General features: G+C 32.5%; 2 protein-coding genes across 3 annotated transcripts; both read right to left on the minus strand.

The window, feature by feature from the left end:
• Window positions 1–20,641: 20,641 nt before the first annotated feature.
• On the minus strand, window positions 20,642–45,350 carry LOC127733260 (carbohydrate sulfotransferase 11-like). Of its 2 annotated transcripts, XR_007997070.1 has the most exons (5): window positions 45,224–45,350; window positions 32,659–32,770; window positions 29,759–29,808; window positions 24,407–29,121; window positions 20,642–22,569 (listed from the first exon to the last, which is right to left on the minus strand). XR_007997070.1 is itself a non-coding variant. In XM_052242618.1 (4 exons), the coding sequence occupies exons 2-4, from the start codon at window positions 32,768–32,770 to the stop codon at window positions 28,231–28,233; spliced, it is 1,053 nt and encodes a 350-aa protein (XP_052098578.1). In that variant the 5' UTR covers window positions 45,224–45,350; the 3' UTR covers window positions 20,642–28,230. The 2 variants fall into 2 exon arrangements, 1 of the variants encoding a protein (XP_052098578.1); XM_052242618.1 differs by having other exon boundaries at window positions 20,642–29,121.
• Window positions 45,351–49,817: 4,467 nt separating this feature from the next.
• Window positions 49,818–50,760, minus strand: LOC127733734 (uncharacterized). Its single transcript, XM_052243084.1, has one exon. The coding sequence runs from the start codon at window positions 50,586–50,588 to the stop codon at window positions 49,965–49,967; it is 624 nt and encodes a 207-aa protein (XP_052099044.1). The 5' UTR covers window positions 50,589–50,760; the 3' UTR covers window positions 49,818–49,964.
• Between the last annotated feature and the right edge of the window lie 10,188 nt (window positions 50,761–60,948).

Here is a 60,948-nt window from a genome sequence, read left to right on the forward strand (position 1 = left end):
CAGAAATACTGTGAAACTGTTTACTTGCGTATTGGTCTTAACCATATGTGGATTCTAAAAAACACCTAAAGAACTTCTGGATAAATTTGAAACTCGATCTTTCTCTGAAATTAAGTCTATCAAGACCTTTGATTGTTCAACCCTTTATACCACCATTCCCAATGTGAATGAAACTGTTTACTTGCGTATTGGTATTAACCATATGTGGATTCTAAAAAGATCTAAAGAACTTCTGGATAAATTCAAATCTCGATCTTTCTCTGAAATTAATTCTTTCAAGACCTTTGATTGTTCAACCCTTTATACAACCTTTCCCCATGTGAAATTGAAAAAATCATCTAAAAGAAATAATCCACAATCGCGGCTTTTTAATGTAAAAATGGTAGCATACGCTATGGATTTATTGCTTTGGGATACCATGCGGCATATTTTATTAATAGTGAACAAAAAGGTAAATCATATTACACCGAGGAACAAGTGATCAGTATGCAGGAGTTTCTTATTGACAACATATTTTTTTAATTTGGAGGTAGACTTTTTCAACAAATTGTAGCATTGCCGACCTATTCTTATTTTCATATAAGTCAGAATCCAGTCAGACACTCAAAAACAAGAAGATTAAAGAAGCCAGATCATTTATTTCACATTGAGATATATTGATGATGTTCTTTCCATTAAAAATCCAAGCTTTTCTGATTGGCGGCTTCCACCGCCTCATTTTTAGACTTATACCTGGAATTTGACATAAGCAGTCAGTTCAATACCAGAATCTATGAAAAACGAGACGATAATAATTGTGAAAATTATAAATCCCCCCACCTTAGCAGCAATATACCAACTTCACCTGCATATGGGTATTCAAGAGATTGCAGCTGCTACTCAGACTATATAAAACGTCACCAGTGTCTGAGCAGAAAGTTGATGAACCAGGGTTATGTCAACGTCTCGTCCTTTTTCTAAAAAAAATTCATCGGAAGATACCAAGACCTTGTTGATAAATGTTCCTTATCAACTTCACAAATAATACATGTTGTATCTTGAAGTATAGATTGTAGGTACTGACGTTGTTTATCCTCTAGATTACGTGTTATAGTGTTCTGTTTTTACGTGTTATAGTGTTCTGTTTTTTGTCTTTGTATAGTTTTAAACTTTACAGTTTAGTCCATTTTGGTAATATCCTTTTGGCGTGGCACGGTTATTATACTTCACGCCATTGTGTTATTGTTCTATGGCAATTTTTTGTATTCTTGTCTTTCATTTTTGCTTATGTGCTTTGTCTATAGAGTGTCTATATGCTATTGTGTTTTTCTTTGTTGACATAGTTGTTTGTTAAATAATGATTAAGATTATAACACAATGTTGACTGCTGTACCTCAATTTTTGACATTTTTACCTATTATGTCTGTTTGTTTTGCTCATACACTGTTGTCAATATAATGGAATTATATGCGACTGTCATACAAGTGAGAGGTTTAACTAGCTATAAAACCCGGTTTAATCCACCATTTTCGACATAAGGAAATGTCTGTGCCAAGTCAGGAATATGACAGTTGTTTTCCATTCGTTTGATATGTTTGAGCTTTTGATTTTGCCATTTAATAAGGGACTTTCCGTTTTGAATTTCCTTGGAGTTCGGCATTGTTGTTATTTTACTTTTTTTGTAGGTCAATTCGTTGGGACAGATGTGTTAATACAGCAACGTTTGGAATACGGTCTATATCTATAACTGTTTTCTGATTTGTAGTAAATATCATCTTACATTTAAGTATTTAGCTATTTGTTCATTTTGTTGTATTCTTGTATGTATGTATTTTATTCTGTTATTGGTAGACCGTTATGGGCGTAATTTTGCAATAAAGAATACTATCATTTTGAAACTTTTCAGAGAATGTTCAATTCTTCATTTCTTTTCATATCGTGGATATCTTTTCAAAGTATTTCCATATAAAGAACGCCGATAAGGACGTCGTGTTTTTCTCGCTCCAGATAGTTCATAAAAATAACCAGCATGTGTCTAAAAGTTGCAACGACTATCAATGGGGACCACCAACATGTTTGCCGTCTTAAAACACTTTTATTGTACTATTACCTGCCAATAATATCATATTATTTGTTTAACCCTTACCTCCTATTTAGAAAGGGGTTCGCTACGGGGTCTTGAAAATCCGATTTTTCTGCTGCCGAAGTGCAATACCGCTTCAAATGGTGATGAAGGTATACTTGCCAGTTTTTTCTATACAGTACCGATAATTTGTGATTATTACCATATAAAATGTAGTATTAAAAAGTTTGTCGAGATTTTACGGTTTTCCGCCGGAAAAAAAACTAACCATGAAATGCTATTTAAAATGATACAGAGGTCTAAAATCATTGTTGTGCAAAAAATCCAAAGAATAAGAAAATCTAATGTATTTTTTGTATTTAAAGTTTCGACTGAAGGCATATATTCGTAATCACAGGAAAGCTTAGTCTCCCATTATGATTCACAAATAAAAGAGTGCTGGTACCCATTGATGGCCTCGTATCATGAATATGATGGTGAATATCATTTTATATTGTCAGTTTTATGATTATATGTTATTTTACCTGATTAAAGGCATCCCGTGTAAAATGAACTCAAAGACCCAATTTTCCGTCCTTCAATATGCTTTAATATACAATTAATTGAATTCTTCAATTTAATTGAAATATCTGGAGTACATAGCCCGTAATTTAATGTTTTCAACAAAAGGACAACTGAGTGTAAAAATCCCTTGCAATTTTTATTTGTGATTGCATTGTGTTTAGCATATTAATTGTAGAGGATTATCACCTGCATGCAACAGTGCAAATATGCAGTTTTTATTGTTGAAAGAAACGGGCTTGATAATGAATCATAGCAGTTTTGAGTAGTAGAATGTGGGGTGAATATAAAAATAAGAAGAATACTTGTTTAAAAGATACACATAAAATAATACTGTTTTCTCTTTTTCATATTGAAACGGTTATACCATTTATATCTTCGTATTGCTACCCATCAAAGATTAAGGGACGCTGAAGTATCTATCTATTATTATAAACCTACATGTACTTGTCGCCTTAAGGCCCAGGTTAACAAACTGGACTAAAAACAATGCAGTAAGGTATGCTGTAAGGTATGCTATAATTAAAACCAGCTAGACCAAAATGTTGTAAATTTTCAAGAGACGATCAGCGGTCTTATTAGTTAATAATTCATGAAACCCGACACATCTTTTCGGTTGGGAAAGCCACATTAATGTATGGGAAAACCACATTAATGTAGCAAAGTTGAACATTATCAGAGTCCAACATCATTCTACCCTAGACAAGTGGTGTAACAACAAAACAATGTAATTAACTGTAAAAATCACCTGAAATAGGTTTTCTCATTAGATGTATTCTTTTTGAAAGACAAGGAGTATCGATCTAAAAATACTCGGAATTTCTGAAAAATGTTGATCAAAATCTAACTTCAGTTCATAAATTATGTGGATGTGATATTCCATTAAAATAAGCTGTCTACAAACGCACAATTGCCAGACCAAACCACTGTTTTATGAAAGATTTCATTTTGTGTTTGTGTTTGTGTGTTTGTTGTTATTTTTTTTTGTTGGTTTATCTTGTTGATCAACGTTAATTATTGAAACACAATCTTGACCTAAAGATTTGTAAGTGTTACACGAATTAATTTCTATGAAATCACGAAAAAAAACCACTTCAGAAACGGGCACACAAAACAAATTGTGAAATATAAACACCGCAAAATAGGCCGAAAATAACATCACCATCAGATCAAGGAAAAGAATATTGGCGATTGAAAAATCATTCCTTTCAACTTCCACTCAACAGCATCAATTTTTGTATAGAAATGTAAAATATATACAAGAAACACTTGAGTGCATGACTAAGTTCTATATTTTTTTGGATTACAGATATTTGTCATGTGACTGCTTTCAAATTAAGGGACAAGAATGTCTTGTATTTATAAACTGTGACAAAATTCAATATCGCCTTTCGGAGTTCTCTTAAGTCACGATAGGTATAGTGTCCGGCTGAGATCGTGTTTTTCGAGTGAATCGGTCTACTTTTTTGAGTGTAGATCAGGTTTTTTCGAGTGATATTACATGTGATCAGATCGATTTACTGCTATTTCGCAAGTATGATAGTTGTATTCATGGCTGTTCATCTTATTCTGCATACTATACACATTTAAAGCACAAACTACGCACAATTTCCTTGAATTTCACATAAAAGTAAGCGTTTAACATTGTTCGCATTTAACGAGAGCAACAATTAAAACGTGTTTTTTTATCAAACGGTCCGGATTTTACAAATAAATGTGAATAAGAAAGAAGGCGTACGGTTGCCTATAATTGCTTACATCGACTTCAATTGAACTTTGGTGGATAGTTGTCTCATTGGCAATCATACCACATCTCCTTATTTTTATATTCTTTGCATTTAAAACTGATTTTTTTCTAGTTTATAACTAATTTAGTGAAGAACGATATTATAAATTTTCAATAAGTCACAAAAACATGTTATAATGTTGATCAATTTTAACCGTTTTTGATTTAATGCTAATTTTATGTACTGAAAACATTTTTATAACCTTTCAGTTTTACGATATACAAGAAATCACTGGGTCCTTTTTAAAACGGTCTTTAGAACCGAGAACTGGGGACTAATAATCATTTCAATTTCATTTCTTTAAAGTCAATAATATTTTATGATTGATATATATTAGTGGCGAACTCCTGAGATTTAAATCAGGGATAAGAAAACAAAGGAATAGCAGTAAAAACCCAAAAATTCAATATAAAAACAAATTTAATATTCTACTGTAAGAGGACACTCTAAAACCCGCAATGTTATAATCACGGTAGGTATAGTGTCCGGCTGGAATCGTGTTTTTTCGAGTGTGATCACGTTTTCTCGAATGAATATGATCAAAAATGTAAACAAACAAGACTTCTTTTCTGATGAGACGTAAAAAAAGATGCCGGAACCTTATATCTTATCATAGAAGATAGATTAGTTTTTGTGATAAAAATTTATTATCAACCCTACATTATTTTGTTTTAAAAACGTATAATTTAGCCTTACAATGCTTTATACCAAAACATAGATTAAAGCCATTTTTATACACATACCAATGCAAATGTCAAAGGAAATACGTGTTTTTTCGAGTGCGTCCGTGTTTTATCGAGTGAGAAAACAAAATTCCCATGGCTTAAAATGTTATATGTCAGTGCATTTACGTTTGAAAGGCAATAAAAAGGTTCAAATAAAGTACTTTTCAAAGCACGAAACAATGCAACAAACCAATTTGATAATGCTGTATTAACACTTATATTTCATAAAAAGGCATCGTTCATTTGTATTCAGATAATATTATCTTCATGTAAGTGTATCGATATGGATTTCATACAGTAAATATTTCGTGATGTAAACAATCTTTATGTGAACTGAGACATGTTGGATTGAGACGTACGTATACGTACACAAAGTGTGTAAAGCGGGTAAATGCGTGGGTTTTTTTTAACAGAAAATACATCCTAAATGTTTCATTTACTGTTTGTCTTGATGATAATATATTCTATCATTCTAGAAATGGAAATCAAGAACAATGTTCAAATGCTCCTACTCACGGTGAAGAGGAGTCTGATCAAGCATGTGCTATACTTGGTCACATAGAAATAAAGCACTACCATAGCTTCATTTCCACCAGAAATTAAAAGAATTATGTGTGTGAGGCCTAGTTTACGCATGTTATATGGACATTTCATTCTTTTTTATTATTTCAAAAGGATCATATTAAGGCTTACGTGTTATTCATTTCGTTGTTTTTTTTATATTATTTCAAAAGGATCGTATTAAAGCTTATATTTTTTCATTTCATTTCATTTTTTATTAAATACGTAAGTCCCCGAGGTTATCATCATATCAGTAGTCAGTACTTCGGTACTGAATGATTTATAACAAACCTTTCTATAAAATTGTTTACCTCAAGAGGGACTGGGGAATAGAAATATGGTCACTTAACTTAGGTCCTCTTCCGACCGGCAGTTAAACCCTTTGCCAAAGTGGGGCGTCCGTTTGGCTGAGCGGGATGTTAAAATACGCAGCCACGTCCGGTCAGAATGGGGCGTGTAGAGAGTGCCACGTTCACTGCATGTCAATAACCCTTGCAACAGCTCTTTGAGGGGTCCACAGGTGGCCTGTTGCAAGGCAAAATTTCTGTCTATATCCGATATACCCTAATTTTCAGTGGAAGTCTAAATTTCCCGACCTTCATCCTGAACGTCCTCTGTTACAGGACCTTAATATTGGATTTATTATTAATTGGTTCTCGTCTTGAACATACATGAAATATTTGCCACTGGCCGTTAAGCAACCAACAACCAATGATTTGAAATTGTTCGTTTATAAATTCATAAATTATCAACAAACTTAGGTTTCAACTCTATCAGGCAAAGTTGACCTTGGATGGATTTGGCTATTTTTTAGGTCCTTGGTCATATAGCTCCTTAAATGTTTCGGTTCTTATACATCCTTGGCTTTCAAATATTCGACTTTGAGCGTTCTGGGCGAAAGTAAATCCAGAAAATCGCTTCGGACGCATGACATTTATAAAGTATTGTTTTCATTTTTTGATAAGATATTCCACATTCAATTCAAATGTTATTGTAATAATTTTTTTTGGGGGGTGGGGGGGGGGGGGGGGGGGGGCGCTTTTAGTAGAATATTAAGGTTTATATTGAATTTTTCTAATTTCGTACTGCTTTTCCTTAGTTTTCTTGCTCCTTTGCTTTTTCGTCACTATAATATATATATATATATAATGTAATTTTAACACACTATTTAGTATGTAAATATTAGAATGTTTAAAATATTTACAAAACGATAAAAATAAACGCAATGTTTCGCTAGACAAACTAGCTTTATCAAGCGTGAATCTATCCAGGTGAAATCGGATGTAGATGATAAGAAACTTTTGCAGCTCAATGTACATGTTGCACATGAATTTAGCTGCCTTGTAAATGATACATAATGTGGATGAAGTTCAAGATTATATACAAAATTGGTGGTTGATGTTTGCAACATCCATTGGCCAATATTACAGGATAAAAAGGACGATGCTGTGTATCAAATTATTCTTTATCTTTCCTGTATCTCTTCTCGTCTTTTTCGTTAAGACCATCCGGTTCTAAAGTGTGGAGCTGGTGGATCCAAAAGTTTTCTCTTCTCCTGCTCGCCGTGGTGTCCCTCTCGGTGTTGACTTCTATGATTTGGAAAGTAACATTATCAAAAGGATGTTTCTTTGAGCGAAGATGTCTTGTGAGAGGACAGTTTTTGTTGGTTTTGTACCATGAACAATGGTTATTGAGCCCAAAATTGAATTTATCCATTGTTTCTCCCACATACTGAATGCCACAAGTGTTACATGTTAATATATAAATTAAGTTCTCCGTTTTACAGTTGGAATTTGAGTAGATGGTATAATTTGGTTTAGTAACGGAGCTGATGAAAGAACTGCTTGTATTGGCAGCTTTACAACATAAGCAATTCCTTCGACCATATTGTTTGTAGCAACCAGGAGGTGGAGTAGGCTGCTTTGCTAATACAGATGTCACTAATTTGTCACGGGTGTTTTTAGGTCTTCTGAAGGCCATGACTGGTGGTGAGGAAAATACCTTCTTTAGATTTGAGTCATTTTCTATAATTTTCCAATGCTTCTGAACAATGGATGACATATTTTTAAAATCAGGATGGTAAGTGAGTACAAGAGGTGTTCTGTTGACTTCTTTATTCTTATCCTTGTACTCTATAAGTTCTTGGCGACTAGTTTTGTTTGCTCTTTCGAAAGCTGTATCAATGATGTTGTTATTGTATCCTCGAACAACTAGATGTTTACGTAGTTGTCAAAGTCTAGCATTTTGCTTATTTTCAGTAGAGCATATTCTCTTGATTCGCAATGCCTGGTTGAATGGGATACCACGGGAGCAGTGTTTAGAATGGCAACTTTTAGGAGAAAGGAATTGATGTTTGTCCGTTTTTTGTATATGAAGGTCCGTTATAATAGTTCCGTTCTGGATGTAACTCGTAGAATCAAGGAAGTTTATTTTCTCCAAAGATGTTTCGTATGTAAATTTAATGGAATACAGTGTTCTAGAAATTTATTAAGATGGTCTTGCGAATCTGTCCATTTAAAATCAATATCGTCAATGAATCGAAACCATGATAATGGCTGGTATGGAGCACTAGCCAAGAGGCGTTTTTCAAGTTGGCCCATAAATATGTTGGCATATGACGGGGCCATTTTTGTGCCCATACTAGTGCCATCTATCTGGAGATAGTGTTTGTCATTGAAAGAGAAGTTGTTATTCTCCAGCACTAGTTTCAGAAGTGTAGCAAGGCACTCAGTTGGAGGATATTTTTTACTACGAGTGTTCCATGCCTCTTTGATTTCAGCTTCCCAATTGTGAACTTTCCATTTCTATGTAGCAACATTCCAGCAGCGCGTGCATACGGAGTATATATCTCCCAATTAATACGATATTCTCGGGCTTGTATTTCCTATTATGATTTCCTTGACAGAGGATTGCTGCTCACAAGGAAGCTATTAAACCAAGAGTTCCAAATGGTGAAGTTGAAATCATCCCTTCGTAAATTTTACGGACGCCATCACGAGTTGGTTGACCGTTATGGAATAAACGTTTCACAGATGATATCGGATATGTTCCTTATGTCGTAACTACGATACCCTTCCCTTTTCACGAATGTGACCTACAGTATTAGACTATTTACCGGATTTGTAATAACATAAGCAACACGACGGGTGCCACATGTGGAGCAGGATCTGCTTACCCTTCCGGAGCACCTGAGACCACCCCCAGTTTTCTAGTGGGGTTCGTGTTGCTTAGTCTTTAGTTTTCTATGTTGTGTCATCTGTACTATTTTTTGTCTGTTTGTCTTTTTATTTTTGGCCATAGCGTTGTCAGTTTGTTTTCGATCTATGAGTTTGACTGTCCCTCTGGTATCTTTCGTCCCTCTTTCACACGCTGCTATTCCTTTGTCTTGTGGAATGTTGGTATATAAAGGAGACACGTCAATGGATGCGAGTATAGTATTGTTTGGTAGAGGATTGAGGCTTTCCATTTTCTTTAGATAATCAGTCGTATCGTGAATGTAAAGAGGGTACTAGTAGTTCTTTCACATGAGGTCTTAAGTGATGGTCTACAAATTCGGATATCTTTTCAGTTGGGTGACTATTCGCTGAAACAATTGGTCGACCAGGATTGCCCGTTTTGTGTATTTTAGGCAACATATAGAATCTTCAAGCCTTTGCTTCGTTCTCAAGAGGTCGAAGATAATAAAAGGTGTCATTATCGATATGCTTTTGGTCGTACATCGTTTGAAGGATGGTGTTGATCTTTCGAATGGTATTTAGTGTTGAATCTGTGGTTAATTGTTTATAAAAAATGGAGTTTGACAGTTGGCGATTCCCCTCTGCCATGTAATCTGTTTTATTCATGACAACCACAGCGCCCCCTTTGTCAGCAGGGTTAATAACAATATCCTCTTTTAACGCTTTCAAAGCGATGCTTTCTGACTTGGATAATTTATCCAAGTCATCAAGTCAGAAAGCATCGCTTTGAAAGCGTTAAAAGAACAAGATGATATTGTTATTAACCCTGCTGACAAGGGGACGCTGTGGTTGTCATGAATAAAACAGATTACATGGCAGAGGGGAATCGCCAACTGTCAAACTCCATTTTTTATCAACAAGTAACAACAGTTCCAACACTAAATACCATTCGAAAGATCAACGCCATCCTTCAAGAGATGTACGACCAAAAGCATATCGATAATGACACCTTTTATTATCTTCGACCTCTTGAGAACGAAGCAAAGGCTTGAAGATTCTATACGTTGCCTAAAATACACAAAACGGGCAAACCTGGTCGACCAATTGTTTCAGCGAATAGTCACCCAACTGAAAAGATATCCGAATTTGTAGACCATCACTTAAGACCTCATGTTAAAGAACTATCCTATTACATTCAGGATACGACTGATTATCTAAAGAAAATGGAAAGACTCAATCCTCTACCAAACAATACTATACTCGCATCCATGGACGTGTCTCCTTTATATACCAACATTCCACAAGACGAAGGAATAGCAGCGTGTGAAGAGGCATGGAACACTCGTAGAGAAAAATATCCTCCAAATGAGTGCCTTGTTACACTGAAACTAGTGCTGGAGAACAACAACTTCTCTTTCAATGACAAACACTATCTCCAGATAGACGGCACTAGTATGGGAACAAAAATGGCCCCGTCATATGCCAACATATTTATGGGCCAACTTGAAAAACGCCTCTTGGCTAGTGCTCCATACCAGCCATTATCATGGTTTCGATTCATTGACGATATTGATTTTAAATGAACAGATTCGCAAGACCATCTTAATGAATTTTTAGAACACTGTAACTCTTTCCACCATTCAATTAAATTTACATACGAAACATCTATGGAGAAAATAAACTTCCTTGATACTACGAGTTACATCCAGAACGGAACCATTATAACGGACCTTCGTACCAAAAAAACGGACAAACATCAATTCCTTTCTCCTTAAAGTTGCCATCCTAAACACTGCTCCCGTGGTATCCCATTCAGCCAGGCATTGCGAATCAAGAGAATATGCTCTACTGAAAATAAGCAAAATGCTAGACCTTGACAACTACGTAAACATCTAGTTGTTCGAGGATACAATAACAACATCATTGATACAGGTTTCGAAAGAGCAATCAAAACTAGTCGCCAAGAACTTATAGAGTACAAGGATAAGAATAAAGAAGTCAACAGAACCTTGTACTCACTTGCCATCCTGATTTTAAAAATGTGTCATCCATTGTTCAGAAGCATTGGAAAATTATAGAAAATGACTCAAATCTAAAGAAGGTATTTTCCTCACCACCAGTCATGGCCTTCAGAAGACCTAAAAACATCCGTGACAAATTAGTGACATCTGTATTAGCAAAGCAGCCTACTCCACCTCCTGGTTGCTACAAACAATGTGGTCGAAGGAACTGCTTGTGTTGTAAAGCTGCCAATACAAGCAGTTCTTTCATCAGCTACGTTACTAAACCAAATTATACCATCTACTCAAATTCCAACTGTAAAACGGAGAACTCAATTTATATATTAACATGTAACACTTGTGGCATTCAGTCTGTGGGAGAAACAATGGATAAATTCAATATTGGGCTCAATAACCATCGTTCATGGTATAAAACCAACAAAAACTGTCCTCTCACAAGACATCTTCGCTCAAAGAAACATCCTTTTGATAATGTTACTTTCCAAATCATAGAAGTCAACACCGAGAGGGACACCACGGCGAGAAGGAGAGGAGAAAACTTTTGGATCCACCAGCTCCACACTTTAGAACCGGATGGTCTTAACGAAAAAGACGAGAAGAGATACAGGAAAGATAAAAAATAATTTGATACACAGCATCGTCCTTTTTATTCTGTAATATTGGCCAATGGATGTTGCAAACATCAACCACCAATTTTGTATATAATCTTGAACTTCATCCACATTATGTATCATTTACAAGGCAGCTAAATTCATGTGCAACATGTACATTGAGCTGCAAAAGTTTCTTATCATCTACATCCGATTTCACCTGGATAGATTCACGCTTGATAAAGCTAGTTTGTCTAGCGAAATATTGCGTTTATTTTTATCGTTTTGTAAATATTTTATAACCAGTCTAAAAGGGTACGTATGTTGTACCCTTTTAGACTGGTTATATATAATATTTTGTAGTGTACTGTATCATATTTATATGATCCATCGCCCCGTAAGATTTATCGTTGGCTATTATTCAGTCATTTAATATTTTTACCTTTTTTGTAGTCTGCATTGAGTGTGTTCACTCGATCCGATATTCTTACTGCATATTCCATCATGCATTTGCAATTTTATTTTAAGAAATTAAGATCTTTTACTATCAAAATTATCAAAACAGAACATCATATTTCAAATTTAGAAATCTACATTGATCAAAGAATTATTCCGAAAGGGTTAGTTTTAAAAGCTACGCCACTTACAACTGGAGAAAAGTCAAACAGATTTTTCAATAGATGGAATATTTTGGTGATGTTGTACCCTTTTAGACTGGTTATATATATATATATATCTAGCGTCGTAATATATATGATTGATATATACATATATACAAGTCTAAATTGAAAACAACGTTCAAACCTATGATTGCGTTGGATAAAAACCGCAATTTTTATACGTGTGCATGCAAAACAAATTTCTTGGTAAAGGGGTCTAAATACAGCACAAACAACATTTTCCAAAAGACCAAATGAGTGAAAAAGTATATTTTAACAAAACGCATTTGACTAGCAGGTCGAACAACTGATGTTCTTAAACCCTGCTGACTGCCATTGGCGATTGCCAAATAAAATGATCACCAGATGTAACAACATAGATCTTTAATATTAATTTAATATCAAACAGAAAACAATAAACTTGCGGAAAAGATGGTATACCGCAAACAAAAGGTGCAAAAATTAGTACACCATATCCGGATTTCGACAATTAATGTCTCTTCAGTGATGTTAGGAATCAAAACGGAATTTGGAAGGCCATATAATTTACCTCAATTTAGGATAGACTCTTGAATTTTGAAGAGTCGAAATAGGATGAACGGATCATATAAACCCGAAGGCAAATATAATACAAGCCCAAACGAAAAAATATAAACAATTCTAAATTGAAAACAACGTTCAACCTATGATTGCGTTTGATAAAAACCGCAATTTTTATACGTGTGCATGCAAAACAAATTTCTTGGTAAAGGGGTCTAAATACAGCACAAACAACATTTTCCAAAAGACCAAATGAGTGAAAAAGTATATTTTAACAAAACGCATTTGACTAGCAGGTCGAACAACTGATGTTCTTAAACCCTGCTGACTGCCATTGGCGATTGCCAAATAAAATGATCACCAGATGTAACAACATAGATCTTTAATATTAATTTAATATCAAACAGAAAACAATAAACTTGCGGAAAAGATGGTATACCGCAAACAAAAGGTGCAAAAATTAGTACACCATATCCGGATTTCGACAATTAATGTCTCTTCAGTGATGTTAGGAATCAAAACGGAATTTGGAAGGCCATATAATTTACCTCAATTTAGGATAGACTCTTGAATTTTGAAGAGTCGAAATAGGATGAACGGATCATATAAACCCGAAGGCAAATATAATACAAGCCCAAACGAAAAAATATAAACAATTCTAAATTGAAAACAACGTTCAACCTATGATTGCGTTTGATAAAAACCGCAATTTTTATACGTGTGCATGCAAAACAAATTTCTTGGTAAAGGGGTCTAAATACAGCACAAACAACATTTTCCAAAAGACCAAATGAGTGAAAAAGTATATTTTACCAATCATAAAATAGAATTGACGGTAAAAACAAAGGCAGCACGAAATGAAATTGAAAAGATTATGAATCCGAGTCCTCGGTTCTAAATACCGTTTTAAAAAGGAATCAGTGATTTCTTGTATATCGTAAAACTGAAAGGTTATAAAAATGATTTCAGTACAGAAAATTTGTATTAAATCAAAAACGGTTAAAATTGATCAACATCATAACATGTTTTTGTGACTTATTGAGAATGTATAATATTGTTCTTCACTAATTTACAGTTATAAACTAGAAAATCAGTTTTAAATGCAAAGAATATAAAAATTAGGAGTTGTGGTACGTTTGCCAATGAGACAACTATCCACCAAAGTTCAAATGAAGTGGATGTAAGCAATTATAGGCAACCGTACTCCTTCTTTCTTATTCACATTTCTTTGAAAAATCCGGACCGTTTGTTTGAAAAAACACGTTTTAATTGTTGCACTCGAAAAATGCGAACAATGTAAAACGCTTACTTTTAAGTGAAATTCAAGGAAATTGTGCGTAGTCTGTGCTTAAAATGTGTATAGTATTTAGAATAAGTTGAACAGCCACGAATACAACTATTATACTTGCGAAATAGCAGTAAATCGATCTGATCACATGTAATATCACTCGAAAAAACCTGATCAACACTCGAAAAAAATAGACCGATTCACTCGAAAAACACGATCTCATCCGGACACTATACCTACCGTGATAATTCCCATTGACAATGGCAATAACATTTGAATTAAATGGAATATCTGATAAAAAATAAAGACAACACTTTATAAATGTCATGCGTCCGAATCGCATTTCTGGATTTTTCTTCATCCGGAACGCTCAAAGCTGAATATTTGAAAACCAGGTATGTATATATAAGAACCGAAGCAGTATGACCAAAGGGGACCTAAAACTAGCCAAATCCTTCTAAGGTTAAACTTTGCCCGAGGGAATTGAAACCTTAGTTTCTTTATATTTTTTTATTAATAAACGGATAATTTTAGATGATTAATTGTTGGTTGCTTAACATCAAGTGGCAAATTTTAACAATTCATCCAATAGGTAGATCCTGTAACAGAGACCGTTCGGGATGAACGCCGGGAAGTTTAGACTGCCACTGGGAAATGAGGGTATATTGGATAGGAACAGAAACTTTGCATTGCAAATGGCCACCTACAGACCCATGAAAGGGTTTTTTAACGTGCAGATAGGGTGACACTCTATCTACACGCCCCATTCTGACCGGACATGGCCGTGTACTTGTACATCCCGCACAGCGAAACGGACGCCCTACTTTAGTAACGGCTTTACTGCCGGCCGGAAGAGGACCTAAGTGACCATATTTCTATTCCCCAGTCCCTCTTAGAGGTTAGAAAGGTTGTTATAAATCATTCAGTACCGAAGTACTGACTACTGATATGATGATAACCTCGGGGACTTACGTATTTAATAAATAATGAAATGAAAAAAAAATATAGGGTTTAATACGATCCTTTTGAAATAATAAAACAAAAAACCGAGTATATATAGTATATGTACACCTCACAAATATACATTGCTAATTTTCTGATGGAAAGGAAGCTATGATCGTGTTTTATTTCTGTGTGACCAAGCATAAGATACGCTTGATCGGGCTACTGTTCACAGTAGCCTGAGTAGGAGCATTTGAACATTGTTCTTGTTTCCCAATTCTAGAACGATAAAATATATTACCATCAAGTCAAATAGAAAATGAAACATTTAGGATGTATTTTCTGTAAAAAAAAACATAAACCCACTTTACACACTATATGTACCTACTTCTCAATACAGCATGTCTGTGCACACATAAAGATTGTTTACATCACGAAATATTAACTGCATGTATGAAATCCATATCGGTACAGGCTAACACGAATATTGTTTACATCCCAAATTTACTGTATGGAATCGACATCGGTACATATTTCCTTGGATGTGGACATGTTGGATCGATCCAGACATACGTCAACCTGTGTGGGTTGAATACTGTGGACGTGCTTGATGTAAATATTCTTTACTTGGGCGCAGACATGTTTGATCTATCCAAGTATTGGTATGCTGGTGTCCATGTAATTTATAAGACTTGGCAAACAACAACATATTCAAATGAAGGATGCCTTTTCATCAGAAACGTACTTGTTAATAAAGCATTATCAAACTGGTTTTATGCATTGGTTTCGTGCTTTAAAAAGTACTTTATTTGAACCTTTTCGTTGTTTTTTAAAAGACATATTACTAGTACAATTAAAGCCATAGGAATTTTGTTTTTTTCACTCGATAAAACATGGACTCACTCGAAACAACCATGACAACAGGGACCGCTCTCGAAAAAAACATAGACATATAAAAATGAATTTACTCTCCAAAATGTCCTTTATAAATGCAATAACAAGAAGCTTTGTAAAGTGTCTGTATATCTAAGAATATATAGATTGCATGTATGCATTTCCTTTAACACTAGCATTGGCATGTGTATAATAAAATTGAGAATGGAAATGGGGAATATGTCAAAGAGACAACAACCCGACCAAAGAGCAGACAACAGCCGAAGGCCACCAATGGGTAAACATGGCTTTAATCTTAATTTTGGAATAAAGCATTGTTAGGCTGAATTAAACGGTTTTTTTTAAATAATGTAGAGTTGGTGATATCTTTTTATCACAAATACTTATTTATCTTGTATGATCTAGCATAATAAGTTTTAGCATTTTTTAACGTCCTTTTGACTCAAATTCTGTAGTTACAAGGGCGCAACATCAAAACATTTTATATTTTTTTGAAAATGGTTAGTTTCACTTCATCGTCGCCAAATTACGGTTTTACACAGATCTGGTAAACCGTGGTGGACATGGTGGGGGCAGAGCATCACCCCGTCAAGGAAACAAACTTCATATTTTGACCAGAGTGGCTGATTTTGTAAATGCTTTTGATATTATGTAAAAACACGTTTTAAATTTTTGATATTATGTCAGTGTTCAGCATCATTTACGCAATATTTTCCATTGTAAAATTATAGCAAATTTAGACTAAACAGATATTTCAGTCTTATATATTTAAGATGTGGAAAGGTTATTTAAGCTATAATGACTGTCATTTTTTACCAAATGATTTTAAGGTATAAAAATGGTATTAAAATTTGCTATTAGTCCAAAAGAAATTAAAATGTATGCTGCACGAAAGTCAGCGACATCACAAAAGAATAAAATGTACATTTGTTTTGGTCTACTTATTACATAAACATTTAATAAACTTTTTATCGATACAATCCTGACTTCGTTGGCAGATATGAATTATGTGTATGCTTTTTTTACTGGTCTACATAATTTACAATTTGTTTATGGCTATTTTACAGACTCCGATATTACAATAACTATATAATGAATTCACTCTTTTGCAGATGAAGGGAGATAACTCTGAACACAAATATGACAGACAAGTTATTATTCAAGGATCTAATGGAAAGCTAAGAAATCATTATACAGATAATGGTTAAAAAGGTCGATAGTGATCTGTTTAACATAAAAGAGTTTAGAGAAGCTAGATTTTGCTATGAAAAACTATGTTTTTTTTATTTAGAATATTTAAAATTTTGTATTTAGAACATCTCTTTCCATACATCATAAATATGAATATAAATGTATATTTATTAGCGATAAATACAGAAATGTTTATATATCATAAACAACTAGGGATTTATGAGTAAAGTGTCTGCTAAACGTCCAGTGTCAACTATTTCACCATTCGTTTATTTTCACTGTGACTCGTAAAACTAGAGGCTCTAAAGATTATGTGTTGCTCACCTGAGTCTATGTCCATCTTCAACAATGGACACTCTTCAAAATTTCTTTTTTTTGTGGTGATTTTGTATTATTGGAACCTTATTGCTATTTAAAGTTTCTTTCGGTCTTTTATAACTTCATAATATTAGCCAATTACACAAAAAAATGATTAAAAATTCGTTATTTTGGGGGAGTAACTGCTATATGGTGTCAACTGACAATTTCAGCATTATGGCTTATTTGTAGAATCTTGTCTTGCTCAACATTTTTGATTTTTAAAGTATCTATTTATCTATTACAGTTTTCAAAATAATAGGCAAAAACGCAAAAAAAAAAAATCATTAAAGGGCAATAGCTTCAATAAAAAGTCGACTGTCGATTTCGACCATTTTCAACTTGTATTGCTTGTAAATTTTGCTATTTAAAAATGTATATCCATCTATTATGACTCTATTATAATTCACAAGATAATAATCAAAAACGTAAAAATGAGTAAAAATTGTCATTAAATGGCAATCAATATTAAACTTTAATAAAGAGTCGTCTGATAATGTTGGCCATGTTGATTTCTTAGTAGATCTTGTTGATCATTTTTGCTCTTAAAAGTTTCTGTCTATCTATTATAATTTTCATGGTTATAGGCAAAAATGGGGAAAAAAATGGTAAAATTTCAGGACAGCAAGTCCGATAAAATGTCTTCTGACAAGTTAAGATGTAAATGCACAGTAGATAGATCTCAACTTTTGAACCCTTGTGACCCTGTCAGATTTTCTCCATCTATATCGATGTGGAAGATTACATAAACTTGCATTTAAGCGCTATGTTCTATTTTAGCCATGTTGGTTGTCAGGCGGGGTCTTCAGACACATTTTTTAAATCTAGATACCACAAAGTTAACGGACGACGGACACCATTGATGAGAATAGCTCACTTGGCCCTATGAGCAGGTGAGCCAAATAATGTATATAAGTCAATGTTTTTACAAAGTTTCACAATGACTTTCAGTTAAGATGATGTTTCTTTATCCCTAAACAAATTTTCATGACAAAGTTCCAACTTGAACAGCCTTTATAAATGACATGACAGGGTTTGCCTATAATGTTAATTTTCCTGTTAGTTTTATAAAGAGAACTTTTTTCAACTAGAATATAGAACAGATTAAAGATAGGTTGTTGCAAAGTTACATTAGCTATTATACAGTGTGTTCAAAGATTAATTTTCATGTTAACTAGTGTCTTTTGGGGATGATAATTGGTGGAATAATTTAAGAAGATTTCCAAAAGACTTGTTATAGGAATTTATTATGGTGTACAAAACCACAAATTTTTTTGACGGACATTCATGATTAAATATAATTTAGAACTCTCTAAACACAAGAGACACCATGTATAACTTTTAATGACTAGGAACTAAGGATGACAACGAACAAACAACTTTCAGTTCAGTGACAAGTATTACATACATCTTAAGATCGGTAATGTGTTACTGTAATATGGATATACCTTGATATGTACAAATTTGACACGTTAGCTATATCCATTACTTGTCATATGTGATATTTTTATTTTTTGATGCTACCATCTTCCATCATATGTCCATTGTCCCCATCTCTCTATAATCTATTAAAAAAATCATTTGAAACCACTGGTTCTTTTTAAATCAACATTGAGCTGATGTGTAGTTTAGATCTGTTTCTGGACTTCAAGTGAATCAGCCAACATGGCCACTTATTCTAAATATAGATTAGTTTAGAGATTGCTCTGACGTCCCTTCAAAAACTTACTGTGAGCGTATATAACAAAAGTGATGTACAATTTCATGAAGAGATAAAGTGATCAAACATGGTTCTGGAAAGATACTGCTGTGTTTCGTGAAAGTTTAGTTTACATAAACGATCCAAATAATATTATAATTGACAAAGTTCATTGACACCTTGGTAGAACCCACAAAATTTGCTGTACCCATATAATACTGATCACAGTCTCAATATTTGGCATTATATTTCGTGTATATACTACTAAGTTATGTCACATCAATATGTTTGGGAAAGAAACCAATAACAGACTTGACCTTGTCCGTTTGATCAACAGTCTTGTCAATTCAGAATTTAAGAAATTAACAATCCCTGCTTCTCTTCTAATCACACTGTATTTAAGAGTAAGACTATTTATCCTGTTAGGGTGTCATGTCTATCAATGGATTGATACCAAGCAGGTAAAGAATCTGACCCAGCTCAGATGATCTAAATAAAAGCTTTTGACAAAAGTGGTGGGGCAAAAATATATAACTTAAGAGCCATTTTTTTTTTTGCATAGTTGACATGTAACGTCACAGTACCCAAATTGCACCTATTCAACAAATTAGCTGAGGAAATCTTACAAGTTTTCTTTGAGACTAAACAATTTGTAGTTTTAAGATTTGACATTATACACGTCTTTCAACATAGGTGAATGTATTTAAATATACACTAAACGTTCACAGTATACATCAACAGATGAAGCATTCACTGGAAAAAGTTAAACTGCGGAAACGTCACCATGCGACGTTCACAAAAAGTCATCTTTTACAAATGAGCAAATAAAATAGGTTACAAGCATCCATTTCTTAAAAAATGAACAGTAAGCATAGACTAATGTCAAATTTTTCTAAATATTTGAAGAAATAAAGCAAAACATCTATTATTCGATTTTTAAGGATGTGAATTTAAGCATGGATGCAAGTTGGGTACTCCTTATTACAGAATCATGGATAGTTTGGAGGTCGGTTCAAACCCATTTAACTATGATTCAATATGGATTCAAAATTAAACTGGTGGAATTATATAGTAAATAAGGATACATCTACAAAATAAACCCATAATGGAAACTTTTGTCTGAATCATAAAAAAACGTAAGTGAAAAAACTGTCAAAATAGGTGCAATTTGGGTACTCTCATGTTATAGGCCTTAGTTTTTTCAATTGAATTGTTTTATATTTTTCATGTCAGGGCCTTAATAGCCGACAAAACAGTATGGGATTTTGTCCTTGTTGAAGGCTGTACGGTTGCCTACAATTGCTTACATCCACTTCATTTGAACTTTGGTGGATAGTTGTCTCATTGGCAATCATACCACATCTCCTTGTTTTTATACTGCAGACATTGGCAAGCTGTTACACTGGTATAGTTTCAACTTATCAAGAGATTTTGAGAAAGAAATCAAATGGTGTAACCTTTACCAATTTAAGGCATTTATAATGACCACAGTTCTTAGCAGCAAATGTAAGTGAATAGCTTCATTTTGTTTTGTGAAGTGATCTTTTCATATATATAATATTATTAATTAAAAAAACAACTCACATAATATGACAAATAATTTTATTTTGTGTTTAAGAATGTAAAATATAGTGGTTGAATAATAAGAATGTAAAATATAGTGGTTGAATAATGAGATAACAAAAAGGATGACTAGTTTGTGTTATAAACAATTTGCAACAGAAAAGTGTCTCAACAATTAAACATTAACTACATTTGTTAACATATGTTCTATTGTCTAAGACATAACTTAGTACATTTAATATGGAACAGCTGATTCTATACTGTTTAAGCGTAATTGATCACAAATGCTAACTTGAATGTGTCACAATTACCTAAAAAGGTACAGGAATGAAAATAACACTGCCATTTATACCAGTAATTGAATATCTGACTCCAATTAAATTTATGATTTGCAAAGGTAACTAAAAAGAAGCACAAACCTTCAAAATGTTAAAGCAGTAACTTGCATTTGTCTTGTGGCGCCAATTGTAAATCTATATTTGTACAGATGAGAACATTAAATTGTATTACAATGATTAAAAGTATAAGTATAATGGGCTTGGAGAAAGTTAAAAGTTTTGATGCAACAGAAACTTTTAATCATTGTTAAACAATACAATAACAATCATATAATTATACTAGCAAGTATCAAGGAGCTATGTTACAAAACTTACCATACCATGAAGGTACCAGGCTTGAATTGGCCATCATGAATAAAATTATTACACATGAATTTGGAGTCTTTCATAAATAATCAAAATTAAAGTTTCAAATAAAAGTTTCTTTCAAGAAATTAAAGCCTGGTGTACAACAAAGTAACAAATTCGTTGGATTTCTTTGTTAGAATATAAATCAGTAGGTGATATCAATTAACTGAGGGATTTCTTTGCAAGAATATAAATCTGTAGGTGATATCAATTAATTGAGATTATAATTCAAATCACAGTCAAAACAATGTATATGATAAAATATCAAATTCTGTATCAATGAACAATGGTAAAACACACAGCTTCTGTTGTCTTAGTTTTACTAGACTCAAACTTTAGTACTTTATTTAAATAATGGATTAAAAACTCAATTGGTTGCATTGGAAAGATTGTTTCTTTACCAAATGGAGAATAGTCTACTGAACATTTAAAATATGAAAATATAAAAATGGAAAAAGTCTTAAACAACTCCAAAATGGAAGGTTCACAACCTCAATAAGTTTTCAAACTATCTTTGAAGTTCCATAGAATGATTTGGGTTAAAAAAAACAATGTTATCTTTGGAAATTTTTTTGGTGAGAAATCACTAAGTTCCTATGTCTAGAATATTAATAAAAATTATTCAAACAAATCCATAATAGCAGGTGCACAACTTCAACGTGTGTGCAATCTGTCTGTCAAGTTTACAACATGTCTGCCATCTGTCTGTCAAAGTTACAACATGTGTTCCATCTGTCTGTGAAGTTTACAACATGTGTGTCATCTGTCTGTAAAGTTTATAACATGTGTGTCATCTGTCTGTAAAGTTTTCAACATGTGTGTCATCTGTCTGTAAAGTTTTCAACATGTGTGTCATCTGTCTGTCAAGTTTACATGTGTGTCATCTGTCTGTCAAGTTTACAACATGTGTGTCATCTGTCTGTCAAGTTTACAACATGTGTGCCATCTGTCTGTCAAGTTTACAACATGTTTTTCATCTGTCTGTCAAGTTTCAAGGGTATGGGTTGAAATCTGAAGAATTGATTACACAAATCAGTTACCTATATATTTCCCCTGCCCCAAACATCCAAAGACTGTAAGCTATTTTTTACTTGTCCACTCCAACCAAAAAGGTAATGCTTCCCTCAATCAATTTATTTGTCAGCTAAAGTCATGCCACTGTATTATTTGTCTGATTTCGGTGAGCTAAAGTCATAACACTGTATTATTTGTCTGATTTTGGTGAGCTAAAGTGATGCCACTGTATTAATTGTCTGATTTTGGTTATCTAAAGGTGTAATACCACCATTGATTTTCCCCTATTAGTCTTTGTTAAATTTGCACTTTTCAAAAAATTGTGCAGAATTTATCTTTGTTTCAAATAAAGAAATACTTGGCATGAGTAAAGTTTTATCCTGTCCAGTACTATAGAAAAAAATTCACATAACATTTCATTGCATATAAGAAAATAACCATCACTGGAAGTTAACCAATCAAATTTCCCCCCTTTCTTAACCTGTGTACAAGCTTTAGTAACCATGTAACCTCAAGTTTCCAAAATATTCTATAGAAACCCCAAATAAAAAAATAATGGTGCTTTGAAATACCCAAGATATATGTTTATGACCCAGAAATGTTTTACTGCAATGAAATGTAGGATCAATTACCTACAACTGTCAAATTCAAGGGAATATTTTTTTTCGACCTATTTTCGTATGCAACCGGATGTGACGTACTATGATTTGGTGGTATTACACCTAAAGAAGACTTTTTTGTTAAATAAACTGAATGTGACTTTTTTCCTTTGTAATACTGGTTATTTCTAGCATTCCTGTCAAGTTTTGTCATAATCAGTTCAATAGTTTGAGAAAAATCTAGTATAATGTAAGACGACATCTGCAGCGATTCGAGCAAAATTTCTTCGAAAAATCCAAACCAAGCCGCATCATGATAGAATATAGTGTGGACCAATAAATGGTCAAATATTTATCTCATCTGCCTACAAACAGTTGAATATGATACAAAAGATGACTTTAGGATGATAAATACTACTAATGGACCTCTTTGTCTTCCTTATAAGGTCTCTTTTGGTCCATTTATACCTCTAATTTCCTCAAAATTTCTACTTTTTAGGCCAATAAATAAAAATTTTGGGGTAACTTTCACTCATTTATGATAGAAATGTTATAATAAATGATTAATTGAAGTATTCAAGCTGAATGAACTATCCGTATAAAAGTTTACTGTCTCCAAGGAGGTTTCAATAAGTCCTTACGTAAAACTTAAATTTACGCCGCGTTCCAGAGAGGGACATAAAAAGCTTCTCTTTTGGTGAATAATTTGTTGTTACTGCTTTTAAAATAATTTCATTTACTTAAAACTATATATTTATTAAAGTATTTCTTAGGAAAAATTTTCTGGTATAGCAGAATATAAGAAATAAGGAGAAAAAACTCCCCAATACTCTAATTATGGCTTGTTCTGTAAACTAATATTCATGGTAAAGTCCTATTTCAAGGAAATTTTCTCATAAAATGTGTTTTGGAGACTCAATCCACTCAGAATATTTCATTATTTGTAATATTTCACTTAAATAGCAAGAAATTTTAACACATGAGAGTACTCACAAGGTCAAAGGTGCATGTACAGCTTCCCATATTAGGTGTAATACCACCATTGATTTTCCCCTATTAGTCTTTGTTAAATTTGCACTTTTCAAAAAATTGTGCAGAATTTATCTTTGTTTCAAATAAAGAAATACTTGGCATGAGTAAAGTTTTATCCTGTCCAGTACTATAGAAAAAAATTCACATAACATTTCATTGCATATAAGAAAATAACCATCACTGGAAGTTAACCAATCAAATTTCCCCCCTTTCTTAACCTGTGTACAAGCTTTAGTAACCATGTAACCTCAAGTTTCCAAAATATTCTATAGAAACCCCAAATAAAAAAATAATGGTGCTTTGAAATACCCAAGATATATGTTTATGACCCAGAAATGTTTTACTGCAATGAAATGTAGGATCAATTACCTACAACTGTCAAATTCAAGGGAATATTTTTTTTCGACCTATTTTCGTATGCAACCGGATGTGACGTACTATGATTTGGTGGTATTACACCTAAAGTCATGCCACTTTATTACTTGTTTGGTATCTTTCTGTTAGTTCCTTTTTGTGAAACAAAAGTATGGAATTTTCTCGCTGTGTTGAAGACCCATTGGTGGCCTTGGGCTGTTTTATGCTCTTTGGTAGGATTGTTGTCTCTTTGACACATTCCCCTTTCCATTCTCAATTTTTTTATTACCTTTGGAACAACCTTATATCATAATAGCAGCTAACAAAGGCCATGAAAAGACTACTAGTCATAGCAATCATCATGATATACTTTATCTGTTGTCTGACAAAGCTTGTAGTAATGGGATCGAATAAGAGATGTGAACAGACTTGGCTGCTCTGAAGTGACAATTTTTTTTTTAGACCAAGATTTAAAAAAAAAATATTTGTAAATAAAATCCTACTATGCATGCTTGCTCATTCTTGTAACATACATGAGCTGACCTTAAGTTATAAACATATGATAAACACAGTCTTGTCCATCAAAATATTTTAGACATAGTATATACACTTGAAGATTTATACAGCAAAAACAACTTCAGGGACCCCCCATAAGTTTTATAAATAAATGGAGAATTGTCCCTGGGACACAGACGATGCCCCATTTTGGATATAACGTTATAAAGGGACATAACTAGAGAACTGTAAAAGTGATGCCAACCAAATTCAAGCTTGATCTGAATTTTGAGGTAATAAGCATTGTGTATAAGTTTCATACCATTTGGTTGAGACAAACTGAAGTTGGAGAACAGAAACGAAAAAATCAGCAATTTTTCCATATATAAAGGGCATAACTCTAGAACAGTATAAGTGACGCCACCACAATTCAATCTTGATCTGAGTTTTGTGGTAATATGCATTGTATATAAGTTTCATAACATTTGGTTGAGGCAAACTAAAATTGGAGAACAGAAACTAACTTTAGGATGTACATATGGATGTACAGAAGGACAAGGATAACACTTAATGCCCCCTCCATTGTGGCGGGGCATAAAAAAGGGATTTTAGTGGTAATAACACATAACTTTATAGAAAATTCTAAGAGAGGTTTTTGTGGAAAGGTAATATTTTTTTGTGATATCTATGGCATCCTATACATTTGTACGTCTCCTTCAAATATTCAATTAGGCTCACCCAAGAAATTATTTATGTTACTTAATTTTTGACATTTTTATGCACTTCCACATGGCCTAGTTGCTTGCAAAATTTCATAAAAATCCATGATACATTTAGGTCCTGTTATCTTTAACCTGATATGGGATGGATGCACAAACAAAAAGATAGACTAAGAGTGTACACAACCACAATATTTTCATACAATTGATATTGCTAATATCTGATCACAAAATATATAGGCATAACATAGTTTTATTAATTAATTGCTGAAAAAATAAACATTAGTCTATCTATTATTTTTAAATCAGTCTACCTTCAAGACTTTTAAAATGCAATATTTCATTACACATTTTCTTGTATTATATACTTGAAATATATTGAAAAAATAAAATTGTAAAAATGTAAAAATCAGCAATTACAGTTTATGTTTAAATTTAGAAGGATTTCTGTAGAATTGGTAAATATATATCACATTCCTGAGATCAGAAAAATAACATGTGAAACATGATTCAATACAAATTTAAACAATAAGATAATAAAGTTCTACAAAAGGGATAAAGTATATATGTATCATGCATATGTTTAAGTACAATCAAAATGGAAATGTAAAAAAGAGATTTATTCACATTAGACTATAAAAATAATGGGACTTTGCAAAATTAATGTAAGTGCTTTTGAATCCCAACATTATATAACATCAACTGCAATTTATGGATCTTAACTGTTAATGACACACACATATTTGCCACATACTCATTTTGTAACAACTATTTTCAAAAGATTTTTTTTCAGGGTGTACAATACAGAAGCAGTCAGAGTCAGATAATAAAACATCTAAGTTTAACCAGTTGCTTTGCAACTTTGTGAATAAAAGGCAAAATCCAAAATTCACTGACATTATTGAACCAGTTGCATGAATTTGAAAGCAGTTCCAAACAAAAAATGGATATGCTGTCTATGGAAGCCTGTGAAATTATCTGCATGACATAAAGCTCAAGGCCAGTAAAGGCTGATTACTTTTCTTTAATCAGAATTTCAAATAAATGACGATGGTTAAGTTATGATGTTTGGTAAAAAAGCATGCAAACCAACTGTTACATTAAGAAATTAACTGCATTATTATTTAGCACCACAAAATGATATGGATCAGTACAGGGGACAGTATATAATAAACAGCTGCGCCATGAGCGCATGATACGCCCGTCGTCTTGTGTGTGAATTTTTATGCAATAAGCATAAATAGTTTCTGACATACGGCCTGACATGCGAAAACCCCCCTTTTTTTTTACAAAAAACTCAATATCTCTAAAATAAAATTTTGAATCAAAACCAAAAAGTATACAGATCTTAAAATTAATATAACTAAGAAGTGTGTAAAATTTTAAGCAATAATCATAAATTGTTTTTGAGATACGGCGCGACATGTGAAAACCCCCCTTTAAAAAAAAAAAATCAATATCTCAAAAATAAAATTTTGAATCAAAACCAAAAAGTATACAGATCTTTAGACTAATATAACTAAGAAGTGTGTAAAATTTAAAGGAATAATCATAAATCGTTTTTGAGATACGGCGCGACATGTGAAAAACCCCTCCCCCTTTTTTTTACAAAATACTCAATAACTCAAAAATAAAATTTTGAATCATCACCAAAAAGTATACAGATCTTAAGGTTAATATAAGTAAGAAGTGTGTAAAGTTTTAAGCAATAATCATAAACTGTTTTTGAGATACGGCGCGACATGTGAAAAACCCCTCCCCCTTTTTTAACAAAATACTCAATATCTCTAAAATATAATTTTGAATCATCACCAAAAAGTATACAGATCTTAAGATTAATATAACTAAGAAGTGTGTAAAGTTTTAAGCAATAATCATAAAATGTTTTTGAGATACGGCGCGACATGTGAAAAAAAACACACACCTGTTTTAGTTACTAAGTCCCGTAACTCAAAAAGTTTTAATCTTATTTTCACCAAAAAGTATACAGATCGTTTGACCATCATAAGAAACAACTATGTTAAGTTTCATGAAATTTGAATAAGTCATTCTTAAGTTACGGTGCGACATGTTTACCCCGGACAGACAGACGGACACAGGACATTTGTATACCATAATACGTCCCATCAAAAATTGACAAGCGTATAAAAATAAATGCACTGACCCCCATCTTTTTTTTTGCAACTAATTGTGTATTGCTTTAAGAATGTTATGCTAAAATTGTAAGAAAAAATCAAAGGTAAATATTTTTTTTCCCACTAAAACTCTACTTATGTAAAAATTTCTGAAAAAAAATGTGGATCTTATATCATATTCCCTTAACAGTACATGTATATATTCCTTATAAAAAAGGGTGCAGAATACTAATATTTATTGTTTTTTTTTATTATCCATAATATTCCTTTAACAAGACACACCATATTAAATTGTTACCTTTAATATTTTGCTATAAAATGTAAGAAGGTTTTGGAGAAAATTCTTATGGATAGCTTAAGTGTTAATAAAAAAAGACTTCTGACAAAAATATACAGAAGTCTAATAAAAAATTCATTACAATTGTATTTTTAACATACAGATTAACAGTATTCAAACTTAAATTGTATTTTGAAATTACCAAGTTGAACTTGAACATGAGTAACTTAGCAACCATGAAGAGATTAATGTTATACACTTTCTGCATTCAAATAAACACAAATTTTTATTTCTTAGACGACTTTAAAAATCATCATCCCTTTTGATTATATCTGGGTATGTATAAGAAAATAATTTGTAATCTTGTCTATAAATTTTCCAAAGTTTTCCTAGATCAATTTTTGATATATTGCTATAAAACTGTGTAAATGTATCTTTTGTTCTTTTCTTTTTATATGCAGCACCCCGTTTTGGAAACTGTATAAATGTATCTATTCCTAAATCATGCATTATATAATCTATATCATCGTCAAGGGTTTCATATTTACCAACAAAATCATAATTGATTAAGCATGGTTGACATAGAGATGAATAAAGGTCCCAATGCTCATTTAAACCTTCTGTTTCTATGGTAACTGGATCTGTAATGTACTGTACAAATTCATCAAATTTGGCAGTGTTTCCTTTCTCTATATCTTCCTGTCTTGGATTATTCCTGTACCTTCTTATAATTTTTCGACCAAACCGTTTGTGGAAATATGGACTTTTTTCTGTGAATTTGTTTCTGTATGCTGAAAGGAGTCTCTCAAAAGGTTCCCTCACCATGATAATTTTCTTGTAATTTTCTAATTTAAACTGTACTTCATCCTCTGAAAAACTATCTAAATAAGTGAGATATTTGTCGTATGTTAAATGTACATCTGCAGCTTTTAATGCCATAGGATCAGTAGCATTCATTTTGCCTGTTAATAATAAAAATACTCTCTTAAGATTTGTACAGGCAACTTTTGGTATGTAGCAAAATAATACTTTGTAGCGGTCATCTACTAAAATGTGAGATAAAGATTTCTTTGTAATGCTGTTCTGTATCAAACCTCGGCTTTTTAACTGTTGGCAGGAGGACAGTAGATTTTTGTAACGAAATTGACGGATTTCTGTCAGATTGGATAACTGATTGTTTTGATTGTTGAATATCTAAAATAAAACAAAAGTACACAAAGAATTGTTAAACGAAATAAAGGCAGTTTTCTCAGCATATTTTTCATGCAAGTTATTTGGCTAAGATCTCAGTTTTTCTCAACACAATTACATAAGAATATTTAAAGTAAACCATGTAGACTTGTTGATCTAGTATAAAGTATAGAACATTTTTAATCATGCAGCAATTTAGGTTATGCTCAATCTGGTCACATTCTGGTGGAATTAATAAAATAATATATATATATATATATATGATGAAATATTCATTTGAACAAGACTCCACTAATTTAAAAGAATATACCTAAGAATTAATCATGAAACATGTTGTTTCTGACTTACAAAAATGTACTTGATTATAAACAATTACAAGTATGAAAATCGTGATTAGAAATTGACCAAAAGTAGATGATCTACTTTGTGCACAATTTATTACAAAATATGATTTCTCTACAGAGTCCTTTATAATTGAAATATAGATTATGGTGAAGAAGTTTTTGTATAACCTCCCATTTCTCTTTAAGATGTCTTAATTGAAATAATATCATATCATCATCCCCTATGATGTTAGTAACATAAATCTGGGACAGAACAAAAAATCTTTAACAGTTTGTATAGCAATGTATTTTCTTACCTTATCAGCACTTTTGGTCTGGATTTCATTTGGGATCAATCTTAATTTTACTGCAAATATAACAAACTTATGACATTTCTATTTCTGTCAAAACTGTGAATATGCTTTTAAAAGTGGACACCAGTTTTCATTGTATAAAATTTTTTTTGGCTTCTTAATTCTGTGGTATTTGGCTAAGAATAGTATTAAAACAATTGACTGCAAAATCCATAAAAGTTGGCCAGGGACATCCATAAGTGAAACATAAAATGCTTTTACAATATGTAGATCTTTAAATTTTCTAATTTCTTCAGAAATAATACAAAACAATTATAGGGATTTGCTTCTTAATATTTCTATTTTTTATTGACACCTTTGCTTCTATGATTTCCAGTATATTGATCTCTTTTTTTGGAAACCTAAATCTTCTAACAAAGGTTATATTTTTAGGTCTACAAAAAGTAATACAAGTCTACACAGTAAGAACACACAAAATATATATAAACCAAAGTGCTTGTGAGCACTGAAGGGTAAAGATTGCTATCATTTTGCAAAACTGCATTGTATTTAGCAATGCACCCCATTTAGGAAAATCATATATTTTGAATAGGAGTTATCTTCCTTTATTCATAGTTGAACATTTATAGTTGAAACTATTTTTATAACATAGAATTATACACCATGTACAGCTTATGTAATTTATAATAACTTAGTTTTCTAGTATGATTATTCAAGATTGATTGATTGGTATTTAACCCCCCTTTCAGCACTATTGTGCTATTTCGTGGCAGAAGCAGGAGTGCCCGGAGAGAACCATCACCTTCAGTAGGAAAACTGAAAATCCTAGTCAATTAAGATTGGATTTGAGCACACCTGCCATTGACTCACAACCTCAGTATTGACAGGCTAGTGATGCAGTAGTTCAACTACTTTGACCACTCAGCCACAAAGGCCCCTAACATCAAATACACATCCTTTTGTAACTTAAATATCTGAGTAACATAAAATTAATTAATTGCATAAGCCATTACAACATGTACAATGGCTGGATGGGATCTAAAGAATGTTTTCCTCACTCTAGGACTAATACATTGTCTAATGGTCCCAGCCTCACTGCAATATGTTGTTTTAACTATTAAAGTTAGTGATAAACCATGGAAGATATAGATATTAAGCCAGTAGCATAAGGATTTTAATTGCATTTCATGCAATCTTTACCCTAAAAATTATCAGGTTTCTCAAACCTTTCAAATGAATAAAAGTGCACACCCAAGAAGAGTATTAAAAACACTATTGTTTATTCATATATTATAATCCATCAGCAAAAAAGTTTTGTCTTTGAGCACACAATTGGTGCCAATCATTGAAAAGGAGCTGCTTACTCTATCAAGCACTGATGAATCCACATTTTTTGTCTTTGAGCACACAATTGGTGCTAATCATTGAACAGGAGCTGCTTACCCTATCAAGCACCTGATGAATCCACATTTTTTGTCTTTGAGCACACAATTGGTGCTAATCATTAAACAGGAGCAGAGCTGCTTACCCTATCAAGCACCTGATGAATCCACAGTTTTTGTCTTTGAGCACACAATTGGTGCTAATCATTGAACAGGAGCTCCTTACCCTATCAAGCACCTGATGAATCCACAGTTTTTGTCTTTGAGCACACAACTTGTGCTAATCATTGAACAAGAGTTGCTTACCCTATCAAGCACCTGATGAATCCAGTTTTTGGTGGGTTTTGTGTTGGCTTGCCCAATCTTTAGTTTTCATTATAGTGTTTTATTTACTGTTAATTGTCTGTTTATCTGTTTTTCTTTTGACCATTGTGATGTTTTTATTTTTTGTCTTTTAGTTTTGTATTGCCCCTTTGGTATTGTCTCCCTATTTTCTAAAAAATAAACTGGACATTGGCTTGCAAGTTCAGTTGCATTATGGGAAATTTGGGCATTTCAAGTATGATATCCACTGTCCTTGTACAAAATGTAGATAAAAACATTTTCAATAAGAAAGATTAATTTTCCTTGCTATGTTTTATACATATATTTTAAGTATTTGTCCTTTAAATTATTCAAATTATATGATCTCATTTCTACCATAATCAATCATTTTAGCCATATGTTAAATTTCAGTTTAATTTATAGTAATCGATCTATGCTAAAAATATCTGTAAATATATGATGCATGTAAAGCTTCACCAATACAATTAATTTTTTATAAATATATTGTTGACTGAATGAAATGTCTATATGTAACAATAAAACAATAATCTATGATGTGTATTTTCAAATTCATCATCCTTATTTGAGGTTATATACTACATTTGTAGTTATAACTGTGTTTATTACAAATATTCAAAGTAACTTTCAATGCATGTTAACTTTTTGTGTGCATATTAATATACAATGTGTAGTAAATTCAACTAAAAGTAGGTGATTTGCTGATCACAGATACCCCTGCTTGCAGAAATTTTTTTTTTAAAAGTAAATTCCAAAACCAAAGTTCAAAATGAACCTGACTTGTATTTTATGGTTCATAACATTGTCTTAAAATCTAAAATACAATTGTTGTCAAATTGTTTTTTAATTACCAACTGGAAACAAAAGAAAACCCAACTTTTTAAATAACTAAAGGGCATAACTTACTCTGGAATGGTAAATGTCAAAACCATCAAAATTGAATATGACCTTTATTTTATGGTCCATGAGATTTTATTAAAATTTCAATATTTGGTAAATTGGTTCTTTGATTATCAAAGGAAAACCAAACTGGTGATTGACAGAAGAAAGGAAGGAAATGTGCATCCCTATATTATCCCCCTCCTCTTTGAGGCGAGCATACAAATATACATTGCTTTCTATAACATAATACATTTTATAATTTTCATAAAATCTTTGCAGAAAGATGAAGTAACAAACCTTTAGGTACAGGAACAGATACCACTGAATATAAGACTATAACAATGGAAGGGAATAGCAAAATGGCAACTAGACTCCCATACCATCGTCTAAACTTCATCATCCGCCACATCTGAAATATACAAATCCTGCCGGTCTTATAACAGTGAATATTATCTGTAAAATGTAGAAAATAATAAAGCATGCCACAGGAGACTTTCTACAAAGCACAAAATACCACAGAAATGTTATAAACTTATTGCCAAATACGGCCCTGTATTGATCAATTGGATGACATGCTTAATGAGGAATTGCTACACTTCATAAAAAGTCACCCCTTTATAGCCATATAATATTGGTTTCACTATGTTTTCAAAGAACCAATACTTGCTTAAGATCCCATAAAAAATAACCAGTACACTGTACATGTATGACTGTATGTACTGTATACTTTTACTTATTGTGATTGTTAAACAATGGATACAAATGCATGATTGATTATTGCAATTTCAGGGAAATGGTGCAATTAAATAATGCTATCAAAATTTATTAAATCTAAGTTTTTATTTTTGCAAACCTATCCTGTTCCAATTTTCCGAAAAATGAAAACATTATTTAAGTAATTTCTGAGTTTACAGTATTATTTCATGTTTACACAACATGTTGTATCAATTGTAAGAACAAATATTCATTGCCCATTTGGTTAGACCATCACAAGCTAATTAACACCCCTCAGTCAGTACCTAACAGAGATCTTTCCAGCTCCTTCAATTAAATTGTTGTTACATTTCTAAAGAAGGTTTTGCAACATTTCCTATCAGCTCCTTATGTAAAACATAGATAATACTTATATAATTAATAACATAAATAAATAAAACATATAAGAGATGCTAAGGTGATAATAAAAATTAATGACATGATAAGAAGAAGAAATAACTCTAGAACGGTTGTGTATAAGTTTTATAACATTTGGTTGAGACAAATTAAAGTTAGAGAACGGAAATGAAAAATTCAGCTATTTTTATGTTCATAAATGGACATAACTCAAGAATGGTAAAAGTGTCTCCACCAAATTTCATACTTAATCTGTATTATGTAGTAATAAGCATTGTGTATAAGTTTCATAACATTTGGTTGAGGCAAAACTAAAGTTAGAAAACGGAAATGAAAAATTTGTACTTGATCTTAGTTTGTGGTAATGAATATTGTGTATAGGTTTCTTAATGTTTGGTTGGGGAAAACTTAAGGTAGATTCATGGTATACCGCCATCTTGGATTGTACAATCGCCATACAAAATCGGTCTAGTTATTTGCCCAAATCTGCAAATTTGGAGACAGATTTGCAATTTAATGCTTAGACTGTTTATTTATATAAAGAACACTTGGTGATTTATTGTATAATTCAAAACATTTAAACAAATATCAATTTTTTTTGTTTTTAGAATCATTTTTTTAAATGAGCCATTTCAGGGGAAATAACTCTTTTAGTAAACAATTTATACTGCACTAATAGGGAAATTTTTAATTTTTACTTGCAGCAAGAAAACAAGTTCGGTGACACCATTTTTTCTTTTTATTTTCTTAAAACATATTATGAAACCTATCTTCTCACAATTTATTTCAAAATTCTATCTCATAGAATTTTTCTTATGCACACAAATGTGTTTTTTCATGAACAATCTAACCAAATTTAGGCTATTTTCAACGACTCATAGCTTGAAAAATAGCACGGTGACCCATACTTTTTATTACATTTTTGAAAAAAGCATACTAAAATCTTCATTTTGGCAAATTATAATAAAATTCTGTCTCAAAAAATATTTACTTATGATCTACCTTAAAGGGAAAATTCGTGATTTTTTACTTTTCATCTTATTATGTTCATAATACCATAAAAAACATATTTACCAAGTTTTATCTGGATATGAACACTAATAAAGAAGAAAATTGGGAATTAATAATTTAATTTATTCCAACTTCCTGACTTATGTGACGTAGTTTAAGTCTTTTTGCATGCCGGGAGTGAATAAATCTCGTTGTAAGTCTTGTTCGTTAACCATCTAATAACGCGATTTAAAGCGCATCGACGACTTTTGGCGTAGCTATTAACCAACTAATAATTAAGAAAGTAAAGTGATCCGCCGTGCAACTTTCAAAATTAAAATGTACAATTTATATTTAAAGGATTTCTGATATGATTATAGTAATAAAAGTAAATCATACAATAGAATATATTTTCATGAATTTTTTTTCCGACGGATATTTTGAACAAACATATATAACTGATATTGTTTTACAAATGCATGTTTGTATTCTCACCTGAAGGCTTTTACTTCAGTCTAGTACTGTGTAAATACAATGTGTATTGTACTGTGACACTAAGTGACCACCTGTTGAATGCGTGGTTAAATTCAAGGTAATTAAAAGATTAGTATTCTGTAATTCTATTCTTTTGATCTTCACTCAGTGAATTTTAGCCAACACGGTTCACCGTTACAGGTGTGAACAACATTTCGTATGAATAAAAACATTAATTATTTGGGGAGGAATATGGTGGCAAAATACCTGAATCGCCGTTATATACATGTATATCTTTTATATTTTGCGTAAGCTTAATTTTAAAATAGATAGGTGAGTATTTTGTTGTAACATCGAAATTCTGAATAACTTTCATTTAAATAATTTTACAGATAAAAATGGCCCACGAAAACGAGCGTATAAACCAAACACTGTACTTACTTTTTCAAATTATCATGGGTATTAACTGTGAATATTTCAATGTTTAGAGAAAATTATCGCGGTTACATGATTAATATAGGTTGGTCCGTCCACAGCGATCTTCATTTACCTAATCGGGAATGCCCTTGTTAAAATATTTAAAATCTCACAACGTATACATACTTTAGCTATTTGACCAACGATGTTTAAAAAAAATAACAGAATCAATCTAACGTCAACTTTCCTTTCTTGAAAGGAGACAGACCGGAGGAATCAATTTTCAATGTGCTTTATATCTTGTACCTTTGCAAGACTTATCATTCATTCATAAACCCACTTTATACCAGAGACATATATGTCAGTCTTAACTGACAAGAATACACCTAAAGCGGACAAGCAGTATTTTCTTTAAGTTTCTGTGATTTAATACCAAGAAAGAAAAAAATCCCATATTTAATTTGATACTTTGATACTCAATATTTTTCCTGGAAAATATTCATATCCTCGTTTGGGTTTACTCCTGGTTTGCCCACTTTTAATTAACCAATTATCTATTAGTAAAGAAAACAAAAAAGACAAAAGGTATAATGAGCATACAATTGTATAGTCTGTTCCAACTTAGGTATATATGATCATATAGTTTATTAGCGCTTTCTATATATTCAGGTATTTTTTATTTTGTAATTCCATTTTCATTTGAATAGAAAAAAGATTAATAAATCAAATATTTTTTTCTCTCAATAATTTAATATTAATTCAATCGATTCACATACATATTGAACAACTAATGACAAAACAATGATCTTCAGTTATAAAAGTGTCATAATAATTCAGTAGTTTCTGAATGATTTTAATGATATAAATACACCAATACAAGTTGGCTTTTATTGCAAACATAATTTATATAATATATGAATCAAGTTTATACATGCATTGCATAATGAAATAAATAAAGCACTAATGTTAAATAAATAATATGGGGCACTATATGTATAATGATGGGAAATACAATCTTTTTGTCGAGCCTGCGACTTTTGTTGCAAAAGCGAGACATAGCGATTCTACATGCCGTCGTTGGCGGCGGCGGCAGCGTCCACAAATATTCACTCTGTGGTTGAAGTTTTTGAAATTTTAATAACTTTCATAAACTATCCTGGATTTCTACCAAACCTGGACAGAAGCTTGTTTGTGATCATAAGATAGTATCCAGTAGTAAATTTTATAAATAAAAATCCTGTTTATCCGTATTTTACTTATAAATGGACTTAGTTTTTCTGCCAATTCACATTACATTCACTCTTTGGTTAAAGTTTTCAAAATTTTAATAACTTTCTTAAACTATCCTGGATTTCTACCAAACCTGGACAGAAGCTTGTTTTGTAGACAAAATGCGTGTCTGGCGCAAATACAAAATTTCAATCCTGGTATCTATGATCATGATGATGAGTTTATTCAGAAAAATATATTTATTAAAATTTAAAAAAAAATATGTTGAATAAATAAAAAGAAATTTAAATGACATTTATTCTAATCTATTATTATTATTATTATTTTTTTTTCAACTTTTTTTCAGAATGTACCAACATTTAAAACTATTTGTTGATAAATTGTAAAAAAAAAAAAATTTTGAACATTATATTTGTTTATTTTTTATTTTTATATTTGTCAAATTCAATACATTTTCCTGCTAAATAAAAACTATATCAAATATAATATATTTTGGCACATTTTCCTTGATTTAATAGCAGAATATAGTATTTTTTATAAAATTTTACAGGTAAAATAAAAGGTAAGAATATGACTATAATTCGGAAATAAACTATAATTGTTAAAACAACAATTCCCCCTATGTTTACATATGCATGTAATTAAAAGTGGGCAAACCAGGATGACACCCTCGTTTGGTCTGAAAATAAGATAAGAATTTGGTATACAGAACATGCAGAAGTGTGAATGTCATAAAACCTTGTTATATCAGAAACCATTATAAATGTGAACCTGTATACGTAAGACCTCATGGGACGTCACCTAACCACATACAGGTAATATACAAGTAGCTCTGTTATACCCGGAAATGTCAAGGTAAATCACTACCGATACAGAATGTACCAATGCAAAGAAAATTCTGATGATTGTGAAGCATGACCATTCATGATTTTAGAGGAGTCTTAGGTGGAAATTGCCGGTACGATTTAAATTCTGACTATATTTTTTCTCTCAATTTAAATCACTGAACTTAAAAAAAAAAAAAGAAACATACGCCCAAGATCAGAATTCTTCATGTAAATTCATAAATACAATGTTCTTATTTTGTAACTTTCGATATACTTCACCCCCCCCCCCCCCCCACCCCCCCCACATCTACTATCAGTCAATTCGGAGTGAAGTTTCTTTATTTCTTCAAATAAGCTTTTTGGGGATCATTAGTGTACGTCCAGTGGCATATATATAACATGCATGTCGGAACAGAAAAATTGACATGAGGTATAATAGAACCATGTTCACATTATTACATTATTATATATAATACACAACCATTGAGATGATGACGACTTTCTTAAACTGTTCAAAATAATCCTATGGAAATAAAAATCTGTGATTTTACTATGTGCATAACTTTGATGAACCAAAGCAAGTTAGATATAAATAAATAAAATAAATAAAATAAATATTTTATTATAGTGTCACATATTTGATCCATTGACAGAATGGAAACTAAAAATTTTGCAATCTTTCGATTTATAAAGGGACATAACTCAATAATGGTTAAAGTGACACTACCCAAATTCAACTTGATCTGTGTTTTAACAGTGGAAGTCAAAATTGAACATTGCATTGTATAAAGCATTGATTGTATTTGATTCAACTATAATCATAGACAAAGGAAGATAACTCCAATTTTAAAAATTACTTGATATTAAGAAGAAAATAAAAAAAATTCCATTTATAAAGGGGCATAACTCTAGAACGGTGAAAGTGACACCACCATAATTCAAACTTGATCTGTGTTTTGTGGTAATAAGCATTGTGTATAAGTTTCATAACATTTGATTGAGGCAAACTTAAGTTAGAGAACGGAAACTAAAACTTTTGCAATTTTTCCATTTATAAAGGGGCATAACTCTAGAACAGTTGAAGTGAGGCCACAAAAATTCAAGCTTGATCTGTGTTTTGTGGTAATAAGCATTGTGTATAAGTTTCATAACATTTGGTTGAGGCAAACTTAAGTTAGAGAACGGAAACTAAAAATTTTGCAATTTTTCCATTTATAAAGGGGCATAACTCTAGAACGGTTGAAGTGACGCCATAAAAATTCAAACTTGATCTGTGTTTTGTGGTCATTTGGGGTCATAAAAAAGACTAAAAGACAAACTCTATTGTCTTTGATAGCTTTTTAAATTTATTCATTTTTTTTTAGACCATAACAAATGACATTGTATATACACATGTCTTCTACTGAAGATCGTATAATGGGTATAACCTCAACTTGGGCTCTAGTTGCATTTTGGTTTTTAGAGTTGTTGTATTGCTGTCTCATTGACTTATAATTAAAATTTATCCTGCAATCAGCCGACTATTGTACAAATATCAGATACACAGTTTATTTTGGGGTCCTCAATGTGGTCCCAGTTAAAACTATGCCAATCCAGAGGCAATTATTTGGATTTAAACAACCAAAGCTTCAAGTGCGGGGTGTAAATTGCAAGATAAAAACCATATATATGTACATTGTCAGAAATAGAAATTTATTTGTACTCAGTTTGTACTCGCTACGAAACAGGAGAAAAGGGAGGCGAGTCTCGCTTTTCGTCCTGTTTCTAAAGCTCGTTATTGTGAACACATAAATTCTATATTTTCTCACAATGTACATATAGTGCTGCCAAAAAAAAAAAGAGTACTTCCTGACTGATTGAATTTTGGTCAGGTGAGCTAAATAGGCTGTCAGACATCAGAGCAATCTCTGACTACACTTCAGCATGTAAACTATGTAAAAACTTTTAAGCCAATGAACTCTGACTGCAGGTTTTTTTTGGAGGGCTGCTAATAATCTCCATGGAAATGAGATGTGCTAATGTTAATACAATACAATATACCAGATATCATTGACTTACCATAGGCAGTACCACTAAAACTGACCTAAATGTAATCACAAACTTTTACATGTAAACTATGGAAAATTTTCAGTCAATAGACAACAAATTACAGGGAGGGGCAAATTTTCTCCATGGAAATCAGAATTGCCAATTGTAAAACAACATGTACAACTGCATACCACATACCATTGACTAAACATTTTAAAATGATTGCTGTCATACAGTAGAAGTTCCTTTATAATGTTAGCTCCAAAGGAAGAAATATTATGTAATTTTATATCACAGTTTTTGTTCTTAGCAAAAAAAAAGAGCATAGAATATTGTTCAAATATGAACATTTATTATAGCATTGTTTATAACAAACTTTACATAGGAACCTCTGTTAGGGGGGAAACATATACATTGTACATATTATTTTGTATGAAGAACTTATTTAAAATGTGTACAGGATCAACGCCTTTACAATCCTATAACATTATAAAAATAAGCATTCAATTCTTATAATTACATTTTCATGATGTAACCATGAAATAAAGAGTTATTTCAAGCTTTTCATTTGTTTTTCAATGCATTTTTTAACATTGTCATTGATAGCATGATTACATTGTACATTGCAATTGATAAAATTAGATTACTTGTAATAAAAAAAAATCAAGATTACTGATTACATATGATTACATTGCAAAATGTAATTGATTACAGCTGATTAAGATTACTGATTATGAATATGGTTACCTCATGTCTGGTTACAGTCATTCTTGCAGTTAGTAAATTTGTAGCCACTTAATTCAATTTCAGCATTTTTGGACATTATTAGCTTTTATATAGATAAAACTTTTATGAACATTTCACATAAATTGTATTTATAATAAAATGCTTCGCTGAGCGCAGCCTGATACAACCACAGAGGTCGAACCCTGAACAGTTGGGGTAAATTTGGACACAATATTCAAGCTTGATACTGTCTGAATTTGGATTGTGATCAAATTTTTTACATAATATAGGTTTCTGACACAAAATAAATGTGGTCAAAGATCTCACAAATCTATTGTGAAATACTATGCAATTGCAGATTTCTTCTTGAAACTTTTAAAAAATTTGAAATTTGAAAAATTTTGAAAAAAAAATATGAACCCCTTAAAAAAGTTGGAAAAAAATCCCCTCCCCAAACTCTTTGAATTCCCCCTTGGAGCAATTACCCCAAACTCAATCCCAGCCTTTCCTTTGTAGTATGGAACCTTGTAGTACAATTTCAGAGAGATCCATACAATTTAACACAAGTTATTGTCTGGAAACTAGAAAAATGCTTGTTTTTGGCCCCTAATTCCTGCATGTTTTGGGACAATTACCCTCAAACTCAATCCCAGCCTTCCCTTTGTGATATGAAACCTTGTGGTACAATGTCAGAGAAATCCATACACTTACACACAAGTTTTTGTCCGGAAACTATAAAAGTGCCTGTTTTTGGTCCCTTTTTGGTCCTTAATTCCTTAGCTGTTGGCACCATAACCCCCAAAATGAATCCCAACCTTCTTCTTGTGGTATTAAACAATGTGGTACAATTTCAGAGCAATCAAGATACTTATACACAAGTTATTATCATGAAACTAGAAAAATGCTTGTTTTGGGCCCCTAATTCCTAAACAGTTGGGACCACCATCCCCAAAATCAATCCCAACCTTCCTTTTGTGGTATTGAACCTTCTTGAAACTTAAACTAAAACTAAAGTAATTGTCTGGAAACTAAATGTGTCTTCAGACGACGTCAACAACGACGTCGACGACAACATCATACCATTATACGATCCCAAAAATTTTTTGGCGGTCGTATAAAAACAGGTAATTGGGTCACAGGGTGTATGATAAAGTGCATATGAACTCAATAATGCATGAGTGACTCTATTCATAATAAATGGGGAATGTGTCCATGGGACACAGATGATGCCCCCGCTTGCATATCATATAAAGTTATAAAGGGACATTACTGAAGAAGGGTAAAAGTGATGCTACCCAAATTTGTACTTGATCTGAGTTTTGTGGTAATAACTATTGTGTATAAGTTTCACAAAATTTGGTTGAGGCAAACTTAAGTTAGAGAACAGAAACGAAAAATTCAGCAATTTTTCCATTTGTAAAGGGGCATAACTCTAGAAGGGTTAAAGTGACACCACCAAAATTCAAACTTGATCTGTATTTTGTGGTAATAAGCATTGTGAATAAGTTTCATAACATTTGGTTGAGGCAAACTAAAGTAAGAGAACAGAAACCGAAAAATTCAGCAATTTTTCCATTTGAAAAGGGGCATAACTCTAGAATGGTTAAAGTGACGCCACCAAAATTCAAAGTTGATCTGTGATTTGTGGTAATAAGCATCATGTATAAGTTTCATAACATTTGGTAAAGGCAAACTAAAGTTAGAGAACGGAAACCAACTTTGGGACATACGTACGTACGTACATACAGACGAACAAGGGTAACACTTAATGCCCGGGAGGGGGGGGGGAAATAAAAAGTGTCTGTGAAACTTCATAAAAAGTGTCTGTGTAACACCAGTTAATGCACTGTTTTCTATAGCTCTGCTGGGGCAGTCTTTCATCACAGTTTTCCTCTCAGTGGCAGAAGTTCTAACAAGAGGTCTTGGAAGTTTTTTTTTACTGCATTTGGGAAAATATCGAATTAGTGTATAGGAAGACAATAATTCAATAGCAGTTTTTCTTTTTTTTTATGGGAAATAAAAAAATTAATGAAAAATAACGGATTTTATCATGTTTTGAATTTTTGTAACAACATATTTTGGAAATCAAATGTTTCAGTTTATTTTTCATGCTCACTGGAGTAAAGTGATATTAGGGTAGATCCAAGGATTGATCATGTTACACAGTATGTTTTCATTTACCATCGCAATGTCCAAAATTGGTGATAGTTTATTTGACGTTGAAACTCATTTTGCACTATCACAATTCGACTTGAACAAATTCATTGAAGATGAACAGAAAACAGGCAATCTTTTGTATAGTTAAATTAGATTCTGAAAATTTAAGTTTTACTACTAAGCAAACCGGAGAGAGGTTTGTGCATGGAAACATTTAATTTTTATCAGTCAAGGATGTAACTCTATAGGGTTATTAGAGAAAAATAACATACATTTGTTATTGTGGACTAAAAAATCAAAGAACTGTGATAACATATGTATGTTACATGTTTCAAAGGGACAATGTACATCATTTGTTTTGTTAAAATGTATACAAGTTCTATTGATATTACTATTGTCTTTATGTATACTTAACTATAGAAAGATATAACAGTTCATAGTTCGCCAATCATGCATAGTACACCTATGTTATTACAGAAAAAGTATGCCTATAATAACTAAAGGGTGTTATTACAGCTTCTCTACATCACTCCTAAGCATTTGCTCAGACATTCATCATGTTTAATTACAATGAATTTTAATTTATTGTAAGAAATAATGATCAGAGCATGTAATGAGGTTCTGTGCAAGCTTCCCAGTAATTCTCGAGTGTCTCATATAACAAGTTACATGCCTTTAATAACTAAGCCTTGTTATTACAGCTAAGTTTATCCCTTAAAAGCCTTGTCTTATTGATTTACCATGATTAATGAAAAATGTATTAATTTAATTCAAAAATTAGTTATCAAGGCTATGCATTTAGTTTCTGCGCAAAGTTTCCAGAGTTCCCTAGAGCCCAGGCCACTAAAAATCAATTTATGTATGATTTATTTTACAAATAACAAACATATGTTATTACAGATTTAGAAAATTTAAGGATTAAAGAGTAAACAACTCATGAAAGTATCTGTAATAACACATGCAAGTTATTTTCTGTAATAACCCTATAGAGTTATATCCCTGACTGTTTATGATTACAATCGATTTAATTGATTAAATTACAATTACTTTGATAATTGAATGTAATTGATTACATCATCGAAATAAAATATGATATTGGATTATGGAGTGCCTCACCATTGTTGACAGCCAATCAAAATTAAATTACAGATTCTAATGAAACATACATTCCATTCTCAATTCTATGTACATGTAATGTAGTAAGTGGTTCTCCTTCAAAGACCTTATCACAAATTTTAACAAAAGTTTGTTCACTATGCTGCAGCCAGAAACAGAACGTCTGAGTCTTGCAGCTATGTGAAGAGCAGACAAAACTATAACCTTTGAAAGCTTATTAGGTAGCACCTGCCTCATATTATTTTTATGTACATGTAGGTAGTCTTTTCTTGACTTTATAAGGTCAGAGTGGGTCTCATTGGGGTCTAAGCGTGACGCGGGATTGCCGATTTTTTGTAAGCGTGACACTTGAAAGTCAAATTATTGTGCCGTGAAAACGGGAAATGATGTCTAGCGGGATACGGGAAATTACAAAAAAATTCGTAAGGGTTCCGCGGAACCCAGTGTCTCGCCTACTTTTGCTGTTAATCGCAGGCTCAACAAAAATGAGAAAAAAAATTAATAAAAATATTCCTCTCTATACTATCATTTGAATGTAAGTAGCTTCTGTCCAAGTTTGGTAAAAATCCAGGATAATTTATGAATCTAATAAATGTTTTAAAAACTTAAACTGCAGACTGTATGTAATGTTGACTGGAAGAAAAACTAAGTCCATTTATAAGTAAAATACGGAAAAAATGGAACAAAATTTTATCAAAATTTCCTTCTAGATACTAGCTTTTGATCATAAACAAGCTTCTGTCCAAGTGTGGTACAAATCCAGGATAGTTTAAGAAAGTTGTTAAAATTTTAAAAACTTTAACCACAGAGTGAATGTAATGTTAACTGGCAGAAAAACTAAGTCCATTTATAAGTAAAATATGGAAAAAATGGATTTTTTTTTTTACAAAATTTACTTCTGGATACTATCTTAAGATCATAAACAAGCTTCTTTCCAAGTTTGGTAGAAATCCAGGATAGTTTAAGAAAGTTATTAAAATTTGAAAAACTTTAACCACAGAGTGAATGTAATGTTTCCTGGCAGAAAAACTAAGTCCATTTATAAGTAAAATACGGAAAAAATGGAATTTTTTTTTTACAAAATTTACCTTTGAATATAATCTTATGATCATAAACAAGCTTCTGTCCAAGTTTGGTAGAAATCCAGGATAGTTTAAGAAAGTTATTAAAATTTCAAAAACTTTAACCACAGAGTGAATATTTGTGGACGCCGCCGACGACGACGACGACGACGACGACGCCGACGGAATGTAGGATCGCTATGTCTCGCTTTTTCGACAAAAGTCGAAGGCTCGACAAAAATGAGAATTGCTTACGTACATAGTGTAAGTGGGATACGGGAATCTAATAAAACAGTAAGCGGAAGCGGGATCAGAACCCCCCAATGAGACCCCCGTCAGAGAAAACAGTAATCGTCCTTTAATTTTCGTACTACAGATATACTTCAGATGTTGAACTTGCAGTTTCTTTTATACACCTTACGAATTGATTTATTCATGTTTTATGCATAAAACAGTATTCATAAGGTACGGGGTTGAAATTATGTGTAAAACATTGGGTTATGAATATTAAGTTATAATTAAGGTAGTGAATAAAAAAACGCTGGTGGTATTTTTTTTAACGTGCATGTTATGATGTATTTTACTAAGGAAATTTAAGTTATTAACCACATGCACATTGTATTCGGGTCTACTTGGGTGATCGCAAGAGTTCTGATTCATTCTACCTGCCCTGCCCCTTAGGCTTAGGACATAATTGCATGTGTACTTATCATAAAAAAGACATACAGCAAATCTAACTATCTGAGCATTTTTCTACCATCGTACACAGCCGAAACTGGCCAACAACAACTCCTTTGTTAGCTAGCTTCTCAAACTGCAACTTTTATGAGCTCACTTTTTCACCAAAAAGTTACACCGGAAATTATAAAACTAAACAGAATCCAATTCGGAACGACATATGGCTTTCCGGAAAGAAATCGTGTACCTCAAGTATTAAATACAGCACAGCACTGCTGTGGCGTGTTTTATTAGTATCTTCTATTCTGTACATCTCCAGAATGTTTTCTGGTGAAGAATAAAATAAAAACAAAACCTGGACCTCTTCTGGAGATATTCTGTAGAAGACGCAATAAAACACAAATTCAATTTGCCGGCAGCAAATGTCCCTTTTTAAAAAGCGCAAATCAGTGGCGTAGCCACCTAAGGCTCGACTAGGCAAGTGCCTATACATAAATTTGCCAATGAAAGGTTCCCGATCTAACACTTTAACATTCTACACAGAAGACATGCGATAGGTTTTAAATATGACGGACATTTTTCCTAAACAATGTAAGTATTAATCATATTTCATTAAACTGGTCACAGAATCTGACCTGCACACAGATTTTGAATATGTGCCGATTAAAATGATTCTTTTTCTCAATTGATGTACTGCTAAACTCTTCTTGTTATTTTCTTTAGAAATCCGTTTAGTTGCACATCTTTCTCAAACAATCATTATCATGATAACAAAATAAGATTTGAAGAATACCTTGGGCCTTTTACGTCTTCAATCATTTGTCATTGCTGTTACTAGCGGTCACGGGTATAATATTTATATATACTTAAAGAGTGATCTACAAATCGTCGTATGAATCCTATAATGATGTATTTCCCATTTGGTAATAGGGGTAGCGGTAAAAAATTTTAATTGAATTTTGATAGCTCAATATCATAAATATTTGACTGAGACAAAAAGTTATATAGGAATCGAATTTATGTACATGTAGAGTAACTCTGTTTGATTGGTTTTTTTTATAGACAAGCAACTTAGATAAATAAAGCATCCCTTTTTTTGGAGATAGAACAATGTAGTTTTATCCCTATATTTCCACTGGAGATAGATCATAGATTTTTTTTAACTTTGTAATATCCTCAATTCTGTGCTGCTGGATTTGCTAAGAATTGCTCATTGATTGAGTTCAAACCATGCAAACCATTTATATTCATAGTACTACTAAGATAATTTTAATAACAATTATTGAACAGCAAAAATACATGAGAAATAGTGGAGATACAACACTATAAAAATATTTTTCTCTGAACCAACTAGATGAATAAGCCATTATAATCCAATGGGAGTGTGGTGATAGAACAGTGTAGTTCTGACAAAAACTCTTAGAGTGTAGAAATCTCGTATTAGGGAGCTACCATTTGATTTTTAGGGGGGTGGTGCTAGGATGAAATTAAAAAAAAGGCAGGAAAGGTGTTTTGAGTAAAAAAAGGCAGGATGAGCAACTTGGCAAAAAAAGGCAGGATGACAATTTATGCAAAAAAAAAAGTCAGGGAAAACTAATAAACTTGGATCTCAAAAATATAGCTATCTCCATTTTTATTAAAAGCGGACATACAACACTAAAAGATTCACTAGACGAAATGTATGCCTTCTGAGTGGCAGACTTTCAATTTGGGTATAAATGTTTTTCCCAAGAAAATGGTAATTGCTCAGGGTAAATGTGTTGTTTTCAAAAGGTCATATTGGAAACCTGCATGCAAAAACGTAGTTGCGTACACATCGACAATTATTTTCTGCATAAATGGTCAAAATATTTTCGCCTCATGATGCCTACACTTAAATACTAGTCTAGCGACACCCCTGCAAATGTCCTATAAATTGAAGCGCAAATATCCTTTAAAAAAAGGCGTAAATGGCCTATGAAAAAGCGCAAATGTCCTATGAAAAAGCGCAAACCTCCCGCGCCGAAATGCAGAATGATAGTTTTCAATAATTTAGGAGGGGGTCTTTCAGCGATTTGACCATATGTTATTGAAAAGCATGACAATACAGGGTATCCAATTTCATTTAACGACATCTTGATATAAATTCTAAAATTCTTGTTATTTTAGCTTTTGAATGTTGTATTTTTTATGTGTATTGTGCATACCCTGGTATTTGGCAAGATAGGTGTGTATTGTATTATAAAATAAGATAAAAAAAAGTAATTGCAATTAATTTCAGCGGCAAGTTGTTTTTTTCATTATCAATGCGACTTGGGACGGTTATTATAGTAGTCTAAGTTGCTTTTTGGCCCCGAGACTACTATTCTCATATATACCGTAATATGGATTGAAGTTATTTATTTATACTCAAAACCAAAATCTGTTTGTGTTAAACAGTGGCTGATCGAGGGTGTTCCCCACGCCCCTTCTGGCCAATTTTCTTTCAAGTTACCTTTAAGTGCGATTCTGTATTGCCACCGCCTCCTGCCAGGCTTTTTACATTCTCCCAATTTGAAATCACTTATCCAGAGTCGGGTTAAAAGGGGGCAGGGGTCCCTCCCCTTACGGAGCTACATATATAGACTTTTTACATGTACCACTCCAAATGTTGTCTACGATTTTGGGGCTTTGGGCCCCCTTTTTTAAAATCCTGGATCTGCATCTGTTATCCGCCGCCGCTTAAACAGAACAGAGAAATTACTTAAAACATGCACACCTTGTAACAGATGTCACGATAAAAATTAATATATCGTCATAGATTGCATTTCTCATTGTAGTTTGAGTGAAGGTGGGTCTGTTGCAAAACTAATATGGCAGCTTAATATCTTGAGTGCTACTAGTTGTGACATTATAATTAATATTCAAACGAATAGTAAACCTATTAACTGTTCCCTACTCTCTGAGTAAAATAAAGTAGTGGAAGGTAGGTGTGGTTTCCAGAATATTTGTCTTCGGTATTTTTAATGATCGACAGCAGAGATGTATTATATATGTCTCTGGTGGCAGTAATAATAGCGGTATCATACTAACAAATTACAAAAGGGTTTGGGATCGATCAGGGCCGCGACTTACAAATCACAGACTCTTACGACAAATTGCCAAGAATCCCCTTTTTTTTCTCTTTTTTTGTGTTTATTTTTTTGGTAGATAGTCTTTAATACTTGAACTTATTTTCATTATTTTGCCTAGTAACAGGATAGACCGTGTTAACATAATAGACAAATTTCTTCATTTATGAATGCTGTAGTGAAATAACTACTCTTTTTGATGAAGTAATACTGTTTTTCTGCTGTTTTGGTTTCCAACACGTAATTGCACTTTTTACAACTATGATATTGGTGTAATTAATAGATATTATTGGTAACAGCATAGACATGACAAAAGGGTACCCACTAATTTTTTCTCACTGAATGTCTTGAATTTTCTTTATCTACACTGTTTATGCAAGAAACGTGCTGTGTTCAATTTTTAGGAAGCTTTGTGCTTTTGAAATCATCACTGAATAGTTCCATATTCATGGCGAGAAATAATTTAACGGTTGATTTAGTAGCGTACGCCGATTGAATTTTGTTTGTAGAAAAAATGTTACATAGAATAATAAAGAAGCTGTGATTTTTCTTCAGAGTTAGCCTTTTAAAATAGATCCTTTTGCAGATATCAAGGCAATCAGAAAATAGGAAAAAATCATTTGAAGTGTGTTACCCTGACACTGTATGCACATAAATAAATCGTGTTTATTATTGATGTCCCGACTCAGGAATCCTACAAACTTTCATTCAAACACTTACAACTGCATTTTCCTTTAAAAATAAAATGTTTAGCGTAGGTGTAATTAATATTCGATATTTATTTAAAATGACCCATATCACGGCTTTGTGGCGTCAAATACGTTGACCTGACCTTAATAACTTTGACCCGGGCATATCACCGACGTCAAATACGTTGACCTGACCTTAATAACTTTGACCCGGGCATATCACCGACGTCAAAATGTAAGAATCGACGTTGATAAGTTTGGCCCGGCGAACTAATCACGTCATCTTCCGGTTTGCTGGTGGAACAAAGAAAACACTTGTTTTTATCATGCAAAATACGCAAATACAACCCGATAAATCGATTATATTGTTGGCTGCATGTTGATATTGTAAAATATCAGCTGCTTTACACAATATGAAGCCTTTTTGAACTCGATCGCTGCGCTCAATCGACAAAAAGATTCATATTGTGACTCGCAGCTGATATTTTTCAATATTAATATGCAGACAACCTGATAATCGGTATCGAAATCCCTGGCTTAATAATTTACCAGTGATGTCGTGATAGATTACGATATTTGAAATCGAACACGAATGGGCATATCGAACGAGTTGGGATACATAAAAACTGATCAAATATCAGGCTCATTACTTAAAAAAAAAGGGCTGTATAGCCAGTCAAGGTCGTTAAAAACTTCCATTTGTTGTTGCTCATTACTTTGTACGAAACACGTGTTGCGACTACACAAGACTCATCAATAATAATGATATAAACACCTTTAAGGTTGGATAATTTCAAAATTGACACTATAACTTTATAATAGATTTTTTTTTCAAGATTAACAAAAACAAAAGTGAAAAATAAATAAACCTTCATCTTAAACATTTATTTGCATACACTATACATGATAAATACACCAGATTATTGACGTAAAACTATTCAAATAAACACAGCTTTTTGTTACTTACTACATACAAATTGAAATTAAACGAAGTCAAACTGTTAAAGTAATTTACTGTCGACACAAAACGCTAGCGATAGCTCCATCCTTGCGAGTTCCAAGCATGAACTCAACCCATTCACCCACATAAACGGGTTTTGATATTTTCCCCTTTTTTTCCGTGTCTATATTAGCAAACATCATTTTCACAGCTTCATCTTGTTGGACTCCTAGACAACGTAAACCTCGAATCATGTCGTCGGTATTTATCTCACCGTCGTGATCCGTATCATAAATGTCAAAAAATGAACCCACCATCATCTCAAAATTTTTCTGAAACAGACCTTTATTTACTTCAACAAGTTGTTCAAATGCATTGGCGTATTGGTCCTCCGTTATTGCTTCGCCTCTATTCAGCATTTCGGTAATCTCAAAAACCAACGCTGCGTTGTCAGGAGTCAATCCGCCATTTTTGCCAGAATTTGCCAAATCTTGTCCTTCCTTCACTAAAATATCCCATCCTTCACACAACCATTTCTTTAACACCGAATACTGTGGATCTTGTAGTTCATATTCACGTTTGAAAATGTCTGCTATTTCTGCGAAATCGGCTTTGCACATTCTTGCGTTTCCTTTAATGTTGTTCATTTTGAACCATGTTCTGATTTTTAAATCCATAAATTTTTTGTCGGTCATCTTTTTCAATTGGTTTGCAACTTCACTGACTATCTTTCCTTTTTGATTGAGTCCGTGAGACACTATGGATGAAATTAGTCATGTGTACTTTTATACCAATAAGAAGCTGAAGCCAAGTAAGGCGATTTGGGTATAATTACACATCTTGTAGGTCGTAGTCTGCGTAAATTAAAATACAATCCGATTTCATGGTGTTCCGTCGAGTCAAATTAATCAGATTTAAAATATCATGCAACAACCTCCATCGTTTAAATGAAACTTCAAGAAGATATATCACAAGAGATAAAGGTATCAGGAATTGGTGGATTAAAGATGACACTGAGCAACTACATAGAAATAGAAAAAAGTAAAAAGCTAGATATTTATAACCGAACTTTTAAATATCTTGATTGTTAATTTACACTATAAAGTCTAATTTATCCTTAGTATTAAACATGATATGTGAAATTCAATTACAATCTGGCGTAAATAACGTGTATAAGTGTTATCAAGTTGCGTTCATTGACGGTCAATTCAAAACAACAACAAATTAGGAATATTTCAAAATCCTACTTTTTAATTTTTTTTCAAAAAAAAACTCATGTGCAGACAGCAATGAAAGGAGTAGGCCCGGTAAGACCCCTTTTTGGCCCAAAAATATGCTAGTAGCATTTTTACAATTTGTTCAAACTTTTAGCTATTTATTGGAAAGTAGAATACTTTTGTTGCATAAATATGGGCTGTTTTTGACAATACAATGCACATGCATCAGGTACTAGCATCATTTTAAAATTCATGCTTATTACTGAAATCTTCCCAATTTTAGCGTTTGTGCTAATTGGTCAAGTTACAGTAAATGGGCTATGTTACAGATTTTCTTTAAATTTGGCACACACCTTAATTGGCTCGTTAAACTGTATCTGAAAATCGAAAAAATAATGCATTTATCTCTTTTTTTTCCGAAATACTATTGATTGAATTCTTTCAAAATAGGTGCCCATTTGTATAGAAAGCATATAAAATCAACGAAAAACGTTCTTAAATTTGTCTTTATATCATCAAATTTCCAATTTTTACTCCATAGATTTTTCTTAAAAAACTATATGTTCTTGGTACAAAAATTTCCGTTTCTATGATGTAAAATAATATTAGGGTCACCGACTTCGTTTTAACGGTATACATCAATCAAAGTTGTGTACTGAGTGAAAAAAATACCAAAAAACGTCGAAATAATCGTAACGTCATCGCGTTATAGACCGTAAAACGTCGATTTTTGACGTTTTTCACTCCCCACAAAGTAACGAATTGGTTAATACACTAAAAACGAAGTCGGTGACCATATGATTATTTTATATCATTAAAACGGAAATTTTAGTATCAACAACATATAGTTTTATAAGAAAAATCTATGAAGTAAAAATTGAAAATTTGATGTTTTGAAGGTAAATTTATGAACGTTTTTTGTCGATTTCATGTGATTTCTATAGAAATATTCATCTATTTTGAATGAATGCAATCAGTAATATCTCAGAAAATAAAAGAGATAAATGTATTATTTTTTCGATTTTCATATATATTCAACGAGCCCAAGTTATATGCATAATTATACCAAAATCTGTGACATAGCCCATTTACTGTTCCTTGACCTTAAGCTTGAATTTGAGCGTCTTTAATGACCAGATTAGTTCAAATCTTTTACATAAACTAATTGAACCGACTGAAGTAGACACTAAAGTGTTTAAAAATGTAAATAATCTTTCAGCAAATGTACTTCGAATTTTAGGCCAAAAATTAGCCCTTACCGGACCTTCTCCTTTCCCCTTAACGTAGCAACATTACACAATTAATTGGTTACTTGACATTATAAATTGTATGTTTGTCTAACACCAGAGCCATATTTTAAAAGTCCTTCGATTTGGTGGTCTCGTAAAAGCGTACTCGACTAGAGCGCGGAAGATCGTGTGTTCGATTCCCGTTCAGGTCAAAGCAAAGATTTGAAAACTGTTATTTGCTGCTTCTCAGATAAGAATTTATGAGTTAGAGCGAAGATTTGTTGGATCCTCAGGTCGGATCGGAGTCAGAATATTTGTGTTCGAGTATGGTGACATGTTATCCTTTCACTATTACTAGGTGAACTAGCACGTCAAATATCCGGCTCAGCATGTCAGTCTAGTCCAATGATTGGTTCATATCCATATTACTTTAACAGGTTCTCGTGCATGTTATAGTTGTCAGTGTGTGTTTAACCCAAGTCCATCATTCAGAGGTACAGACACCGACATAAGTGTACAAGGTGGCAGGATTTCTATATCAGAGGGTCAAATACTCTAATCTTGCATTTAGTAAAAGTGAGCACTCTTTCATATGGTAAATATAGTATTAGTAGTTAGTACTGTTTTAAAACTTGTTTCTGTTCTTTGTTATCGAATACAATGCTAATGTAGAGTTTAATACTTTGCTTACCTGATCTTTTTTTCCCATCTTTCCTCTATTTTCATTCGAGTTTATATCTACTGATCGAGATTGAGGGAAAATCGAGTTATCAAAAACATAGCTCATCCCCGCTGAATGGTTATTTGCCTGTCCAAAGTTTGGAACCTCGTCTGTGGTTGTTTTATCTAAAATGTGTTTTTTTATTCGGGAATCAAGTTGGTGCATGTTGACGGCTACAATACAATATTCCTAAACGGGGCAATTTGGAGCACGACACTAGTATGTTTTTTTAAGATAGTATGTCGACCTCTAGATGTCTTTCAAGTTAATTTTTGTGTCGATGGATTGTCTGATTGACGTTAATCACACATCCCCTTTTATTTATATTCGAAGAAATTTCGAAGATAAGGCAGAATGTCTGTCACCTTTCTCATTTCTGATCACTTTAAGTTGCATATACCTAGGAGCGGGTTATAGATAACTTATCCACGACTCATTAGACCTCATTAAAGTTTTTAAGTATGGATTGTAAAATAAGGGATTTTTTCCGAGTGCATAAATTCAACCAAAACAGGGTAGTGTTCGGTATGAGGAATATAAATAGAAAATTGAATATTCAGTGCAATCAATGAAAACAAAAATATCCAAATCATGTACCCAAACGCCTGGGAGATTAACCAACAGTAAATCATTTAGTGCACGTTTATTTCTTCATTTTAAATCATCCAAATTCGGGATTTGTACATATAGGTTGATCAACAATAATTATCATCAGAAAATTGCCAAACTATTTTCAAAGTAGGAAAGTATTGAGCTAACTTTTTCCAATCGATTAGAAGGGTTTTTCAAAGACTTCCTTTAAAGAATTCACCATTGCTACATAAAGGTGTGCAAATAAATTAATAGATATAACCACTGTGTTTCATCGCCACCGGAAATTGGGTACTAACGAAGCGGAGAGAAATGGAAAAAAAAGTAAACAAGGTAAGAATTCATTCAATTTAAAGCATTTCTGCTGATTTGACGAGGGTACCGCTTAAGAAATGATTTTCTGATATATAATTCTTTAAATTATTAGGCCGATAAGTACAATATTAAGGCAATATTTTGTGTTATACTCCAAATCTTGCCACTTAGTACCTGAAAATTTCGAGGTCGATTGTCCTCTGTCGCCCCATTTGCAAAATATTCAACTGTTTTTCATTATTTTTCCAGACACGTTTTTAGATTATGATAGTGTGACATCATATTGACTAAAATCTGTTGTCATAAAGATGTTTTTAAAGAATATGGACCAAAACATTGTTTGTTTATTGTACGGCGAATTGCAGGACGTTGTACGGCGAATTGCAAAATAACAACTTTTGTCTGTACGGCGTCTTGCAATATATTGTAATTTAAAGATGAAATTAACCACTGTTTAGATAATATCAAGTGACGAAATTTTGGCTGTATCAAAGCTTTACCGGCTTACAAATATACAAAATAAACTACTTATCAAATATTATAAAATATATGCCGTTAATTTCGTTCAGAAGTCGTCGTTGCGTACCTCTATTTGACTTTGCGTTTTTAAAGACAAAAAGGTTTTTTTCAACCATATTATCCTAAATACATTCATATATCGTTATACTACTAACGATTGTTGTCTTATGTGTTGTCAGGGTGAAATTTTGTAAGTTCAATAAAAAAAAACCGACCATTCATCTTTTGTTGGCGCTGGTTTTTTTTTAAAATATAAACAGTGGAGATGTTGTATGATTGCAAATAAGATAACTATCCACCAGGGTCAAATAAAGTGTATGTTAGCAATTATATGCTATCGTTTGGCCTTCAACAACGAAAAATCGTACCTTACAGTCGGCTGTAAAAAGCCCCGACATGAAAATTGTGGAAGGATTCAACAAGAAAACTAACGGCCTAACTCATAACAAAACAATTAACGAAAAATAACAAATATGATAGAGATGAACCAACGACAACCACCAAACTACAGGCTCGTGGCTTCGGACAGACACATACAGAATGTGCTGGGTTAAATAGATATAGGAAGATGTGGTATGAGTGCAAATGAGACAACTCTCCATCCAAGTCACAATTTATAAAAGTAAACCATTATAGGTCAAGGTACGGTCTTCAACATTGTTTATTGTTTATTTTTTAAATTTCTGAAATGAATAATTTGTTAGAAGAAAAGTGAAGAAAATACTTTGTTTTCATTGAAAATTAGGAGAAATAAATCATGAATTGTGTTTCGAATTAAATTTCTTGTTTCTTATTGAAAATAAGATTGTATTTTTTTGAGTTTCAGTAAATTCAATCAATCTTTTTATTTACAGGGAAAACATAATAAAAGACTGTTGCTAAGGCTGTTTGGATGGAGATGGAGGGGTAGTGAAAAGGAGTGTATTCGTCCGAATTTTCATTGTTACAGTAGTACATTTTCATGATTACTATGTATAATATTTCTCAGTAAATTTTAATGTGATATTGTGCCAATTAAAATTATATAATTAATACAAGTAAGACTTGCATTTGCCTTAAAAGATATAGCAGTACGTGACTATTTGGTTTCAAACACACCTTCTCTGTTTTGAAACTTATAAAGGTATGGATCTCGGCCTATCTGTTTGGTTGAATATAAATGTGAATTCATAGAGTTTCAAAATCAACAGTAAGCCCTATTTTTGTGTGTGTGTAAATAATCTAATCTTTAGATAGATGCTAAAATTAAAATCATTTTTCTTAATACGAAGAAAAAAGTGCAACTTAAGCACGCCTGAATGTAAAAAGGTGTACCCGACTTATTCGTTCACGATAAGAATTAGTCCGAGATTACTCTGACGTCCAACGGCTGTTTTGCAAAACAGCCGTTGGACGTCAGAGTAATCTCGGACTAGATAAGAATTTACCGATTTCGGTATTTTAACAAAACTGTTTACGAGGGCAAATAAATAAATGAACGCTATCAATTCAACATATAAATTTACGTGGATTTTTCCAAAAGAATTTATGAGTATGCACCATCAGGATTCAAAAATATTTCAACCTGTCCTTATTTGATGTTATTTCATTATAATTCTTTAAACTTACAAGTCGAAGATGCTAGCTTTTGTGAATTGTATTATTAAGTATATAATATTATTATAAGATGACAACCAAAAAAAAACTTCATACAAGGTCATCTTTATTCTCAAGTAGAAAATTTATATAAATAGTTTATGCCGTAGCCACAGCAGGATTTGTATCCCTTGTATCGGATTCTTCTTTCATTCTTTCCAAAAATGATTAATCTAAGGTTAATATTTTTTTTTAATTTAAACAGTGTTAGCCACCGAGCTTGTTCATTTCTTACTATATAGAGATGAAGTTTTTTTAGAAAATTAATGTTCTTTATTCTAATATATTGGCTGTATCTGCCTTTTACAAATAAGACAATAACATTAATTGAAAAAGGAGACGTGGAATGGTTTTCACTGAGAGGACTTTCAAACAAAGTCCAAATGAAATAGATTTGACCAACTATTGGTTACTATACACTTCACAATGAACAAAACCCATACCGTATCAAAATTTCCTGATTTATGACAAAATCATAAAACAAATATGTCAGGCAGCAACTTCCGACAGCCGCTATATTACAAGTTCCTGACCGGGCTTAAACATGTTTGTGAGCACTCAAACCTCCCTTAACATGGTGCCGTGGTGTAGCAATACAACATTTTTTTTGCAGAGAATGATAATTCATTTATATTTCATTTTATCTGAAAGTTGAAAGAGAATTCATTCACTTAATGGTTCTAAATATTCAATGCGGAAAAATTCTCCTGCCATTACCTCCTTCCTTCCCTCCACCCACAACCCATCCCCGAAATGTTCATCACTTATATGCAAATGCTGACTTATGTATGGTTAAAACATTTGGTTGAGGCAATCTAAAGTTTGAGAACAGAAACGACAGCTTTAGCTTTTTTTCATTTATAAAAGGGCATAACTCAAGAATGGTAACAGTGATGCTACCCAATTTATAACTTGATCTGTGTTTTGTGGTGATAAGCATTTCGTGTACGTTTTAAACATTTGGTCAAGGCATACTAAAGTTAGAAAACGGAAACCAATTATTGGGACTTTCTGGACGGACGGGAGAGACGGGTCGGACGGACATGGGTAACATTTAACGCTACGTTAGGGCAGAACAACAGGTCAGTAAAACAGTGACATGCCTTTCCGAAAGTTACATTTGCCAGCTTTTGTATATGCCGTATTCATATTGTATACATCAGGTATGTAAAAGATGTTATAGGACTGTGTTCAAGCCTTATATTGTGTATACATCTTAAATGGTGCCAAGCGAATTGTATTTTTATCAAATGCATAATTAGATATTTGAACCTAATACTTTATTTTCTTTAAAAAGACGGCAAATAAATATTTTGAAATTAGCAAGTTGCCATACAGTTGAAAACAAGTTGCCATACAGTAAATTTGTCAACATGAGCAAGTTGCCGTACCCTAGACTTTATTTTTTATGGTCTATATTCTTTAAAAACGTTCATTTTGACAACAAATTTCAGTAAATATGATGCCACACTATAATAATCTAATAAAGTGTCTGGAAAAATAATGAAAAACAGTTGAATATCTTGCAAATGGGGCGACAGAGGACGATCGACCTCGAAATTTTCAGGTACTAAGTGGCAAGTTCTTGAGTATAACACAAAATATTGTCTTAATTTTGTACTTATCGGCCTAATACTTAAAAGAATTATATATCAGAAAATCATTTCTTAAGCGGTACCCTCGTCAAATCAGTAGAAATGCTTTAAATTGAATGAATTCTTACCTTGTTTACTATTTTTTTCCATTTCTCTCCGCTTCGTTAGTACCCAATTTCCGGTGGCGATGATACACAGTGATAACATGTCAAACCAAATGGCTTTTATGAAAACTAGGAGCTGATCTATTTTACATTGGACTTGTATAGTAGATATGTACTACACTTTAAGTGTTGTAGATGAACAATTCAAAGACCCCTCTGAAAATTTACACATTTAATTTATATGGCATGCAACGCAAATGAAATTTTGATTTTTAAATTGATAAACCATATTTAAAATAATCAACAGTAAAGGAAAATGTTGATTTAAGTAAATCTTGAAGTTTGTTTTTACAGTTTGCGTTCACTTCCTTGCTAGTTAACCAGACATGAAGTAATCCAGTCTGCATACAATTTCCTAATGAACAACATTGCATACTTATGAAGTAAATATATAAACTTTGTTCCTTTTCAATCTAAATTAAAGGAGATTCTGCCATGACAAACTTTTCCAAATGCAGAATTGGTCGAAGTTACTTTACACATTAAAAAAATAAGTAAAATGAATTGCGAAAATTAAAATGAATTTATGTTACTACATGTGATGTGAAATAGTTCTGTCACGTTTCATTTTATTAAAATATAAGCTGTAGTAATGTTTTGTTGATAAGCTTCCATTTACATGTAGAAATGACAGTCTTAATCTCCAAAAACCAATCTGTTCGTCAATGAAATAGGAGCTGGTGCTAGTGTCTTCACATTTTATGTTTGGGAGTCATTATTTAGTATGATATCAAAGAATAAAAGTTGATGAAATTAAACCTTAATCAGCTTTCTCTTTAAGCATGATAATAACATTTAAGAAGCTTGTAATATCATTAATGTACTCACTTCTATATACATGCTTCTTGGGAAATTATTCAACACATATATATCCGTAAAGGTGTATATGAGACAATCTCTTACAAAAAGCGCATATAAACAAAAGTTGGTAACTTCCATAGAATTTATTTTCCAAAATGTTAAATATGTTGTAAGATTTTAAAAGGGCAATAATGAGATTGTTCGTCAGCTTTAAACTTGTACGTTATATTCGATATTTACATGTAGCCATGAAAAATGATGAATCGATATTGACAGCGATTGATGATTTGAAAATTCCAAACTGTTTGAATAAATAAAAAGAATACTTTCAAAAAGAGGGGTACTATTAAATGTATTTTTTAAGGAGGGCTCATGCAAAACATTTTCTATTGTGCCAGTAATTTTTGACCTTATATGGGATCATCGTTCATAGTTTGGAAATCAAATAGGAATTACTCTAGACAAAACTAATATCACTTATCAAGTATCAGTACATATAGTTGAATAATTATAAGTCTACTTATAAAATCACTGACAAATCGTCTTTGATCGTCTTTCAGTGCATGCAATAACACATGACAATCACAAAAATTATTTACATCACCGCCCCTTCAAGTGCACCATCGACCAATCATCAGTAGATATATTGTCACACATCCATTGGTATAACCAGGGACATACTATATTGACTATTCCCAGGTATAACTTATACTATCGCCGAACAATCATTGGTGTACGACGACAAGTAATCATAATACTTCATAAAAAATGAATGATTAATTGAAACTATATATATTGCAATCACTACGATCGTCAGTATACCTAATATCACTTGTCGATCATCAATATACTTATAATGACTGACCGCTCAGTAAACTTATAATGACCTATCGACCAATATACTTAAAATGACCGATTGATCATCAATAACTTACACATGACTTACCAATCGTCAATATTCTTAAAATGACTGACCGATCATCAATGCACTGAATAGATAGTTTATTAATTTGGTGATGTCTTAGGGTTAGATAAAGTGTCAATTACCAATCCGCTAATGTGTGATGCAAATTCACACGATATAACTTATCAAATTATTGAATGGGAGTAATACGACCGGTGTCATATGTGATGCAGGATCTTCTTACCCTTCCGGAGCAAAAGATATCACCCCGATTTTTTGGTGGAGTTCGTGTTGCTCAGTCTTGTATACTGTTGTTTGTTTTTTGGTAGTTTTTCCGGCTTTTTATGATATGGCATTATCAGTTTTTTTTCGACTTATGAGTTTTATAATCCCTTTGGTATCTTTTGCCTCTCCTTTGTATAACTACCTTGTCAACATTGAGATTGTGCAGGTGCGTCCGACTCCGATCTTAATTGACTAGGATTGCCAGATTTCCTGCCAAAGGTCGTCAGTTCTCACTCAATCCTATCACTTTGAATTGTACATATCTGCTCAAATCTCCTTGTTATGATCACTCAATCCTATCACTTAGAAATGTACATATCTGGACATATCTCTGTTATGATCACTCAACCCTATTACAGAGAAATGTACATATCTTGTCACATTGTCACATCTCCTTGTTATGGTTTACCCAGACCTATCAGTCTGAGAAATGTACATATCTGGTCACACCTCTGTGTAATTATCATTCAACCCTATCACAGAGACATGTACATATTTTGTCAGATCTCCCTGTTATGATCACTCAACCCTATCACTTAAAAATGTACATATCTGGTCACATCTCCCGTTATGATCACCAAATCCTATCACTTAGAAATGTATATATCTGGTCACACCTCTCTGTATTGATCACTCAACCCTATGACAGAGAAATGTACATATCTGGTCACACCTCTCTATCACAGAGAAATGGTCATATTTGGTCACATCTCCCTGTAATAATCACTCAACCCTATCACAAAGAAATGAACTTATCTTGTCCAATCCCTGTTATGATCACTCAACCCTATCACAGAGAAATGTACATGTCTGGTCACATCTCTCTATCACAGGGAAATGTACAGACCTGATCACACCTCTCTGTAATGATCTTTCAATCACAGAAAAAACATATCTCCCAGTTATGATTACGCAACCTTATCACAGAGAAATATACATATCTGGTCATATCTCTCTATAACAGAGAAATGTACATGTCTGGTCATATCGCTCTATCACCGAGAAATGTACATATCTGGTCACATCTCCCTGTTATGATAACCCAACCCTATCAGAGAGAAATGTACATATCTGGTCAC

This window comes from Mytilus californianus, unplaced genomic scaffold, assembly GCF_021869535.1.
Source record: "Mytilus californianus isolate M0D057914Y unplaced genomic scaffold, xbMytCali1.0.p SCAF_1, whole genome shotgun sequence".
Classification (NCBI taxonomy): domain Eukaryota; kingdom Metazoa; phylum Mollusca; class Bivalvia; order Mytilida; family Mytilidae; genus Mytilus; species Mytilus californianus.

What these genes read in the sequence shown, in the direction of transcription:
- LOC127733260 (XM_052242618.1), bottom strand. Translation starts at nt 32,770, where the DNA reads ATGTGGCGGATGATGAAGTTTAGACGATGGTATGGGAGTCTAGTTGCC. An exon ending in ATCTGTTCCTGTACCTAAAG is followed by an intron (nt 29,809 to 32,658) that starts GTTTGTTACTTC and finishes TTATATTTGCAG; the next exon opens with TAAAATTAAGATTGATCCCA. An exon ending in AGACCAAAAGTGCTGATAAG is followed by an intron (nt 29,122 to 29,758) that starts GTAAGAAAATAC and finishes GTTTTATTTTAG; the next exon opens with ATATTCAACAATCAAAACAA.
- LOC127733734 (XM_052243084.1), bottom strand. Translation starts at nt 50,588, where the DNA reads ATGACCGACAAAAAATTTATGGATTTAAAAATCAGAACATGGTTCAAA.